Genomic DNA, 72,089 nt, shown 5'->3' on the forward strand with positions numbered 1-72,089 from the left:
ACGATAACGGTAGATCACACAAACAAACTTTAAGTGTTCATTTGATTTGTAGCATAGTTGTGTGTGGTGATTGTGTAAAAAATGATTCATCTAAATTAGATATTTTTTGAACGATATAGGGCATAAGCCAAAAAGCATTGCTTTGTGCCCCGCTCTCCCCTACTTAGTAAACATTATGGCAGAATTTGTTGCATACTTGACAAGCATGTCACTTTCAATCAGAGCTGTCAAGTCAAATAAGAATGACTTTGTGCTTTCTTTTTGTTAAGTATGGGTCGTGGGTTGCAGGTTTTTTGACCTTGTCTGTAAAATCCAGTCTCATAATCTAATAAGCATAAAGGATCATCAAAGTTTGAATGATCAATGATTAAATAATCGTCTCATCGTAATTGTTTGACCTCATTGTGATGATTTCAGATTACCGCGATGATTGCACATCTCTCTTAAAACACAAGGGGTTTGTATAAACGAGACAGTATCAGATTACTTTTAAAAATGTGTTATGTGTATAAATATTTACTGCCAGTTAAACCTTGCAAAAAATTGAAATTATCACAACAATCTGTGAAAGTTCTTTCACAAACAAAATAATGTATGAGAATTAAATGTCAAAGCAATAAACAGGCAATTAATCATCATAATCGACACAATTTATTAATCAATTAACCGTCAGCCAAATTTCATAATCGTGACAGCCCTAGTTCCATATATTTCCTACTGTTAATATATAAGAAATTTATTTATTAGTTATATGTTTTAATTAAGGACTTTTTCTCAATATTTAGATTATTTTGCACCCTCAGATTCCAGATTTTCAAATAGCTGTATCTTGACCAAACATCCTATACTAACAAACCATACATCAGTGGAAATCTTATTTATTCAGCTTCCAGATGATCTATAAATGTCAATTTCCAAAATGGACCCTTATGACTGGTTTTGTGGTCCAGGGTTACAGTCTGTTCCCCAAAAATGTCATATCGGACATCACCGTTAGGCAATTGTTGAACCCTCGGCTACCTCAGCTCCGCTCCAATTACTTTCCTCCTCCAAAAAGGGCAAAATGAGCTGGCCAGAAAATGTTCAAAGCGAGCACATTTTACTCTGAGTACCGCGCTGCTGAAAACAGATCAGGTAATTACTGTACTTTCCAAGACTATAAGGCCATACATTAAAATCTCCAACAACTTCTCAAGTGACAACTCATCTAATCACGAGGACAATCACAGAGAGCTTGTGCTGTTTACTGATTGCACTAATCAAAAATACCTTCTTCAAACACCACTAATTGGTAAGTTTATCCACCGAATCACATGGCAGACATGCAGGGGACACGGTCCTGATTTGCCGAACCCAAATATCCCATTTGCATTAAGTGGCGGCAGAATGCTCTTGACTCCCACAAGTTATCAGCAAAGCAGACAATTATTCATCAGCTGCAAATTGGCACATCAAAGTCAAATCAGAGAATTACGGAGAGGAACACCCAACGCCCGGGCTGAGAGACGTAAGGTGGCCTTTGATTGACCGCATTGCCCTTCCGGAGTCTTCATCGACATTACAACGCTTGAACCCCTACCGAGGCACATTTGACTGCTGGACAAGTGTTTTATTCAGATAATGGCCATTTACACGGCAAATGGAATCTGGTCCTCTTTCACCTTACAACAATTAGGACATATCTGTCCATCATGGGGTTTGTTTCACGAAATTCATAACTAGCAGACTGACCTATATTAGCTTGTGCAACTCATTTCCATTTCAATTTGGCACTGATGTTTTGGTTTCAACTTTGGACCACAAAAATTCAGAAGAGCATTTCTGGTATTCACATAGCAAACAATGTCTAAATAAATTTTTTTCGTGGGTATTAAAGGGGTCAAATGACGTTGCTAAAAAGAACATTATTTTATGTATTTAGTCTAATGCAAAAAACATTTTCCACATACAGTACATTATTGTTGCTCCTCTATGCACCACTTTTCTGAAATGAACCTTTCTGAATTTTAACAAACCTCATCGTTCTGAAAAGTGCATTGTGTTTGGCCGAATACCTCAAGCGGATGATTCTCGCGAAATTAGACTTATAAGGGGTGCAAAGTAGGCAAAGTAAGAGTATCAAAATAAGAAGCATACAGTTACAAACATCTCTTTATGAACTATTTTGCACATTATTTCAAATGACATCATACAAACCAATTTTGTTGTTTTTTCCACATTTAAGGGGAAATTTTTCATTACCACAATGTGACTGGATTTGGGTTCTTTGACATGTAAATATAATTAAAAAATCTAAAAAAATAAAAAGCTTCAGTGGATGTTATACTATAAACATTTACAGTAAAGAAACATGTGGTATTTGGTGATCATTGGTAAATGTAGAGACAATAATAAGGAACATAAATGTGTCCGGGAAAATTTTCTCATCTTCCGCAAAAATTTTCAATCATTGTTTAAGCCAGGGGTTCTCAAAGTTTACATTCAAAGTTCCAAATCTGAATTCCCATAATTTTCATAGGTCCGGAAAAACTTTATGTAAATCATTTGTTTATATAACGAATCAACACAAATAGTTTGGGAAAAACATAAGTGTATTTTGCATTTAAAGTAAAAAAAAAAAAAAAGAAACACAAGAAATATGCCAAAAGTAACCAGGTGCAAAATACAGAGGAACCTAATTAGAGAAATGGCACAGTTTGTTCTCCATCATATGCATAAGCCATGGCAAAAAATAGTGTGGTTGGTAGACAGAGACACTGACCAAAATTAGGGGTGCACCTATAAATTGGCTGATGATGCTTGCTATGCTTATCAATGAATTACGGTGAAATGCCGCTACATCCAAAAGCCAGGGGGCGCTCTTGTGCAGAAACTTAATATGTGCTGCAGACGAAGAACCAGACAGCTTAAGGATATTTTTATATTTCTGTTCTTCAAACCTTTTCAGGTATTTTCATGATAATAAAGAATATGTATTATAATTATGTTTGACGAGTCTTGCTTTTTTAAATGCATGTTTTAAACGACTCAAACCAACAGTGATTGGTAAGGACTGATCAAAAGCCGTAGTACATGAAGTAGCTGTGCATAATATCTTCGTGTGATGACTACAGCGTCACACAGGAAATGTTTAAATAACTCGTTTTATTTTCGGACCAGGAATACTCTTAAATCTATAAAGAAAAAAAACTAAACGAATGGTTTACAAGTTTAATATGCATTTGTAAAATAGCAAATGCACACATTTAATCAATCACATAGAAATTAATGCACTTGTAATATGAAGTGGACGCGGGTCCGGATCAAGTTGCCGTCGGGTCCGGATCCGGACCGGAGTCCGGACTTTGAGAACCCCTGGTTTAAGCCCTCAAGGAACTAACATTTTCAAAAAAATTGTTGTAAGGGACATAATTGACTGTGACACTCAAGATGGCTACCAGGTAAGCACTTCTTATTTTTTCTCTCCAGATAAAAGTTAAAATTTTGTTTGTCATAGTACCTAGACAACTTTTTAGTTCTCATTACCGAAACATTGAGTTTGTAAATGCATATATTTAATGTAATATCATGTTGCGGTAATGATCATTTTTGATAATGATCATCTAAAAAATGTAATTCAATAGGAAATATTTTTTTAAATCCTCTAAAAATAATGATTATAGTAAGTTCAGAATCAAATCTGGATTTCGTGAGATCACCCAAGTGTGTGATAGACATCCTCTCCCAAAAAACAGCATCTCCACGACATGGCAGCTACAACCACAATACTAAAGCGAGAATAAAAGTTACGTCTTTCTTTGCATATACATTTGGTCTGTGTTATGCAAATCTTCCCAAACAGTGACGTAGATATGTGGGGGAGTGTTTAAATGAGGCGTTTCAGGAAGGGGTGGATGAGCTTTCACTTTAAAAAAAAAATTATTCTTTGGGTCTGAGACATTTATGGCACATCTTTATGCATAAACAGCTTTTAACACTCCGAAAACAAAGGAAAACATGAAATCGCTTCATATGACCCCTTTAATACTACACTATTACCCATTTTTGTTGTTACTTGATCTTTGATTACTTCATCTATGCATCAGAAAGAAAAAAAAACCTTTTAATGAAAACAATGCTGTCTACTTTGGCTCTACACATATTCCTTTCAGAATGAGAAGTTTAAAGAGGAGCATGGGTAAAGGACAATCTGCCAAACTGAAAACAAATGATTTTTAAAGATAAAGGTTCACATTAAATTCTGTGTCATGGAAAATAAATGAATTTCCATAAAGAAGCTGTATTGAAAGGCTTTAATCCTACATTATGTGAGACCTAAACAGCAGACAGTGAGAGCTGCAACCACATGAATACGATTTGGCCTTCTTTTCGCTTCGACATCGCTTGACGCTCTTTCATCATCCGCTGAATAGCGTGTTTTCACCGCTCTCGTACGTGTCTGACATTAATAAAAGACAGACGTGTGTGTATGAGCAGAAAAACATTCATTCGAGAGCTAGCCATTCCCAATTTTATTGGTGGCAAGTGAGATCCACCATACAAGCTGTTGTAAAAGAAACACCTGAAAATACTTTAGGGGGTACACAGCTTATATCAATCAAATGATGTGAAGTGAAAATGTGTGGCTATGCTTCTGCTTGAGGTGCAATTTAATTAAAGGTAAAAGACATTTGTTTGATGAATTGGACCGTCTTACTTTTAGTACTTCTGGGTGCCTCTAATGGCCCACTATCGGCCATATGTCTGACTATCATCGATCGGCACAACCCTAAAGGACAAGTATTTAATATGAACGTTTGCCATACGTACACAGGTAGGTAAGCAAGATCAGCTATCTTCATAAGTTTCTAATGCAAAGAGTTTCTATGAAAATATTCATTATTTATTGAGGTTGTGGTGGCGATTCCAAGTTTGGGAAATAATGGGAAACGACTCGCCACTGACTGGATGATAAGCACTAGTTTTTCCTTTCCTAGTTTTTACATCGATCAAGTGTTAAAGGAGCTTTATGTAGGTTTTTGACTGTACTAAATCAATAAAAATACCAATATATATTTGTAGATATTTAGGAAACATCCTACGTTTACGTATCTGTTTCTCTGAAACACAATGCTGTTGCCAGTTATTCTCTTTTTGAAAAGCGCCTTCCATGTGGGAATGTCTGTTTTTGTTTTGGTCTGTGATCCTACCCACGACCAATTTACCCAATAGGGTATCACGACAGCTTGGTTGCCAGTTATCACGTTTGGTTAAATGAGACGGCAATGGGCCATAAATGCAACATCAGGTGGACGCAACTTCGCAGATTGAGGTAAAAAAAAATCCACAAGAGTGGGTTTGTATTTTGACCATTAAAAATGAACAAAAACAAAAACTTATGCTTTCCATCGCCAGTTGTGCTCCTGTATGTGTCTGGCAACCTGAGTGGAGGACAAATTTAAATGTGATGAAATGCTTTTTGTTTAATTCCTTTAAACCTTACAAACCAAAATCATAGCCACTGGTACCTGCTCAAGTGTCCAAAGTTTTACATGCCTTTTTGTTACACAGTATAACATTTAGTTCACAATATATTGCTAGCAAGCTGCAGACTGTAAATCCAACTGATTCCTATGTACTGTACACAGCAGAGTTAACTTCATTTCGGTGCATCGCCATTGCGTAGGACTGCCGCTGAGGAGCAGGTGTCTGAAGCTTTAAATTAGCATTTCCTATTCATGCTAATGGCTGAACCTTGTTCCCCCCGTGAGGAGAGCCGAGCGCGCTCTCTTCTCCAGAGCACAGTGCATGCTAATAAGAACACACTTCACAATCCCCGCTCTGTGTGTCTTGGCTAATCTTGTTTTATCACCTTTGTTAACATCTCCATGAACAACAGATCTAATCCAGGCAGAGATTACCGTAATGTGACTTCTGCTTTCCCAGACGGAGTTTGCACCCTTCAACATATAAACATTTGTATTCCCCGCGGCAGTAAACACAAAGACGGATGAAGTGAAATGCTATAGATGAAACTGTGGGTTATGAACCGTGCCTGAATGATTCGAGTGCAGAGGTTAAAAACACGTCCGCACCCGGGAAACGCGACGGGTGACCCCTTTCGAGTCCTCTGCGTCTCCGTGCGTATGGAGCTGGTTGCCAAAGAGACACAAGAAAAACTATTTCTGCTTTATCCATGATGATTAATTCTGTTCATCTCAGGAGATTGTCTTCAATCATGGAGCATAAGGTGTCGGTGTCTTGGCCCTGCATTCAGGGAGCGGTGAATTACCTTCTGACAGATTGCAAGACAGCTGTAATAAAACTCAGCTTTGGGTTAATTATCCAATAGGAAGTCAAAGCTCACAATCTGGGTTCTTTAACAGGGTCAAGAATCTCCAGAGGCCAGGATGACCCTTGGACAAGAACAGGTAACAGGGGTCACACAACTGATCCCTGAGCAAAGAAATCATGAGGCTCACATTCACAGCGCTACCTGCAATATGGTAAAGTATCTAAATAATGCAATGAAAGCTGAACGCAGAACATTACATACCATCGTGTATAAACATGAAACTGTTAATCATCAACAAAACATATCTGAAATACCAGCATGCTCTTTTACATCCGAGTAATAGCTAGGTTTTGAGCTCCGGCTAATTGCGTAAAAACAGATACGGGTTTGCACATTAACGCCAGCGGTTATAATAGCACACAATCACAGCATACGTAAAATATTTCGCCCTAAATGGTTCATAACTGATGGAGAAGCCTTGACTATAGGTAATGGCCGGTAATCATCCTAACTCGGCGAGCCCCTTTATTTATTTATTTCCGTGCCCTGATGTGCGGGGTTAAAGTATCACGCTGTTGTCGTTCCATTTAGCAGATCACGGAAATTGATTTGCCGCCCAAGGAACGGCCCTTTTCCCCATTCGCTCGGGCAGCCGGGTGGCATTCCGCTCACATAATCAAGGATGAACGCTGTCTGTCTACCCAATCTCGCCCTCGGTCCCAGCGGGAGAGGCGACTAGTAGCGGGAAAATCTGCATGAATACTAATTCAGCCTCTCGGCTTTAACAGCTTTCGCAAACCCATCTCAAAGGAATTCACCGAACATGATGTCTTACCATATTAATTACTCCATGGGCATGAGACAGAAAAGAGAGATCACAGGAAACCTATAAGGAGGGACTTGCTGCTCCAACTTAAATGTGGTTAATTATAATTTGATTTTGTGCATTAGATGCAAGAGCCCAATGGTCTACAGAGATGCTGAGAGTTCCTCTGCTATGGATCCGCCTGCGACGCTTAATGTTCTCATCTATATGATACACAAGTCAGCTAGTGTTGACATTTTGCATTACAGCTTACTGATGCAAGAAACAGATCTGTTATATAAGATCAGTAAGACTGGTAAGGCCAACTTCATCGAGTTTATTGGTCACCAACATGCTGCAGGTCATTAGTGACTGTGGACTTTACACTTATGTACTTTAAAAATGGATGGATAAAATAAGAGTAGTTTAACATTCACACTGAACATTAGGCTTCTTTTATTTACAATTCACTTGCATAATGATAAAACATCATTCTGAAAGCTGCTTTGGATAAGAAATACGATTTTGAACGAATAAATGCATCGTGCATTTGCATAGAAATCAAGAATACATTACATGGCACCGATATATCAGCATATAAATAGTATCGGCAGATAAAAGCAATTTCTTCCACTATCGGACATTGGCAGATTGTATAAAAACAGTCGATGATCAGGGCAGATTATATCTTGACAATCAAAAAAAGTAATAAATTGCATCAATTGGGTAACAATCACAACTAGAGATGCACCGATATATCGGCAAATAATCGGTATCAATGAAAGCAATTTAATAATAGCTGATAGTTTTGGATGATAAATCCTGTCAATTAAAAGAGAAAAGGAAATTCAATGAATTTGAGCTCTGTGTTAGCGGTGTTCTCAGGTCCAAAGAAATGTACCCAACCTGAAATGACCCAAATCACTTTTTTACCCGAACCTGGCGTGCATAAATCTTTTTTTTTTTTAAAGAAAGACCCGACCCCAGACAAACCTGAAAAAATTAGACCCGAGTCCGACCCGAACCAGTGTCAATTTTTTTAACCCGACTGGACCCGAATGTAACATCACCAAATTGTGTGCAGTCTGCATCCCCAAATGCACCAGTCAGACAGAAAGAAACCCTGTTGGCCTCGTTTCCAATTTGGCCCGCAGTTTACTTTTTAATCTGATAATGACACCAAGGTAACCACTATAATATATGAAATCAAAATTGATTGATAGTTATTGATAGTAAAAATTAACCTACTGCCAGCCACAGGACTCGATGCACACACGTGAGATAGTTCGAGCTGTCTAGGGTCCATTCGGCAAAACACTAAATGCCGTGTCCGAGTACACATGAAACTTTTATACCCGAACCAACCCTGTTCTTGTCGCGGACCTCTGTTTTTTTGGAATGAAGACCACTACTCTGTGTATAGAAAATGTAAATAAACATCACTAGTTTAATGTTTAATATTAATGGTCATTATATAAATTAATAACATTCAAAAAATATAATCTTCAGAATTTAGTTATTGCAAGTTAATATAACCACTTATATATCGGCACTTATAATATATCGGTATTTTGCAGATATCAGTCTGGATAATCGGCAATCGGCTGATAATCAAATATCGGTGAATCTTTAATGACAACTGAGTTGCAGTTTGTACACTCTGCACTTCTAACATTATAAAAAGCAAAACTATCGGTATCTTTCATTAGATGTCATTTGAACATCGAATATCGTTATTGGCACAGAAATGTTGACAGGCTGAATGAAAACATCTCACTGCATTTAAAATAAAAAAAAGCACACTACATTTAATCTTTATAATTCTTTAGATTATAAAGGATACTGCGAAGCCCTTAAATTCAATTAACATATTATAAAATGTCTTTTGCTTGGACACTAATAACATTTCATATTAGGTAAACTACATGTTTGGAAGTAGCAGAAGGCTTAATTATTAATATTCGTGGGCTTGAATGATGAAAAGCTCGGCCTTTGTGTCTTGTTGAACACTGAATATCCTCAGAAACGCTGTCAGAGAAACCACAGGCGAGTAAATGAATATTTCATTAAGGTCTATTGAAAGAGAAGATCAAATGACCTTGTTTTAAAGCATTATTCCCTGATAAAAATAAAAGTGGATGGGGGAGAGTGGAAGGGACACACTCGAAACTTCAACTTGTTGAATAAACGTGAATAAATTACACAAACATGCGATATGCAAATAGCAAAATGTTGGCAGATCATTGTTAATGAGAGTGTTTAACTTCCCTACTTGCTTTCATCTGAGTCTTCCTGTCTTTTATTGTCAAAGATTGTTCTAGACAACAAAGACGGACAGTCTGGCCTTCGCAGCGTATTGTTCACCAGCGGAATAAAAGTTTTGCTTGCGTGTTCCAGACGGATGACAATTTAGCCACTTTACTGAACCATAACAAGCGAAAACAATTTACAGTAACTAAATAATTACTGTAAAACGGTAACTGTGCCACACAATAAGCAAGATCTTGAAAAATTCAGTACTGGAAAAATACATGCTTTTTTAATGAGTATGCATTGAAATTGTACTGTACTTCAACAGTAACCGTTTAACGGAAACAAATGAGCTGTGGCATATGTTCATTTGAGCATCGGTAATGTCTTTCTTTCAAGCCGTTAAGGAAATCATTGTTTGATAGGGCATGTGATAGATCCACAATAAAAAAAATTGGCAATGCAAACATACAGCACATTATGCAGATGTCTACAAACATACTTTGTTTTTCGGTAACACATTACAAAAAGGTTGTATTTGTTAACAATTAGTTCAATTTGCATTGATTAATCTTATTTCATGTTTATTTCAGCTAGTACTAATAATTTTTTTTAATGAAACTGTTAACATTAGTTAATGCAACATGAACTCATGCCGGATTTCCACCAACTGCGGAGCGGCTACAGATCGGCTCCGCTGCGTTACGGCTCCGCACTCCGCTGTCCGCCAATACCCACCAGATCCGTATTTTTTGCAGAGCGGCTGAAGTGACGAGGACCCATGAGGTCTCGCAAATTCACATGATGATCGCGCAATATCTAGTTCTGTCTCCGCCCATTATGACGTTAAATTTTAACGACCTGGACCAGCCCAGATTATTATTTTTATTATTATTATTTTTTTACTAACGAATATAAAGAGTACAAATACATTCAAGGAAAGAGAAGCATTGTTAAATTACAGACAAGTCGAGTAACAATACAAAAATATAAAAGATAAATAAACATCACAAACAGTATTGGTTTGCATGAGGTTAAGGTATACCGTCATAAATTCTATACATGGGTAAGAAAAAGTGCATCATTTAAGCCACATCTTTAAATAAATCATCATAACATTTCAAAAAATAGCATAAATTGTTTTTTATCTATGTCTTAGAGATGAGACAATCAATCTTATTACAGATGGGATTTAAGCCATTTTTGTTTATGGATGAAGAATTTAGCATATCAAATAAAAAAAGTTAACAGTAGTTTCAATAGAAGACATTTTTGGATATTACCAGCCCAGATCACAACACGAGATCTCGCGAATTCAGGTATAACCACGCGATAAAGTCATGGCTCTGCCCTGCGGAGCTGTCCGGCATCCGTCAAAAATGGAAGCTCTGCGTATTCGTGCCGGAGGGCTGCGGATGGCCGGAGCTGTGACGGATTCGGAACGCAATCAGTGGAAATACACACATAGACTAGAATGAAAACCGATTGACTCCGCCGCCGTACCGCAGCGGATCCGCAGCCTTTCCGCAGTCGGTGAAAATTGGGGGTAACAGTGAGTAACTGTATTGACATGAAAAACTATATTGTTTATGATAGTTAATGCATTTACTCATATTTACTAATACAACCTTATTGTAAAACGTTAGCTTTTTTATATAAAATCATACAACTTAAACATACTAAATATACCATTACAGCAGTAAGACCCTGCAATAGGGCTGGGCGGTATATCAAGTTTTTGTATTTGAAATCAAAAACAAACAATTACATTCAATTAGACTTGTTTAAAGTCGCAATGAAATGAAAAACTGTAATTTGTTTTGGAATATTGTACGGAAGCCGAGAGGTCGTGCACTGTATTTATTTTTGCTTGCTTGTTTTCTCGTGATCAAGACTTAGAGCCGATTCACACCGGATGCGTGAGCGTCTCAGCTGCGTGGCGTGTCAGAAACGCGTGCATGCTAGTAATAGGACCGAAGCCTATTTTTCACGCCACACGCAAGCGTCTTGTAAGCGTCAGGTCAGTTTATCAATAGGAAACACACATGCATACAGAATAGGCTAGCAGGGCAGCACCGCGTCAGAAACACTTCTGGTAAGCAAGGGCATAGAAACGCCACGCAGCTGTTATGCGAAAGAATCGCAACAGACACGCCACGCAGCCGGTGTGAATCGGCCCTTAGTTTCTCGCTATCTCGAGATAACCAAAGTTGTTTTCTCGTCATCTCGACATAACAAAAGTTGTATTCTTGTGATGTGATTAAAGCTTACGTGTACTCGATAGAACCCATTGTTTTGTTTGTTTACAGCAAAAGCATATTTTGCTAAATTAGCATGGATGAACAAACGAGATTTTATATTATATTTATTCACATAAACTGTTGAATACTATTGAAAATAGAACCGTGTACATTGTTACATTACAGATGGTCCCTAAATTAACATCAAACCGTCCAACTTTATTTATTTATTGAGTTTATCTGCAATTAGCTACATTTGTGGTAACGGCGAATACACAAAATATTATGGACAGGAAATTACATTATGACATTTGGATTATCATGTCAGGAAAACAACTTTTGTTGATCTCGTCGTGATCACGAGAAAACAAGCAAGCAAAAATACAAATATTTTTACAAATAATTTATCTGTGAGCTTTACTATTTTTAAAAACTTTCATGTGCCCTCATAATCTTTAATCAAAAACGCAAATCTCCTCCCCTCCTCGAAACGATTGCTCTTTACTTCCGGTCATATGGTATGGCAGGTGGGCGGAGTCTGAGAAAAGATCGCAGCCATTAACAAATAGCAAAATGACCCAACTTTAAATGATCCAATCAGTTCTTGATTAACGAATTCAAGTCCAGCCCTACCTTTATTCATTTCAGAAGCCGTTTCACGCGGACATGTTACCATGGGGAAAATAAGACAATCACTACTTCCATATCATGGCGACTTTAACTAAAAAAAGTTTTCTTGCTGAGACCGCCAAGAACACTTATAGCGATATAGACATGGATATTTTCAAATTTGCTTGTGGGCTATAGACCAATTTAGAGTAGACGTCACAGTTACGTCACTGCAAGCTGCGCGCGCAATGCGGTTGCAGAAAAACGGTGGAAATGAATTAGACACGAGTGAAAAGAGCAAGATAACTTACTGGAAAATGTCCGGTTGTGCTGTTAAGTGTCAGAATAAGAATGCCAAAAAAGATGGCTTTCATTTTTATAGAATACCATCGTCAAATACATCATTTGAAGATAAACGTAGGTGTTTATGATTACAATAAGCCCTTAAACGGACAGAATGGAGCGAGGAAATCATCTGGAAATCTTTTAATAATTAGAATAGAAAATAAGTAGAGAAGATGTCCGGTGTTCTGTGGAAGTCTGTTCCCTCCATGTGTTTCTTATAGCGTTTTTATCATGTTACAATTATAATTTATTAAGGAAGAAATAATAAAAACTGTAAAATTATGAAATATTTAATAAACGCTATTATATATAATACATGATAGTATTGCTTTTACATGTACTTTAGCGATTCAGACTGTAAAAATATTTGATTTAGCAAAAAAGAACAATACATATACATTACATACATGCATATCAGTAGCCAAGCCATTTAAACTTTTGATCTATCTAAAAAATTAACGTAATGTGATTAAAATGCTATAAGAAACATTGCACTAAAGGGAAACATAAAGGAATCAGACTTCGACAGAACACCGGATCCATAAAAATCACGGTTTAATGCTAAAACACTTCACAACCCTACTGCGGAGCAGTCACTTTCTGCAACCAGTTTGGCTCCGCCCACAAAAAACGTCATCTCTGTTTGCAAACACGAAATTGGTCTATTGGTAATGTTATTCAGTATTTGTACAAAATTTTAAGTCTTCCTCTTCATTTTATATTTCTGTCTTTGAATAAGAGCACAAACCCATACAATCCAGACAGTGGACGGTCTTAGACAGTGTTTATCGTGTTGCTTTTCTGTCACACAAGTATCTGTTGACATGATCCTTAACACAGATATTATATAAGGGGAGCTTTTTAGCATTTGTCAAATTATGCAGGCACGTTTTGGCGCTTACGGGTCAAGGCTGGCCCAGCCATTACGACTAATGAGTGTAAAAGTCTACTTTAGCTGGATCGACTCCATAAAGTTATCTAAAAGCTAACTAATGGACTCCTACCGATGTCTGGGATGCTGCAGATTTTGTATCATTACAGGATATAGTGCCTTTGTGCATGATAAATATACCAGTACAACGATAAAAAAACGAATGAACTTGGAGTCACAGGCAAAATGAGAAACCCCTGCTGCATACAAGTCACAGGTGATGTAGATCATTGATGGGAAAACAGTTCTGGATATCAATGTACAGCAATTTGAGTTTGTAATGTTATTTTCAGGTCCATTAGAAAAACGGCTGCGGTTGTTATTACGGCTATTTCAGCAAAATAACCGTTATTACTGTAATGATATTGATGTGGTTGATCAGTGCTCTTTTCGTAATTATACATAATTTTAACTAAGGGATTTCAAATATAACAGTAATAATAACAAAGCGGCATATTAAAAAAGTTAAAAGGCATTTTTTTATTTTTATACAATAGCCCAAATGTTTATCTGAACTCGAAAACGGCCAAGAAGCAGTCAAACGCATCAAGGTCATGAAACCTGACAATGACAAATTGTGCATCGCATTAGATGATTTGTGAAGTCAATATGTAGTTCGCCACATAACGTTGTTTTGCGTTCACCTGGCGAAAACGTTTTTTTTTCATGCCACCGCAAGTACGCAGAGCATTTGTTTCTACATTGAGATGAGCACAACGCATTTTGTCCTCCTAAATGGACCACAGGTACTTGAGCGAGTTCAAAGGTGTTTCAGCAGCATGCGGAGTGGCCATTGTGCACTGGCTTTTCATAGAAGTTGACTCAGAGCATTCCACTCCAGCTCACCGCCAAATACCTGCAGCATCTGAAATGCGTAATATTCAACACAGTGCAAAGGAATCACTTTAAAAACCAAGTTTAATCTATTTCAACCAGGTCCAAGTGTTGTTCAGCTAAAGAGATTCAAGCAGGGTTAACACCGACATGTTTTGAAAACCCTTCACAGTCTTTGGCCACAATAAAGAGGCTCGCTCTTATTTGTTTTCACCAAATGTCGCACTCGTTCCTTGCTGAAGATTTTTGTTTGTTTTTCAATCGTATGAAGGCATCGCTTTCAAACGTATTAACTGCTCAATGAAGAAAAACGCTCAGCTGAATGGCATCAATCATAAAAATCATCAAAGTCATTGGTGCTGCTTTTACGAGATTGAGGACGTAAAGCCATTTCAATCTCAGAATTGCTGTCGTCTGATTCTCCCCAAAATGCTGAAATCAAAAACATACATGTACATTATTATTACTCTGTCGCAGCAGATGGCAGTTATGAATTTGTGCATTAGTAAAAAGCTAGTAATTGAAATACTGGGCCATAACTACATTTTTGTTATTCATCAAATAAAAAAATACATTAAAGCAAAAAATACAAATTATAAATATATCTATAAATAATTTTAAAAAATCCATCCATCCATCCTGCGGTGCACACATGTATATAAACACATATATCCTTCTATCCATACATCCATCTATACATGTCTGTCTATCTGTCTATCTATCTATCTATCTATCTATCTATCTATCTATCTATCTATCTATCTATCTATCCATCCATTCCTGCAGTGCACTATATAAACACATATATCCATCTATCATCCATCCATCTATACATGTCTTTCTGTCTGTCTGTCTGTCTGTCTATCTATCTATCTATCTATCTATCTATCTATCTATCTATCTATCTATCCATCCATCCATCCAGCAGTGCACACATGTATATAAACACATATATCCATCAATCATCCATCCATCTATACATGTATAAAAACATTTATATCTATCTATCTATCTATCTATCTATCTATCTATCTATCTATCTATCTATCTATCTATACACATATATCCATATATCATCCATCCATCTATACATGTCTTTCTGTCTGTCTGTCTGTCTGTCTTTCTGTCTGTCTGTCTATCCATCCAGCAGTGCACACATGTATATAAACACATATATCCATCTATCATCCATCCATCTATACATGTATAAAAAACATTTCTATCTATCTATCTATCTATCTATCTATCTATCTATCTATCTATCTATCTATCTATCTATCTATCTATCTATCTATCTATCTATCTATCTATCTCTCTATCTATCTATCTTACAGTGCACTATATAAACACATATATCCATATATCATCCATCCATCTATACATGTCTTTCTGTCTGTCTTTCTGTCTGTCTGTCTGTCTGTCTGTCTGTCTGTCTGTCTGTCTGTCTGTCTGTCCATCCAGCAGTGCACACATGTATATAAACACATATATCCATCTATCATCCATCCATCTATACATGTATAAAAACATTTCTATCTATCTATCTATCTATCTATCTATCTATCTATCTATCTATCTATCTATCTATCTATCTATCTATCTATCTATCTATCTATCTATCTATCTATCTATCTATCCATTCCTGCAGTGCACTATATAAACACATATATCCATCTATCATCCATCCATCTATACATGTCTTTCTGTCTGTCTGTCTGTCTGTCTGTCTGTCTGTCTATCCATCCATCCAGCAGTGCACACATGTATATAAACACATATATCCATCTATCATCCATCCATCTATACATGTATAAAAACATTTCTATCTATCTATCTATCCATCCATCCATCCATCCATCCATCCATCCATCCATCCATCCATCCATCCATCCATCCATCCATCCATCCATCCTGCAGTGCACTATATAAACACATATATCCATCTATCATCCATCCATCTATACATGTCTGTCTGTCTGTCTGTCTGTCTGTCTGTGTCTATCTATCTATCTATCTATCTATCTATCCATCCAGCAGTGCACACATGTATATAAACACATATATCCATATATCATCCATCCATCTATACATTTCTTTCTGTCTATCTATCCATCTATCTATCCATCTATCCATCCTGCAGTGCACTATATAAACACATATATCCATATATCATCCATCCATCCATCCATCCATACATGTCTGTCTGTCTGTCTGTCTGTCTATCCAGCAGTGCACACATGTATATAAACACATACATCCATCTATCATCCACCCACCCATCCATCAATCCATCCATCCATCCTGCAGTGTACACATGTATATAAACACATATATCCTTCTATCCTTTCATCCATACATCCTGCAGTGCACACAAGTATATAAACACATATCCATCCATCATCCATCTATCTATACATGTCTGTCTGTCTATCCGTCCATCCATCCATCCATTCAGCAGTACACACATGTATATAAACACACATATCCATCTTTCCATCCATCCATACATGTAGTCTGTCTGTTTATCTATCAGATTATTCGCAACGTCATGGTGTCCTGGAAAACTGTGAGTGACGTCTGCAAGTGGTCGAATCCATGTACATATCCATGTATACGTATCTATAGGCATGGTGGCCTAAGACTTTTAAACAGTGCTATGTACTGTAGCTAGCTAGATAGGCAGTCATATTGTTATATAAACAATGCTTAAGTAAGTTGTATGTAAAGTACACCTACCCTTTGACTGGACAGCAGAGAAAACATGGACTTTACTCTTTGTATTCTTCCTGTGAAAGAGAAAAAAAGACACAAAAATCATTTCACAAAATAATAAACAACTGATATTTCCTCAAAAGCATTTTTTTGATGCTGTAAAGTATTTGAAAACCACTTTTCCTTACTCTATGACAAAGCTAAAGCAGAAGAATCTCTCATCTCTTACCAAAATAAAGCTGATGCTCTTCTTTCTCTTTTCTTCTTATAGTAGCCTACCTAAACAAACCCCGAGGATCACCGCAAAGCTGAGTTGTCAGATAGGGCGAATGACCAAATAAACTTCCTTGACCTTCTTTCTAATCGTGCTGAAGGACCTCGTCAGGGCTCTCGGTTTATAAGTGGACGAGCACTGGGTTGCTGGGTTCCCATAGCATCACTGATATCTCTATGTAAATGCATGACCCCTGGCAAGCCTTTGATCTGCATTGATGCATATGCAAAACTAGCGCTACTTGTCATACAGGCTTCATTCTTCATTTACATCAACTCATGGACTATTCAGGTCTCAACAATGACGTCTTCATGCTCATTTCATCATATATCCAATCATGATTTGGTCTTATGTGATGAACTTTAAAACATTTCATGATGGTTTGGGATATTTTGTTTCATTTAGATAAATAAAGTGATGAATCTGTGTGTATTCACGCATGCCCAGACGACCTGACAAAAAATTCAGCCACGCGTGCCCAACCTTGACACTGACCAAAAGAGCTATAAAGATGCTTCTGAACTCAATTACACTGCCTCTCGTGTAATTCAGCCTAGCTCTTTGGTTTCCAAAACATCCCTGTTAAAGGTACAGTATGTTATAAATTCTTTTGAAGCGAGTATGCAGATGCTTTGATCAGGGTCAGAACTAAAAAGTAAATAAATCACCTTTCCACCAATAAGAATCCTCTCTAAACCCATGAAACACAGAGCATTAAAGTGCAGCAGACAAATACGGTAAGTACCACAGAGTTGTATTTACAAATCTGTCATCCCAGGGTCAAAGAACATGACGTCCACGAAGCCCATGGAAAACCTTTTTGAAACAGATACTGGCTTCTGAATTCCTTCTCAACAAAGTTTATGTGTAGTATATTTTTAAGTGAAGGTTACTCAGAGGACTTAAAGGGATAAAAAAGAAAATTCTGTTATTTTTGCGTACCTCCATGTTGTTTTAAACCTGTATAAATTTCTTAGTTTTGCCAAACACAAGTTAAGATTTTTTGAAAAATGTTACAAAACAGATCTGGGGTACCATTGACTTCCATAATATTTTTTTCCTACTATTTTTCCAAAATATCTTCATTTGTGTTCTCATCGAGTAAATGACAAAATTACCCTGTAAGGATTCGCAAATGTATCAGAGTCCGCCAATGTTCTTAATGTTTTACTTGTTATACTGACTTTATTTTAGTACATGCATTTCGCATTTTTTCATAAATGTAGTGACATTTTGACAATGGATTAAGTAATCTGACATATGTGTTAAGTATACAAATATTTAAAAAGGAAAAATTAACACATGTAGAAATGAAACACTACTAATGTAATATACAGCTGATGAAAACAGATCTGGGGCACCATTGACTTCCATAGTATTATTTTTCCCTAAATATCTTTATTTGTGTTCAAATGAACAAAGCAATTTATACAAGTTTGGAACAACTTGAGGGTGGGTAATGATGACAGAATAAAAATTTTTGGGTGAACTATCCCTTTAAGGTTTCACAAATGTGTCAGAGTCAGCCAATGTTCTTAATGTTCTACTTTTTATAGCAAATTTATTTTAGAACATGCATTTCAAATTTCTCACAAACGTACGAATAACATTTTGACAAAGGATTAGATGATCTGACATATAAACAAATATTTAAAAAGGAAAAATTAAGATATGCAGAAATGAAACATTGTAATATACTGGTGATGCAAACAGGTCTGGGGCACCATTGACTTTCATAGTATTATTTTTTTCATACAAATTTTCAAAATATCTTCATTTGTGTTCAGCAGAAATTTTTACAGGTTTGGAACAAATTGAAGGTGAGTAAATGATGACAAAATTAAATTTTTTGGGTGAACTATCCCTTTAAGGATTCGCAAATGTGTCAGAGTCAGCCAATGTTCTTAATGTTTTACTTGTTATACTGACTTTATTTTAGTACATGCATTTCACATTTTTTCATAAATGTAGTGACATTTTGACAATGGATTAAGTAATCTGAAATATAGGTCAAGTATACAAATATTTAAATATAAAGCTTATAAAAACAGATCTGGGGCACCATTGACTTCCATAGTAATATTTTTCCTAAACATTTTCAAAATATCTTCATTTGTGTTCAGCAGAAATTTTTGAGGGTGAGAAATGATGACAGATTTTTTATTTTTGGGTGAACTATCCCTTTAAGGATTCACAAAACCCAAATGTTAAAAGTCAGCCATCGATCTTAGTGTTTTCATTTTTATAGCAAATTTATTTTAGTACATGCATTTCAAATAAACGTACCATTTAGTAACATTTTGACAAAGGATTAGATGATCTGACATGTATGTTATGTATACAAATATTTAAAAAGGAAAAATTAAGATATGCAGAAACCTTGTAATATACTGCTGATGCAAACAGGTCTGGGGCACCATTGACTTTCATAGTAATATTTTTCCTACACATTTTCAAAATATCTTTATTTGTGTCCAGCAGAAATTTTTTAGGGTGAGTAAATGATGACAGAATTTTTATTTTTTGGTGAACTATCCCTTTAAGGATTCACAAAACCCAAATCTTAAGAGTCAGCCATCGTTCTTAGTGTTTTCATTTTTATAGCAAATTTATTTTTGTACACGCATTTCAATTTTCTCATAAACGTACAAGTAACATTTTGACAAAGGATTAGATGATCTGACATGTATGTTATGTATACAAATATTTAAAAAGGAAAAATTAAGATATGCAGAAACATTGTAATATACTGCTGATGCAAACAGGTCTGGGGCACCATTGACTTTCATAGTATAATTTTTTTATACAAATGTAAAATTTTAAGTAAACAAATATTTAAAAAGAAAGAAACGCATACAGCTCATGCAAACTGATCAATTTTTTTATAATATCTGATTTCTAAATAATTTCCTTATACTCATGCAAAAGCTAAAAATACGAGACCCCCCTTTCGTGATGAGCTCAATAATAAATCCATGTTTTGGGTGTGTAAATAGGCCTATTCTTTTATATAACTTGCTTGCCATGGGAATGCTCTATCAGCTGAGCCACTTCAGACAGTGATGAGTCTGATTTCAAGACACTATTATCATAGAGAGCTGCGATGCCACTGACCCTCCAATCTAATATTCCATTTCCATAAACATTTATGCCAGTTCATCTTGCACTGAGGTTCACTTAATTGAGGCAACGAATCTGAATATGTAAGACAGCGCTGGCCACTATTTGGCTGCGTCTCATACACAGAGGTGAATGTAATGTGTAAAATGATGCAAATTACCGCTTTGACGGCAACCTCTCTCTTTTTCGCTCCGACGTTTACTTCCCTCTCTCCCTCTGTTCCACATTGTTTTGTATATTCGGATGTATTTGTGGTATTTGATGAAAAGTGCCCTGTGCGTTTTTAGGCAATCGTTTGATACGTTAATATATGTAATGTGTGGGTTGTTGTTATGTTATCTGAGCTATGAATAAAAGGCATCTGCATCCTATGCCGCTTCATGTAAATAGACTAAGGTTAGTCTGCGGTTGTTGTCTGGGCAAAGTTATTTTCATAATACCTGTGATCACGTATGATAATAGCTGTACAATTATATCTGATGGAACTGAATCATCTCGATATTGTTCCTTTTAAAATGGTTTATTTCTGACGTCAAAAGTGTCATGTCAAATTTGACCATTTAAGGTTTCTTCACAAAAAAAAAAAACGACAAAGGCATTACTAGCTAACAGTTACACATCATCATTATCACTCATAGGATGTCCAGATCCTTTCATGTTGTTACATTATATAAATACACACATATATGAAAATATACCATATGTATACACCTACACGGATATGCTAATAGAAGGTGCTCTTTATATCAGTGTTTGTGTAAGGTAGCAGTAGCACCTCCTACACCCATCCTGCCTCTGACCCACAGCATCACTGATTTACCATTGATTGGACATCTCATCTGTAAGAGCCATGGAGCTCTGGAGTGGGGTAATAATGACTCAGAACAGCGGGGACAGCGCCCTCTACGTGTCCCTGTCTGTCACTGTTCTGCCCCCACACAGCTGTCCTAAATATGAGTGCCCTCTGCTGGACATTAACATGAACTGCATGACAACAGCGGGGGATTTTCTGTGTAAAACTGCTTGGACAGACATTACCTTAATTCAGATAGGTGTGCTAAATATTTGCAAAATATTTTGTAGTATTGTTTACTATCATGGTGTGTTAAAGTGTTAATGTAGTCATTAATATAATATAATAATTTTATAATTTTACAAATAATAATTTTGGCTCTATAAACATTACCAGGTGTAAATAGTTGACTTGTGTTTTATTTAATATGATATTTACATTCCTTAACGCTACTAAAAATACCTGTTGTTAGTGTAAGATTTAATATAAAACATAATTTTGTTGATTTATTTACTAGTAAACTAATGAGAAATAGTGGTTAACTCATTTGTGATGTCTTTTTAAACTAATTCTCCCTAGTAATACAGAAATTTTACAGGTTTGGAACAACTTGACGATGAGTAAATGATGACAGAATTTTCATTTTTGGGTGAACTATCCCTTTAAGGAGTCAGTCATTGTTCTTAATGCGTTCCTTGCTACTGAATTTGTTTTAGTACATGCATTTCCCTTTTTATAAATGTACGAGTGACATTTTGACAATGGATTAGGTAATCTGACATATAGGTCAAGTATACAAATATTTAAAAAGGAAAAAATAACATATGTTGAAACGAAACACTACTAATGTAATAATCAGCTGATAAAAACAGATCTGGGGCACCATTGACTTCCATAGTATAATTTTTTCCTAAAATATCTTCATTTTCAACTAATTCTCCCTAGTATACACAAACCTGTAAAAACACAAGCAATTGCAAATGTGTGTAAAAATGAACATTTGTGCTGTCACACAACAATAACTGTGACATATGTGATATATTTCTGTGACATAAAAAATTATTTTAACCTGTTTTTTCATAAGCGGATTAAACAGAAAAGATCCAGTGAGCAAGTGAGATCTGCGCTACATGCCTGCGGTATATGAGGACACAATAGCGGCTGAAGAGGAGGAAGCGGTGGCACGCAGTCGAAAACAAAGCACACGAACAAGAGGTCTTTACATGGAGTGTAGCAGTTTCTTCCTAAATCTTATCAGCAACGCCGAGCGATCCGACCACAGCAGCTCAGAATTATAAGTACAATACAATAAATGGCAGTGTTCAATACAAGCATTCTGCTTTAGGAGGAAAAACTGCACACGGACGAGGAAAAAGAAGGGAGGGGACTTAAGAAAAAAAGGGTGGATACGAAAGATCCCGATTCTCTTCAGTGCTATAATAGTGAAATGAACACACATAAATGTGTTAAGAGTATCTCTTTGCATCTTGTATGGACTGCATGTATTTAATCTGGAAAGCTTATTATGGGCGAGTCATTGCTATGCAAAGCAGCGCCTGATGCTTTCTCTGGTCTTTTCAACCCGGCGCGGTGTTTGGCCAATAGGCCTGGCCCCCCGCCTCTCATTGGCCATTCATAACATGCAACATTTGCACAATGTATCTCTCAAAGACTACTGAATAGGGGGCCTTAATACTCATGTAAACAACTGCAAACCAATTACTTAATGAATCAGTCCCACACATAATGAGGCGCCACACAAAGACCCATAAATGCATTTTTTGCACCGAAGCGCCCGCTTTATACTTCGATTCTTTAGCTTCGGTGCCGGCTTAACCGCAAAATCATAATTATGCTTAAGAAAGAGAGGCACTTGATTTATTTTATTTGTATTTTTACTGAGTTTTGGTCTGAACCAGGAAGCCTTTAAATGTGCCCATCGGCTCAGTGACAGAATGACGGCAGTATGTGATGGAGAGAGCGAACGGATGGGGAAACAGCACATGTAGTGTTTTACTGGTGCTCGAGTGCAGGGCACTTGTGGAGGCAATAAAGCGCAAGAACAGACTGGCGAGAAAAATTCTTAAACATGGGGAAATGAAAGAAAAAGGGCCATTTTTTTTTTTACTTTTTTAAGTCTATCTTCATGTGTGAATATGAAGCTTTGCAATGATCCAAGAGCATCTCGCGCTTATGTTTATTAATGAGGGCATTCATTGGTCAGACAACCATCAGAGAGCCTCATCATTACACCCTCTCCTCTGCAAACACTGTAAACTAACTGAGACAGAAAGAAAGAGAGGAGGTGGGCACAGTGTGGGCAAAAGACTAAAAAAGATAGTAAAAAAGAAGACAAAAAAGGAAAAAGACAGAGAGGGAAACTTTCGACCCCTGTGTCAGCGCAATGCTCGGAAAAGCATGTGAAATCAGAGACGATTACTCTTCACGAGGTTTACCCATCCATTACCTGCCCTAATGGATTCACGGAGGAGAGTCTCTGTTCGTGTCTTCGCTGATTGTGTGAACTTGTGTTGATGTGAAAATCTAAACACTGTACTCTCAAGATCCTTTCTCATCATTCAAAGTCCTGATTTACCGAAGCAATCAAATAACGGCGATGATGAGAGAGGAAGCTCTGAATGAAAATACAGCTTGACTGATGCCTCCCACGTGAACCCGTGTTAATGATGCTAAGAGTGTTTCAAGGACAAACATGCATTGCTTTTTTATTAAAAGAAGAGAAAAGAGGGGAAAAAGGATTTGAGGACATGTACTTACCGGCTATTTTGTGTTATAGAATCCCCGAGCGCCTCGGCCCTTTCCAATTTGTTGATGTCTTTGGATAACAAATCGTTGCAATGAAATGAAAAGAGAAGGGGTGGGTTTGTTATGCGTGTTTTCTTGAAATGAACAATGCATTAACTCCACTTCATGCAAGTGTGCATAGTTTTCTCTAGATCAAGATTAGGTGCGATAAAGCAAATGGCACGTAGTAAAACAAATGCTACATGAAAATAATATATACTCTTTGTTTATTTAGAGACGGTGCATCTGCGTCCCCATGACTATTTCCCTACATTCATATTGATCTTAGTCACATTATTTAATAGATTGGTAACACTTTACAATAATGTTGTATTTATTAACATTAGTAAATGCATTAGCTAACAAGTTTTCATCATTTATTAATAGGCATGGGCCGGTATAAGATTCTGACGGTATGATAACCTTTGGCAAAAATATCACGGTTTCACGGTGTTGCCGTACTGCCAACACTAAAATGTGTTTTTTCAAATGCAAGCCTTTAAATTATTATATGCTTTCAAAATATATAATATTTTCATAATGCATATTAAATTTAAACATCAAATCAATCACATGACTTAATGATTTAATGAATTTTGTATAAATACAGCTCATATCTTGGAGACAGAAAATTTTAGTGGTTTTGAAACTGTTTAAAACCTCGGTATACCTTAGAACCGGTAACCAGCACATGCCTATTTACTAATATTTGTTAATTTTAGTTCATGGTGCATTAACTAATGTTAACAGATACATTTTATTTGATTTTAAATGTATTAGTAAATTATGAAATTAACATTTAACTACTAAGATTAATAACTAAATGCTGTAAAAGAATTGTGCATCGTTAGTTCAAGTCAGCTACTGCATTAACTAATTGTTAATACAACCTTATTGTAAAGTGTTACCAATACATTTAACTTGGCTAAATGTGTATGCAAAATTCATTTTAAAATGAAAACAACTGTATTTTAGGTTGTTTTTCTTTATAGTATGAGTTAAAACAGAGGTCCAAATCAATCAGCATTTTTTTCTGATTTTTATGGTTGTTTATTACGGTTTATGGGTTACATTATGTTTTTTATTGCCCACTTTATGTTCAGTAATTCACCTTTGAAAAAAATCCTTTTTGTCTTTTAAAGGCAATTTTTTGCCCTGTGACATTTTGAGTGCTAACTCTGTCAGCAGTTTAAATGCTGTTGCACAAAACATTGTATGAAAGACATGTATTTGTTTTGTTCAATTAAAGGGTCACATAAAGAAAAGGTCATATTTGAACTCAATTACCTATTTAAATGTCCTCTATTATTAATAATATTAAAATAGTATTAGTAATAATATTAATAAACTGACAGGGCAAATGTAATATAGCACTTTAGTAACAAAACAGAAGATTAGCTACAGATAACAACTGCATGGCTAAAATCACAAATTTAGTCTGTATGTATTATGCCAACTGTAAATTTCAGGCACAAATGGCACAGTTTCCTGTAAATTACCCATACAGCCTATACATCTGAACTCAAACACTTCAGAAAATAGTTACAATGTACCACAAATGTAACAAATTTGGACATTAGTAACGATAAGAATTTTGGCAAATAAAGGATCCCCTGAAAAATGCAAGTGATTGTTTACTGTATATTATTGTGACCGTGTGCTACCTGATGAATCTGAATCCTCTTCCTCCGGGTCACTCCAGCGTCTCTCTTGTGTCACAGATTGTTTAAGCAGCTGATACGCTTTGGTCTCTAAAGAGAAAAGAGATAGCGAAACAACATGCAAAAGCAGCTAGACAAATATTTGCTAAAGACCCAGACTTCCAACTTTGCAGAGGCCTGGTGTTTGATGAACCAACAGCAGCTCTTTAAAGCCACTGATGAGCAAAGAGACGAGGTGAAAACAGAGTCAGTGAGCGCTAAACTATTGATTTAATCCAGACGGGCCGCCGGCTATTGTGTAGCCATACCCGTCACGGCATTGCATTTAAAACACTGTCTTTCATGTTTTGTAAACTTTCAAAATCAAACTTTACTTTAAAAATGGGGACAAGCGAAAAGAAAGCGTGCACTGAAATGTTTTAGGTTAAAAGCAAACGCAGAAACGAATTGCAACACATCTCGTTATTCGGATATCCATACTACATGTTTTTGTTGCCTGTTTTGTCCGGTTATAATGACTGGAAAATAAATGCGCGAGTACAGATGCATCTAAAGATTTCCTTTTCACTTGGCATATACATAAAACACCATCGTGCACATTGTTGTACTGACATGGGGACAGTAAGAAGACCGACGTTTGGAAGATGTTTTCAGTGGTGAGAGCAACAGAACTCGACGCGCTGTTCATTAGTCGCCTGTAAACAGCTCATAAGCAGCCAGGGACGGCAGAGGCGGTTTTCTACTACCATTACGCCTTTGATTAGTTGCGGTAAGAAGCCGGACTTCTCTCGCCGTGGCCATCTCGGGCTAGCCCTACGCATGAAAGGCACAGTTTGAAATCAGATAGCCAAGTGGAATAATGGATAGTTTTACATTTCTGAGCTGGTGCTAGGACTCGCTGCCCAGGGCTTTTCAAAGGATGCCTTGACATCCAGTCTTTTCAAGTCTGCCTCTGGCTGGCATTGTTTAGCAGATAATGAGAACCAATGACAGATCTCGTGCGGCACCCCCGACCCGGCCGGCGGACAATTAAACCGCCGCATTATGCGCCCTGAGAATCTCACTTTCACTCGTACCTAGAGAAGAAGAAAAGATACGGGTTTGTTTTCTCTGGCGATAATTAGAGAAGCCGTTGCGCTCTTCAGGTGGGACTTTGACCTCTGATTCACCTTGATCATCTTTTCACAGCTATCCAGTTGGGAAAAAGGGACCCCCATTATCTACTGCGTGAGGAGAAAGACAAAACGGGCACAGAAGAACTCCAGAACGGGCGGTTCTTCGATCTGCCTTTTTACCTCTAATAGGAATACTTTCCACTGGGCTTTGGTCGGCACTGTCCTCTTCAGCACTTTGAATTTCTGAAACAAAGAAAATAGAAGGAAAGCACAGCTCAGAGGGATGCTGGGAGAGCGACATTGAGGAGAAAGAAAGAGAGAGAGAGATGTGGGAGGGGGTGGGGAGCTTTTCCAATCTGAACAGCAGGACTGATTGAGACAGGTTTAAAGAGAGAACCAAGGCTGGCTGGCTTTGTCAGAAATGAGATTTGGGCAAAAGTGTATTCTCACGAGGGCCGCCGAGCTCTGGCATCCTGCGAGTACTCGAGGTCCACTTTTCCTCTATCAGAATGAAGCTACCAAGCTGATATTACTCTGCTTTGGCACTAAACGCGAGCCATTAATGTGGTTTGGCTGGTTATGGGGTGTTGCTTACTCTCATTGATGTACTCTTCACAGCTGAATCTTTTTAAAATGCTCTATAATAGGTGGATTACATGCAATTCATCTGTACCCAAAGCAACAGTTTTTTTTTTTCTGCAGGGAAAGGTATTTGCTATACACCAACCTTGCATTTCACTGGTTTGAGAAAATCTTTCCAAAGGCCTGGCGGGTTTGATTTCCACGCTGTCGTCCAGAAGTGAGGGCAAGCTGTAAGAAGACATCTCTTCGCTCTGTGACGGCTGATGGGTATCAGATTCGTAGGTCAGCAGCCTCTTTAGCAGCTCTCTTGCCTGTTTGACACACAAGATGACCTGACTTCATTCAGATTCATAGTGATGCTTTTACCATTCCCAAAGTCAACACTAATTCATTCAACATGTGGGGTTCAGAATAGACTTGAAAAATTAGAAAAGCATTTTAAAAAAACATGTTGAACCAAACATGTTTGGTTTCAGTTCTTCATGTACTAAACTAGATCATGACACTATGACAGTGTTGCCCACTGTATATCACTACTGAATGCACCAGTATAAAATCTACCATAGCTTTTCAAACTCATGGATAATGGCCAAAAATCAACGCCAGACATGCTATAGACCAGGGGTCTTTATCTACTCTTCTTCAAGTGCCAAATACGATGCGAGCCAAACTTTTACCCCTATTTTTACCTTCACATTTACCTATACTGTATATAACATAATTGTTATTATATATGTTTTAACTTATGTTGTTTTTGTTACTTTTGTAATAGGATATAAACAAAGTATTTTCAAAACAATGGGTTAGTTAACTTCAAATTCAAGGACCTTTCAAGGACTTTCCAGGTCCAATAGCCTCAAATTCAAGGACTAAATGTGGGGACACATTTCAAGTGAGAGCAAGGTTACGTTAGCTTTTAAGATAAATTGTTACAGTTCCCTTTCGAAGGGCTTAACGACAAAGACAGGTTGATGCCAGGAAGTATAAAATATTGCCAAAGACGGCGTTACAGGGACGCAGAAAGTATGGCAAGGGAGACGCAGCGTCTCGTTCCCTTCTCAGAGAACAACAGTTACATACGTAACCCGAGACGTTTTCATGTGTCAAACACAACTATGCAAAAAAGCATTTTGGTATGAATCAACATTCGCATACAGAAGATATAAGCATTTAAAGCGAACAGTTTAGCACGTGTGCTTAAAAGTCTAGAATTTTTATGATATTATCCTACACTACACAGGGAGTAATATGGATTTTCTTGCATAAAATAGATTCAAGCACTTTCAATGACCTGTATATTTTCAAAAACTTCCCTGGGCCTTGAAATTTTACCCCCAGATTCACAAACTTTCAAGGATTTCAAGGACCCTTGGGAACCCTGAAAAAAGATGCACCCTTCTTGTATCCAGTATTTTGCCTTTTAATTACTGAAATCTTTTATATTTTAAAAACAACTGCAGTTTGACATTAAGCCAAATAATCAACACATGTATTTTTGTATAGCATTATGCAGAGCTCTTAAACTTCTTTTGTTTATAACAACTGTTTAACTTATAAAAAAAAAATCGTTACATTTCAATTATTCACAATATATAGTCAGTCTTCTCCTAATGACTAAAATTGCACTTCATGTTTTCTTTTTTTTATTTTAAAGATATAAAGGCTAAACTGCCTTTCTATTGTACACTACATTCGGATGCGACTGTCAGTGTTCGCCCCCTAGTGGCCGTCGTAATGAAATTTCAGTTCAATAAATCCTTGTCAATATGGGAGAGAATCTGGTTCCAGCACAAGAGCCTTTAATCTACGTGTATATTTATAGTTAATAATTAGTGCTGGTAGATTAATTAGTGCATAGATTAGTCTAGATTAATCGCATACAAAATAAAAGTGCATTTTTGCATAATATATGTGTGTGTACTGTGTGTAATTATTATGTATTTAAACACACACATATATATGCATTTCAGAACATTTTTATTTATATATTCATTTTTTGCTTTGTTTATATATAATATATAATATACAAAAATATTATATATGTATACACACACACACACACACACACACACACACACACACACACACACACGTAAAATGTTTAAATGCATACATGAATGTATTACACACAGCACACACTCAAATATTATGCAAAAAAATAAAAATATTTTGTATGCAATAAATCTAACTTAATATATGCCCAGCACTATTAATAATTTACTTATCACTAATCAATAATTTTTTAAGGATTCAAGTGTTTCTGATAAAGTTAAACAAAAAAGGATTAATAATTTTCACTTTGCACACAGTATTTTACAGTATTACTTCTGGTCGGCGTGTAACATGCAGTGTAGTCCCAAAAGTTTTTTTTAAGCATCCAAAGCTCAAATTGGATCTGAAAATTATGCACCTGCAGATTTTCCAACTCTCCTTCCAGTTTATCAGCCGCCATTTGTCATGTACAGTGGAAAGGCAGCTTTAAAGTAACCACGCTGATTATAAATCAGAACAAAGATGACCGGCAGGCCGGATAAAAATGATTGGAGGTCCGCATTTGGCCCGCGGGCCGCCAGTTGACTAGCCCTGCTATAGACAATTGTCAATGATTGTTTTATTTCTTTGTGTTTCTCTGAGGTTGCATGTTCTGACAATGCAGTTTTATTATAGCAATTATTTTTCAATTATTATTCTCCTGCTATTTCAAATGTCTTTATTATTTGTTAAATAGCACTTATAAGTAATGAGCTTGTTTTATAATACTTTATTATACTTCTTAAAATAAGTGGAAGAAATAGAAAAAGTAAAAAAGCCCTTACTGATGCCACTCTCTCTATGATTTCAAGTAATCTGATTTCATTTAGATAATCTCATCCTCTTATCTCATTACAAAAAGTAACACAAGATGAGAGGGATGATACCACAAACAATGAGCAATGGGAAAAAATCGAATGTATTTAAATCAGTCTCTTTATTTAACTCCAGCTGCTGTTCCTCAATATTAATATTACTGAATCAATTAAGATAATAAAACCCAGACACTTCAAATCAACATTTCAGATCAGATTGTATCATCAAATCAGAATTCAGCTTATTAGCATGTATGTTATGTAGTTTTCATGTGTATTTCTGATACTTTGTCCGCATCATATCTATTGTGCCACATGCAAAGTAAAGCAACTATTGGTTTGTAACATTGTGGAGTACAGTTTTGAAGGTGTCTTAGAGAAACTCTAATGACAAGGACAATCTTTATTCTGACAATCTGACACGAGGCAAAATACAGTCTTTTTTCAAAACATTTATGACCTCATTTGAACAGAAAAGTTGCGTGCTTTATAAAGCTGGAATTTATGGCAGGGCTGCAAATAGAAAAGAGTCTCTTTTCAAGGTCCATGCACTTTTACAAGAGGAGGTCATTTTACTGGGCCAGGTGCTACATACTGTGCAAATATTTTTCCTCATAATTATTCCATATTCCTAAATAATAATGCCTTCAAATACGCTATTACCTGCACACAAGAGCATTTTTATGAACACTTGCATGAACCATAAAATCTTTATTGGCAGTTTCAGGGTTTGTGACGTAGATTTCCAGTTCATACCCTTGAACTGGAAATTTGAGCCATTATTTTTAAAAAAATGGTGCAATATCCCACTTTAAACCATGGACCTATTGAATAATTAATTCTAATTGGTTGAGAAATGTTTCACGGGTGTTGATTATTTTTCTGCAAAATGCACACCTGACCTGTCAAATGTCTTAAAATAACCATCAGAGCAATGTTTGTGGAATTTAGTATGGTGCATTCATGAAAAGCTTTGAGTTTTAAATGATTTTGATCAACAACTAATATCTATTTCTGATAACGCAGTTAAAGGGATAAAAATGAAAATCTTGTGATTGTATTGTTCAAATCATTAGGTTAAAAGTATGCACAAGCTATACAAACTAATTCCATGTGACCTGTGCTGTAAGTTTCAAGTGTCAATACGAATGTGTTTAGGAAAAAACAAACTTAAATATAATCCATTTTTGTATGAAAGTCTTTAGGGTTCTTTTGAGCTTGAGAAGAGGTGGTCAGTTAAAAAAAAAATCTCTGTTTTGGTTCCAAAGAACAATTTTTTTTAACCCTTTGAAGAATGGCAGCTATATTGTTTTTATTTAGTCAATACTTGAAAATCAAAAGATTATATGTGACCCTGGACCACAAAACCAATTGTTAGGGTACATTTTATAAAAATTACGATTTATACATCATCTGAAAGTTGAATAAGCTTTTCATTTGTTAGGATAGGACAGTATTTGGCCGAGATACAAATATTTGAAAATCTGGAATCTGGGGTGGAAAAAATTAAAAGAATCGCATTCAAAGTTGTCAAATGAAGTCCTTAGCAACTGCATCCACTCGTTTTTATATTTTTACGGTATGAAATTTACAAAATATCATTATGGAACATGATCTTTACTTAATATTCTAATGATTTTTGCCATTAAATAAAAATCAATCATTTTGACCCATACAATCTATTGCTATAAATATACCTGTACGACTTAAGAAAGTTAAAGTTTTGTGGTTCAGGGTCGCAAATGTCAAATTCTCCTTAGAGGACCTTTACTGACCATGCACTAAAACTTTCTGTACTGGAAGGACTTGGTGAGCAGGTTGCAGGAGACAGTGATACCTTGTCAGTGTAGGTGGCGTTGTTGAGCACCAGCAGTGGAGTAAAGATCTGAACTGTGAAATCTGTGCTCAGAACTTCCTTCTGCTGGAGATGAAGCATGTGTTTGAAACAGCGATCCCACAGCGAAGCAACTTCACCTGAGAGATACGATCTACACATAAAAGCACTTGTCTTTAAAAGCCATATCATAACCAGAAAAACAAAAGCATTGCCAAGTAGACCGAAATTATTGTAAACCATCAAATAATCTGCATGCAAATAATTACAATCAAACAAGCAAGTCATTCAAAGATTTTCTTATGCTATATATAAAAAAAAATGTGTGAAATTAGAAAACAAATATTTTACTATTAACTGTTTTACTGTGACCCTGAACAAGCCTGAATTAATAAGATTTTCATTGATGTATGGTATGTTAGGATTAGACAATATTTGGTCGAGATACAACTATTTGAAAATCAGGAATCTGCGGGCCAAAAAAGAGAAAGTTGTTCACATGAAGTCCTTAGCAACACATATTGCTAATAATAAATACATTTTTGAGCACGCCATAAGGGGCGTGCTGTAGTGAGGATGCGCCTGTCATCGCAACATGAAGTTATGGTTCAGCTCTTTAAAACGAGGGGTTTACATGCAGATTAACATTTACGATGAGAAATGTCTGCAAACTGTACTGAAACAGAAATCAGGAAGCTCGTCAAATATCCAGTCTGAAGCTGAAATCATTCACCAGCATGACAGAACGGCGCGTCACGCACTCCTTTATAATCCTATCATAAACAAAAATGAATGCTAGTGGTTTCTGGAGAAAGAAATAACGGATAATAAGCAAACTTCAGACGCTGCAGAGAAAAAACCTATCAAGTGCAGGATCTTTATGATTCCACCAAATCATTGGCAGTGTGAATGAACCAAAAGTCAAACGATCCCGGACAAATCCCGGATGCATTTTCTGTAATGTCTGTGTGAAAAGGGTTAAACTGACATTGTGATAAAGAGGCAAAAGTTACTGACTGCAGCCCTAAGAAAATGAGAGTCATACTTCACACAGCAGGTAAAAAAGCTTATGCCTCTAGAGTTCAGACTATACCTGATCTGGTCTGGCTTAGAAGCTGATGACCAGTGAGTGTTGATTAGATCACTAGATAGTAAGCATCCCTGAGGCAGATTACTGCACAGCAGGGGTAACTGCTGCAGAATCACAGCTCCACACGCCTGCAGGTCCACATCATCCAGATGGCCACATTCACTGCATTTACTGAAAAACGCAATACACATACAAGAAATACTTACCACATAAACGTTACATAAGCATTACATTAAATGTATAATATTGAACACAAAAATATTTTCACCTGAACATAAAAATTGCTGTTTTTCTTAAGAAGAACAATGACAATACACTAGCTGAGTTTCCTTCACCCTGATTTTATTTGTATTTTGAAGTAATTCGCTGGAACAATTTGATGGAAACGCACCTAATTCGCATTTGTTTGTTTTTTGTTTGCAAATTTTGAAAAGATTTGATTCACGTTTAGATGGAAAGCCCACCACTGACGCCTTGTCTGTGCAATAAAAACTGCATCAATGCATAGGAAAAGGTCAATATCGAAACAAGCTTTGTCGTCTAATGATATATACAGGCTGCAATTCACGTGTGATTTTGCAGCTGTGAAGAAAATGAAAGTTTAAACTGTCATGCAAATCATACATTTTCGGCATGAAGATGCAATGTCCGCGATAGTGTTGTATACACTGTTTGATGGGGATGTGAAGACGCATGGGGCTGTTAGGATCCTCATAAAATCCAAATTTGCAGGTCGCACATCATAGATATATACACTAGATGTCACCCTGGGGCTCTGAGCATGCGTCAAAACCGCCGCCATCTTAGAACAGGGGTCTTGTCATAGGAAGTATCTAGGTAAAGCTGCTATCTCCGCCTGTACTTCGAATCCATGAACGATGCCGGACTTTTGTGCTGCGCATGGATGTAAGGGCTACTAGCACTATGCATTACAGTTAGAAAAAGTACATTTTCATAAAATCAAAACTTTAATTTTTTCCTGTACTAAATGCTAAATACATGTCTGACTGTTGAAACGAACCAAAAGAAAACCAAGAAAATCGCGTTCATGACGATTTATGGTGATTTTATTTCCGTTACACCATTGCCTACAATGACGCTGATGCGGGATTCCCCTGTTTCAAGATGGCGGCTCTGTTTGACACATTCGGTCCAATGAACTGCCGTAGCCAAGGCGACATCTAGTGTACATATCTATGGTCGCACATAAGCAATGGGTTGTAAAAAGCTCGCACTGCATACAAATGGTCTCCAATTGCAACTGCATTCAGGAGCCCTATGATGACAAAAGGAAAAATCAAAGATCGGTTCATGAGATCTGCAAATTTAGCAAGTACCGATCGAGTCATTTAATGTTGTGATCGTCCAATACAATTTGCGGCATCCCTAGTCGCTACACACTTCAGTTGGTGGCAATAATGCCTCAGAAACTGGTTTGACAATCACCAACAAACAACATAAGAAGACCCCACCGCTCCAAACTTTCCTGATGAGGCTATGGATTAAATAATGTTGGGAGTATTATTAAAGTTTCTTGCACAGGCCAATCGATTCACTCAATATTGTTAGAAGCCACAGCTGTGAATTATTCATTTATGATAATTAATAATGCTTTTTTACATTTCTGCTTTTTTGACAGCACCTTGAATTACATGATTCACAAAGAACCACAGTTATCAGTAAATACTTACTTTTGGGTAAAGTGTCCATTTATTCTACACACATTTTAAACAGAGCACATACATTGGCACATAAATCAATTTGAAATGTTTTCTTTTAAACAGCATTTTGATAACTGAACAACAACAATTAGTTAGTATAACAATGATCTGTAATTCAGAACCCCTTAGAAACCAAGATGATTTATTGCTATGTGTTGTTGGTGCCAAACTAATGGTACTTAATTTATAATGAGAGCACTTAAAGGCAGGATTATGCAATTTCCTTTGAATCTGTGAACACTACGGCATCATGAGAGGATGCCGATTTGAACAAGAGAAGAAAACATTGTATCTGTCTGACCTGATAACATCTCTGAGTTTCTGTTCACTGACTGTGCAGCTCTGGTAGATGCTCATATCTTTAGCAGCGAGACGTCGCTCAATGCTGTCTAGAAGATTACACAATCCTTCCAAGGAGAGCCTGGGGAAATTCACAAAATAAAATATTGTTCAAACCAAATATTTTAATTGGGTAAAGTGTATTTAGCACGGTATCATCATAAGTAGGCTTTCCTCTTACATGTTTTTAAGTGCAATTATTATTTCGTTGTTAAATTAGTCACGTGCATGCATTTTCTCTGATCAGGTAGTTATCAGAGATATCGGGTTTAGGAGATGATAAAGACACATTTCAAGAGCAGACAATTAGAAAAAAAATTGCTTTGCTGGGACACATTTCTGTGACCAAGTGTAAGAAATCAGATCTGATCAATAAAACACATGTACACAAGTATAAACAGGGCCAACATGCAAAAAAACCTACATTTACAAACAATTGTACTTCATGTGCAATAATGTGCACCAATGATTCAGATTAGGTATGTTTATTAAGAAAGTACCTTATAATTTTGTGTTGACTTTAACTCTTTCCCTACCATTGACAAGTTAACTCGTTAATTAAGAGAAAACGCTTCCCTGCCAATGACGAGTTTTTGCAGCAATCCTTATTTTTGCTATTAGAGCCAGGTGGCGCTCTTACACAACTTATAAAACCCAGAAGCAACCCCTCAGGGCAAACAGGAAGAACTCTGTGTATTTTTTGATCATCGCTCTAAATCTGATCTCTAACAAAAGTCATTTACAAAAATGCAATTATCTCAAAATTTTGTATTTTTGAAGAAACCTACCCATATTTGAGAGGTGATAAAAAGAGGATAAATGAAGGTAGGATGAAACCTTTTTTTTTTAAAGCAGAGGATCTGTTCTTTCATTTGATATATTGTATGTTTATATATTTAAAGGAGAAACATTTCTGTAAGGCATTAAACTTTTGTAAAAATCATAAAAAATGCTGGTGCTGGCCGGCAACTTTTTTTTAAACGCTGGCAGGGAAAGAGTTAAAGGGATAGTTCACTCCCCCCAAAAAAACTTCTGTCATTATTTACTCACTCTCATATTGTTACAAACCTGTATACATTTCTTGTTCTGATAAACATGAAGGAAGATATTTTAATATAAGTGATCAGAGGCCCCATTGACTTCCACATAGGAAAAAAGAATACTATGGAAGTCAATAGGGCCTCTGATCGGTTTGGTTAGAAACATAACTGAAGATATCTTCCTTCATGTTAATCAAAAGAAAAGAAAATTATACAGGTTTGTAACAACATAAGAGTGAATAAATGATGACAGAATTTTTATTTTTGGGTAAACTATCCCTTTTAGGATGGTAAACACCTATTGTGTTCATAAATAAAATGTAAAAATACTCAAAGCATTTGTGACCTTGCTGCCCTTTTCTGGTGTAAAATGAGACCTTTCTTAGCACAGAGGGGCTGTAGAAATGCGAAATATTGTTTGTCTCATTTTTAGTGATTTATATCTTTCTCATACTGATGTATTAGGCACTTGGTGACCCTTATAGAAAAACTTGTACAAAACCAGACTCGGTCTGCAAATCCCAAAACCCCCACAACATAAAATGGAAAAAAGAATTTATGACAATCTATAATGGGCTCCGGGGTCAGGGGCCACCAAACAATCGCTGCCTCTCTTTGGCAGGTTGTTTCCTGGAAACACCCTGATTAAGCTGCCGGTGTGAATTATATCCATGACATTCTGTCGAGCACAATCCATCTGGGCAAAGTCCTCTTTACAGCGACTAAAACAGCCAACCCCCTCCCCATGGCTCCGTCATCATCTTCCCCTCCAGTTTATTCACCGGGGCTCTTCAAAACACCAAACACACCCAAACAGCACCTGATTATGGAGTATTATTGGCAACATCTACAGGTGTTTGCTCTCGAGACTATTTATGAGGTGCATCTTCTCTATATTTCACCGATTTGTTTTCTCCATATGAGCAATTATGCTTCCTCTAGCCTAGCGTATAATCTGGTCTACCTTAGAAATAAACACATCACATCTTTCTTTTAAATTCTGTTTCTGAATAGCTCAGACTCATATTGAGCTACAAATGTGTTAGAGAAAGAATAAATAGGTAAGGACGCAGATTCATTACAAATTCGGCATCATACTTGAAAGGTCTTCACACTGGATCCATTACATGCTATTTAACTGATGATCTTTTCTTTTACAAAAGACACAACCACAATGGGTTAGTGGAAAGATCAACTGAAGCACATCAAGATCTTTGAAAACACAACCTCGTGCCATCATACGAGAGCCTGAGAGGACAGCTTCTTGAAGGGAATGCTTAAAAGAATACAACGATACGCACTCCTTTATACACCTGTGCACATGACGGCCTTGACTCCACATTTCGCATCATGCACATAACAGTATTTACTAACTGCTAAGATTGAGACAAACAGTTTCTCCTTTTCTCGCTTTCACGCACAATAATGTTATAAGAGCTTTGTTATCACCCTGACCCCTTTGCAAGGCAACAAACTCATTCTCAAATACATGTTTAACAGCAAACATCAGTGAAGAGGAAAAATATCAGAAAGGTCACTACAAACCCATTCATTTACACAACCACGTTATGTTTTCTATGCCAAAGTGTCTGGTTTTATTCCAAAGTTATTAAAGGGGCCATGTCACAAGACTTTTTTAAGATGTCAAATAAATCTTTGGTGTCCCCAGAGCACATATGTGAAGTTTTAACTCAAAATACCATATAGATAATTTATTATAGCATGTTAAAATTGACACTTTGTAGGTGTGTGCAAAAATGCGCCGTTGTGGGTGTGTCCTTTAAAATGCAAATGAGCGGATGAAGTGCAAACATTGATCACAATGATGGTGGTTTGCAATTGAAACTCAATTGTGCTGTGAATTATTTTTATCTCTCTCTCTCTTTCTCTCTGCATTAAATTGCAGTGCTGTGGTTGGATAGTGCAGATTAAGGGATGGTATTATTATAATAAGAGCTCCTTATGACATCATAAGGAGAGCCAAATTTCAACAACCTATTTTTTCATGTGCTTGTAGAGAATGGTTTACCAAAACTAAGTTACTGGGTTGATCTTTTTCACATTTTCTAGGTTGATAGAAGCACTGGGGACCCAATAATAGCACTAAAACATGGAAAAAGTCAGATTTTCATGCCATGGCCCCTTTAAAATGTAAAGGTCTTACAATACAAAAAAAAGAAGTACAATTCCCGCAGCATCCTAGTGATGCCCACACTTTTACTCCTCAGAACACGCTATGGAGCCGAGTCTACTGGGATTGGTCAAATCTCCCGTGTAGAAAATTGCTCTGTTATAGCATTATCTGGGATTAGGACAATAATATTGGATTCGGGGTCTGAGCCTTCAGTACAAGACGTCCCAAAGCCACATCTGAGCCCCACTGAGTAAGCAGGATGCTAGTTCATTATATCTGAACAGCCATGTACACGCTTCCCCTCCCAACAAAACCATAGACAGATAAAAACCTTGCAGTTATATTTCCTTTAGTAGAAATCCTGCTGTTGTATCACGAATAAACATCATTAGCTTTCTTTATTGATTACAGAACTGATTTGACTAAACCTGTAGAAAATAAAATCAATTCATCAAGTCAAATTCTATGATGATGGCATCTAGGGGACAGTTTCTACCCTAATTCCTTAGGAAATATTAACTTTGAAATAGTTGTAATAATGATCTGGGCTGCTTTCTGCAAATAATAGAATAATCCTGTAGGCTATTGTGAATTGGAGCTATGCAAGGACCGCCTCTATCATTTTCATGTTGCACACAGAAAAGAAGAAAATATATACAGATGTTTTTTTTAAATAAATAAACTGTAAGAAAATTTAAATAAGTTATACAGGCATGAAATACATGAAAATACTGGGATAAATGCACATATAAACAATTTAAAACAAAAAAGTAAGGATCAAATAAAGTTAAAATATATATATGTAAGAAATTCAAAAATATATTTATGACAAAATCTAGTTAGACATTTATAATATGTATTTTGTATTGTATCATGTTGTAGCATTTCTATTTTTTGTATTTATAGTTTTTTTTAGCATTTATAGTATTTATTTTTACTAATTTATTACAGTAAACTTAATGAGTATAGATTTGTTAACACTTTAAAATAAGGTTGTATTTGTTATCATTAGTTAATGAATAACCCAAAAAGAACAATACCTTTACAGTATTTATTAATCTCAGTTGATGTTATTTTTAGCTCTTGCTATTGCTAATGCATTTTTTAAATCAAAAGTCCTACATTAGTTAATGCACAATGAACTAACATTAACAAAGATTAAATGCATAAAGTTTTGCTTACTGCTAGTCGATTTTAACTAATGCATTTACTATGTCAACAAAGCCTACCTTATTGTAAGGCGTGACCATATATTGTAAAATATAAAGTATGCAGGCACAAACAATATTCTCATAGCATTTAACTCCATTAAAATGGTTTAACGTAATAAACCTAAAAATTAATAGCAGCTGAATGCATTGTAGATTTATCACATTAATCTCTCTCATAAACCAGGGACACATTTAATGACTGTCAGACCGATTAGGAATGTCATTTGGTCTTAACGACCATACCCAGTTGGACCAAATCTGTTCCAGTTGTGCTCAGATTGTTGCTGTTAACATATAAATTTGTGTAGTGTATATCTGTACTTGGGTTTAGTCTAGGATGTTTCAGCTAGTCATTAAGTTTGTATCTGGATTTAGTGTATTAGTCTGTGTAAAGTGTGATATTAAATGTGGTCGGGCTTAGCCCACATAAATGTTTCCGATGCCCATCCTTTACACTGACTTTAAACAGTATTGTTAGGCTGTTTATGTGATTCCTGATTACTTTTGGACAGAAAAAAAACTAAAAACTGAAGCAATACAGTACCTTTCGGAAGGTTCGAGAGGATCAGGTCTTCCAAACTGCTCCTGTGTGCCATTGTTGCTTTGAATAAGTAATGCACTATCCCTGTTAACTGTATCATCTCTTAAGGTGTGATCCCTCTGGTACCTTTCAGATGATAAAACTGAAATATCACTCTCTTTATGCACTGAGGGATCTGGTCTACTTTCAACAGCTGGACTGGGAATGCTGGGATGTCTGCTTTTAGCGAGATCTGAAATGTGCACCGTGCAATGTAAGTGCAATACCTAAAATGTGTTAATTTTTCAAAGAAATTCTACAATTTAGCTGAGAAATGACAATGCATGTTGAAAAATTTTGAAATCTTGAATTGCATGTAAGAGGAAATTCGCACCTGAAAGATTTTGATGTCCTATCGCCCATTCACTTTCATCCTCCGCAGACAGTGGCTCATCCTCACCTCTAGAACTTCCGTATTGAGAGGAATCTCTCGGATCAGTAGTATCCGGTGAAGGACTGTGGGTCGGACACGGCTCTAATGACACAACGGCTGCAGGCCTCTTCAAGGTCACAGATCGAGAGGACACTTCAGCTTCCTTTAAGGCTGCACGAGCCGAATTGAGATCCTCCCGTCTGCAGGACTTTCCTTCCCTCTGAGAGATGTCAGAATCAGACTCCATCTGCTGCACGTCACCCATACGTCCCCCCTCAAGGCAATCACCTGAGTTTATAATGTCACCGGATAAGTCAGCAGCGTCTTTGGCTTTTGAAACATGGGGTTGCATTAAAACGGCACTTTGAAGAAGACTTTGAGGAGGAGAGAGTGAAGCGTGATTAGGTTTGAGCTCTGTCCAAGATGGTGACCTTGTGGTTATGACGCCATCTTCTCTTGATTTTTTGGGAGTCAAGTGACCCATGAAGATGTCCGTTGTCTGTGACGGTACACATGTTGTGGGGAGAAGGAACTTGCTTGAATCCTGTAAAGGTGTAACATTTATAAGATTATTGGTAGTGAAAGACAGCAGTTGATACATATGTCCATAAGTTGCTCACTGTTGTGTCGTTCCAAACCTGTAGGATTTTTTTCTTCCATGGAATAGTAAAGGATATGTTTGAGAAGTTATATATGGTTCTTGTTTCCATTTTAATTCTCTTAAATCTAATAAAAGTGAACAGAGACTAACATTGTTTTTTAATAATAAAAGTATTTTACATGACTCGTGTAGAAGAAAAGACATTTAAAGGGCACCTATTATGGTCTTTTTACAAGATTAAATATAAGTCTTAGATGTGCTCAGAATGTGTCTGTAAAGTTTCAGCTCAAAATACCCGACAGATCATTTATTATATCATGTCCAAAATGCCTCTATTTGGGTGAGAGCAAAAACTGACTATTTTAATGTCTGTACCTTTAAATGCAAATGAGCTACAGCTCCTCACTTCCTTACAAACAGACAGTGAGCATTTTTATTTAAAATAAATCTGATTAATACAGTCTGAGACAATAGTATCTAGTGGACAGAGTACAACTCACTGAGGGTGGAAACTATGGTAATGCAGGACTGTAAGTGGGCGGGGTTTTATCAATGTGACATCACATTAATAAGAGAATCAAAACGGCATGTCTAATGATACTGCTTTGGTTTAATAGGGATTAAAAAACAAGGAGCGGGTGATTTTTTTCAACATATGACGGTTGCCAACACTGCCAACACACATTATGTCCAAACACCTTGTAAAAGTTGGAGATGATAACTCATAATTTCATAATTTACTTTGGGATTCGTACTTTTGCATATTGTTAAAATGTACTAATACACACTTACACACCAAATGATATTTAAATCGTGATTCAGACAATATGCTCTTTAAAGCATTAGTCTATTTTCTTAAAAAAAAAAATCCAGATAATTTACTCACCACCATGTCATCCAAAATGTTGATGTCTTTCTTTGTTCAGTCGAGAAGACTTTATGTTTTTTGAGGAAACATTTCAGGATTTTTCTCATTTTAATGGACTTTTAATGGACACTTAACAGTTTTAATGCAGTTTATAATTCTAAACGATCCCAAACAAGGCATAAGGGTCTTATCTAGTAAAGCGATTGTCATTTTTGGCAAGAAAAGTAAAAAATATGCACTTTTAAACCACAACTTCTCGTCTTCCTCCGTGACGCGCCAGCGCAACCTCACGTAACACGTCATCACGTCAAGAGGCAGGGATTAAAGTGAAAAAAATTCTTCTGACTGAAATTTTTTTCAGGCCAAGTCATATTCCTTTAACTTACACTTTATGTAGGCGAGACCAATAACATTTTAAGGGGAGATTTTTTTGCCATTAATTCCATATTAAAGTCTCCTGTAGTATATAGGTAGCTGTAGTTTACAAGGATTTTCAGATTAAGGCGAAACAGCTAAATAACTCACTATATAAAAAGAAAACATGAATATCACCACCTTTAATGAATCTTTTATTAATTATTAATTAATTAATTGTAAATGTATTAATTTGAGCATTTACTAATATTTTTTTTAAATCAAAGTTGAAACATTAGTGAATGCACCATGAACTACCATCAATTACTGTAATGACATAAACAAGAATGCTTATATACTCTATATTTTCATTGTTTGTTCATGTTATATAATGCATTTACTAATGTGAACAAATACAACTTTTTCATATCATATTATTCAGTACACATAAACGAATAATCCAGGGTCTGCTCCGTTCACAAAACAGCTTACAGTCACAGCTCTTATACAGTAACGTTATGTATGAATATAAATCCTAAACGAGTAACTCGGGTCAAACTCGTGTACAATAAGCACAGTCTGTAACCATAGTGAAAGATGTAAAATGAATGACTGTACCTTTATCAACAAATTATTATGTTACAATAGAGGCAGCGCTGATGTGCTATTTTGTGCGCAATGTTTCTGCTGTTTACTTTATCCTAAGACCTAAATGGCCGTGTTTATATGAGGATATTTGCAAAGACTGGATTTTTGACGCATGTGTTTATTTAAGGCCAATAAAGCGGCAAAAATACTCACACAATGAGAAGCGAATGCGCGACTTTGCGTGCCCATCTGACACAGAAACAGCGGCCGCATTTTGCACTGTTGTTTGACTTTGAATGGCTTAAATCACTTGTTTTTAAACTGTGGTGCTTAAATATGTGTACAAATGTTAAGTTTTTGTGACCACACGCAAATGCAACTGCAAGAACCGACATGTGGTTGACATCAAAGTCCCGCGAGAGCATTTCGGAAGCAGTCTCCTCTTATGATTCCTCGAATCGCTCTCACGGGATTTGGATGTCATCTGCCTCCTGGTTCTTGTGGCGCCACATGAAGTTTACCCACGAGTTTAACAAACCCGTTGTATCAGCCACTGGTTAGATCAGCAGTCAAAAACGGGACGCGGGTGATCACGTACGGGGGAAATCATTTAACCCCAAAATACAGCACCCCTAGTCATACTGTGCAAAGACACGCAAGTTACCTGGCTTTTTGGTTTTCTTAGCCCACGAACTGAAAGCCTTGCCAATCTTCATCATTTCGCTAAGTCAATCTCCAGGTCTTTTACACCTTTATCGATCTCCAAAACATCGGAGCCTCCTGCATTAAAAGTTTGTCCATGCTAGCTGAAATAAAGTTTTACCTCAGCTTAACGTGATACAGCCAGAAAACCCGGAGTGGATCCGGTGCGTGGTGGTTACAGAACGCTTACAGTGGGAGAGGAACGTGATTTGGCTCCACTCCAGGCTTTGATCACATCCCACTTAAAAAGGTGAATACACGACTCGTCTTTATGAAAAGTGAATTTAATAATTTTTCAATTGACGGAAATCCGTCTAGCGACGGAAAACTTTAATCCATGCAAGAGGTCACGGATGACGTATCAAAACTACGCCCCAGTGTTTACAAGTGTGGAGAAAGAGGAGCGTTCAGACGTTGTTGTATGTCGAATGATACTAATTAATGTCTTTGTGTCAGTTTATTGTTTAATGGTCCGCAAATGTGCGTTTCATATATGCAACACGTGACCTTTCCACATCATTACGCAATTTCGTGAGGTCGCCCTGGCGCGTCACACAGCCGGAGGAAGAAGAGAAAAACATAATTTCTGCTCGACTGAACAAAGAAAAACATCAACATTTTAGACCAGTGTTTCTCAACCCTGGTCCTCAAGGACCCCCTTCCAGAAAGTTTTAGATGTCTCCTTATTTAAAACACCTGAACCAACTCATCAGCCTCCTTCCAGAATGTCTCCCTATCAAGCTAATCATTTAAATCAGGTGTGTTATTTAAGGAGACATCTAAAACATTCTGGAAGGGGGTCCTTGAGGACCAGGGTTGAGAAACACTGTTTTAGACGACGTGGTGAGTAAATTTTTTACGAAAATGGAGTAATCCTTAAATAATTTGGTTCTCACTGTCATGATGACAAGATGTTACAGAGCATATCAATATAAAATGTTCTGTGAAAAGTGTTTTATAAAAATCATGATTTTCTGTTCTCCGTATTACTGTGTTACCAAGGTAGACTAACAGTGGTGACAGTATGTAAAAGAACTGACAGTTATACACAATTTCTCCTACACACTTACATGACAGTCGACACTGTCCCTCTTCCTTGGTAGCAGAGATTGACGTAAGAAAGATTAGAAAGAATTTGAGACATTCATGTGGGTTATATACTTTTCAGTTTTATAGATATATTTATTCTATAAAGCAAAATCTTATATAGCATATCAAAATATTTAAAAAGTTCTTGTATTTTTTTTTTTCAATATTGTGCAGATCCATTTGAGTAAAGTTCTTTTGAATACAAATGACAGTTTGGAAAATTTTTAATTAAAATAAAAAGTTGAAAGATCTTTTAAAAATATTTGCAGCAATGCGCTATGCCGCTTTTCTGTAATCGAAAAAATGAAAGAAAGACTACGGAAAACAAAAAGCATGTCAAGTACACTGACTCAAGAGGATTAATAAGTGCTAAAATTAATTGGCTGGTCAAGGATGCCTCATTGCCAGTAAGTGGAAGCTAAATTTCTGCTATATCATTCTCTCATTGCTTTACTTCCACTAGTCCTTGGCCTCAGAACTCAACCCTGACAATTCAGGTTATAGTGGCTCCTTTTCAAATTAACTTTCATCCAAAACATTTCAAGGGATCACATATTGTGGCTTTATACAGACTGACTAGGATTTTTCTTAGTCAAGGTTATATTTTTTTGCCGACCGTCTGTTCTGCCAAGTGCACCGAGATCACCGTCTTAACTTTCAATCTTATTAACAATCCTTCACTCCCAAACTCTGTTTCATGACAGAAATCCTGCTCTATAGGCGAATGAGAGTGGCGGATGGGTTCGGAGAAAAATCCAGCATGCACGATGAAAAAACATGGCTTCTGTTTCTTTTCTGATAAGGGTCTTAAATACCAAGCCGTTAGCTGCTTAATAACATCCACTGTAAACCACGCGCTCCGGCTGGCAGATCCAGTGTAGAAGTAAAAAAAAGAAAAGAAAGAAAGAAGAAATGGAGTGAGAGGAAAAGTTAATTTCTTGGCTGAGTGATTCCATCGCTAGCTGCAGGGCAAAGTAGAAAGTGTTTCGCTAAAGTAGCAATTGATTCTTCTATCAATCTGCGGCACGCGCCTGCTCTTCCAAGGAATATATTAAATATGAAAATCATATCCCGTTATCATGGCTTCCCAGCTTTCAGGCTGGTAAGCTCCCCTTAATGAATGCTGCAGCCTCGGGGACATGCACGCAGCCAGTGGTGGCGCGTATGCATAATGGAGCGATTCCTCCCATCCCTGCTCATTACAATATCGACGGGCTGGATGGGGGGTGCAGCAAAGTCACAAGTGACTGCTCTAGACGGTATGCTCCAAGTCATTATGAGCTGTCTTCCACATTTCATCCGAGAGAACTCGAGTCGCTTGAAGAGAGGGAAAGCTGCAGCCACGGGCTTGAACTACACGGGTGACGCGGGCGAAGCGGCTAGGATTAGACACCTGCGGTAGCACAGATACCACCAGCGAAACGAACAGCCTCACGGCCACTGCCGAACAATCTACATAACGCTGACTTTCAAGCATATTGTTTTAGCTGTCGTACAAATGAGGGGCTGCAGATTGCGTCAAAGGAAAACTTAATATACGGGTTGTATTAGTTCGTACAGACCTGTACACTTTTCCAATTATTTTTATTCTTTGTAAAAGTCATTTGTTTTAAGACTGTGATACTCTTTTGTTAAACCAAAGCAGTCATTTGAAGTCATTTGAGCGAAACAGTAATTACTTCAAGCACTTTCCAATTTGCTTTTGATTATAAATTAATTGTGGCCTTTGAACACTGATACCCCACATACACTGTGAAAAGTGTCTCCTGACGAGAGCGGCTGAGCTGAATAACGGCTGGGGTATTCTTCTCTACAACTCTTAACTCTCTTTTGAAAAAACGACACACTTCCATTGGATCCCATCACAGCTCTGCACTTTTATCAAAGGCACACAGATAGCTTTGTAAATCTCCCACTGAACTGTAATTTCTATAGATGACACGATAATTTTCTCTTACCTCATTCGCTTCTGATTCCCCCCTGCTCTCCATTCTCTTCCTGCCTTTCTTCAGCCTGGTAATGTGATTCTTGTAGTCAATCTGAAATAAATGTAGTCAAATTACTAAACACAGAACAATTTCTGAACAGCGTACACAAAAATATATATAATTTACCCTTTATGGAGAAAACACTGCTTACAAATACAAATATGTGGTACTGCACAAGAAAATGCTTTTAATCAGTTGCTTCAATAACATTGATCATTTTGATTAACTTTATCCAAATTTTTATTCAATAAAACGTGGAGCAATGGAGAAATAAAATGTTATGTTATGCACCTAAGGCCACATTTACACTGCCTGTTTAAAGTGATTTTTCCCCTGAAGTGGCACAGATCGATATGACCCACGGACGTGTAAGCAAGAAAAAAGCACATAAAATCCGATATTCACTGATCAGTTTCGGGCCTCATTAGGGCTGTCACAATGATTAAATAATCGTCTCATCGCGATGATTTCAGATCACCACAATGACTGCACATTTCTTTAAAAAACACAAGGGGGAGCTGCAGCGCATGTATAAATGAGACCGTATCAAATATCACTCCTTAACTGACAGTGTAACGTGAAACATTGCAAAGCCATTCAATACAGTGGGAAAAACAGCTTCCAGGTTAACTTCCAGGTACAACTGTCCTGGTATAATCAGTTTACTTTGTTTTCTTTTTGAAACTTTATTGTGTTTATTATATGAAGAATTTTCAGATTTTGAAAGATATATTCAATAAATAGTTACTTTTAAATATGTGTTATGTTTATTAATATTTACTGCCAGATAAACCTGGCAAAATATTTAATTTAAATAAACACAACAATGTGTGAAAATTATTTAATGAACAAACAAAAAAATATGAGAATTAAATGTCAAAGCAATAACACAGACAACTCATCGTCACAATTGTCAAAGCCCTAACAGGCAATTAATCGTCACAATTTATTAGGCAATTAACCGTCAGCTAAATTTCATAACCATGACAGCCCTAGGCCTCATTCATGTGGAAATAAATCGGATATGAAACGGATACATGCTCAAGACGTGTCATGCACCATTAAAATGCGACATGCGACGCTGGCAAATGATGTTAACTCCTGCAATCACATGACTCTTCTTAGCAGCACAATGGAGGACGACGGCTCCGCTTAGTGGACATAAGTTTTATGTCTTGTTACAGAAATAAAGCTGTATAATCTTGTATAATCAATTTGGCTGTTTCCATTGCATATCGCAACATTTTACTTTCTCTGTGGTTTAAGCTGTTCTGGGTCAGTATGTCTACCTTGAATTGTTTTGCCAAGTGTATAGTGTAAATGCAGATATCGGATACGAGTCGATTTTAAGCAGATCGTAAAGAAAACAGATACAGGCAACAAATCGGAATTGGTTATCAAGATTTGCACTGTAAACCCAGCCAAAAGGTAGTGCCCATCAGCATGTGAATCCCCTTAACAGTGCCTGCCAAGACTTTTCATGAGTTTGGTGAGTTAACCTGGCAGAGATGAAGATACTGGGAGTAACTCCAACTTTCCACTTTATTCTTGTAAAGCAATATAAATTCTTCCAAACAAGACCTGAACTTCAAACCATTTACACAAAAATATGATAATAGCACTCAAAGTGGTCCATACAGTTAAAAGCAAACAAATTAGCATTATTAGGGAGTGATGAAGAGGAATAGGGAGCAGAAAGGTCTGACTATATAAGGTGATGTACAAATTTAAGTAATTATAATTAAATCCAATAAGTAATATTGTTTGACTGGCAGGAAGATTAACAAGTATCCCTTATACAGTAACTGCAATTTAAAGATAACATGCAGCAACAAAACAAATAAATACAACAAACCCACATGTGTAAAAAGAGGACAAAATGACTTCCTTCCGCAAAAAAGCGAAAATGAAAGGCACTTCAGTATCTGAATACAGGGCGATTAATTTGTGGTAGCGTAATTAAACAATTTGTCTAATTTGATATTAAGCTATGGAGCGCTGTTCAGTTTTAAGTGACAATCTGACGGAGCCGTTGTGTTCTTTTTCTCATTTGCGTGCAGTGATAAATGAGTGTTGGAGTGTTTGTGATTGTTAGCAAACAACAATAAGTGTGAATGCTTAAACACTGGAAGACAATTAGACAGCCAATTACAGGATTATGTCAATGGTCTAAAATGGAACAACAAAAAACAATGCCTCAAAGGAATTTCCTACTTTTGGGAAATGCAAATAAAACACCGATTGGGCTATACTAACATTTTAGCGCTGAGGAGCTATCATTTAGATAATTGCATCCTATGGGAACTATAACCCACAAGATATCAGGGAAGAATTATTGAGGATTAAAATTTTAGGACTTCAGGGAAAACAAGCACTGCAACATCATTAAAATAAATAAATAAACAAATCAGGAACAAAAATGTATTCACGGTTTTATCCGCAATGTTTTTAGCAGCATTCTGCAAAAGAAAATGTGTGTATATATATATATATATATATATATATATATATATATATATATATATATATATATATATATATACAAAAAGGTTTTTTTGCATTATTAATAGGGGTTATTGACATTGATAATAAAGTGAAAACAATGTAAATATCAATAGTCAAAATAAAAACTGTAAATACAAAATTAGGGGAAAAAAGTGACAATTGTGATTTTTTTTGTCTTAATTGTGCAGCCCTTTCAAAATATATATATTTATATGCATGACGCATAATACAAGGCAGTTACTGTGGGTTTACACCAGACGCGAGTTCAATGATTTGCGCGAGTAGATTACATACAAAGTCAATGCAATGACGCAATCAGAGGCGTCCACGCTTGGAGCGATGCGAATGACGCAATATGGGCGGTGCGTTTACTGCGAAAACACGCGCTATTTGCCTCAATCGCCTCTTCCCCCATGTTGAAAATATTGAACTCGAGCGAAAAATTCTCATGACACAAAGTTAAATCCCGCGAGTAATCTAGAGCGAGTAACGCGATGCCCCGCGTGTGTGTACGTACTGCTTTAGATAAGGATCATGGATGTATGAATGTGTGGATATCTATCTATTATAGGCAGATATATAAACAATATCCACCTTTTGTAGACAGAAATTTATTGAATTATTTGTGTTTAAACAAAATTTTCTATCAGGTGTTACAACAAACCCTCTGTTTGTTACAATTAACCCTACCTATGGAGTAAGTTGTAACGTTTGCACTCCTGTCACTTTCGGTGTAATTGTTCAAGAACGATAGGCCCCCAAACAAATTTTGAGTGTTCATTTGCGGCAGAGATGTGTTTATTGATTGTGTAAAAAAGGATTAATCTAACTCAAATACTTTGTGAATGTTAGAGCCAAAATATAACTAAATTAACAGCACAATAAAAGATTTGACTGACAAAGCGACCATTTGATTTTATCTTCTATATTCTGGGCTATATAAAAACTGGAAAAAACCTACAACAATTAGTGCTAACCAGGCACAGTCAATACTATTTTGGGGGGCACATATGATGAATATTGGGACAGATACAGCTGCCCAAGGTTGTTACCCTCTTTTGAAGCAGCCTGCTACAATCAATGGAGAATTCTTTAAATTTTCCTGCCAGGCTCTCGACATTCCCAAGAAGCTCAAGGTTGCGTGTCTTTGCTTGCTGCTCTCTGTCATGCAGCTCCTTGTAATAGCAGCGCATCTTGGCACACTTTATCTTAGTCCTGTAAGCAGAAGACACACGGTAAAGCGGACAGCTTTTGTACTCTCATTTTAGATAAGACTTTGTATTCATGGAAACAAAAATAGAAACTTGTAACAAAAAGGTCAAACATAACTATAAATAGGTTAATGTTAGGCTATTAGCATTAGTAACCGCTCCTCACTGTGTGCACATATTACAGGACAAACTAAAAACATTTTGTATCTGTCAAGGGCCACTTTACAGTAGTACTAATGGATTCTCCATGGCTAAGATGGTGTTTTGTGACTAGCTAAGGGCCAAAATAGATAATGATGACTGAAATTTCAAAATGAATCATAAATGCTGATCTACTGCCCTCTCACACACCCTTGACCATCACGACCTCATCTCACAATTTTTTATTTTTACAAATGCATTTAAAAGGGCCATCATAAAAACAAACCGGTCTCAAGCACTTAAACAGAAACTGATGACACAGTAAGTATCATAAAATCATCAATGAGTAAGTTTAATGGTCTACACATTTGTCCTTCAATTTTTTATATAAAACCATTCAACCAAAGTATGAGAGATGCAATAAAAGGGCAAGAAAAGTCTAAAAATGAATGTGTTGCAAAAAAAACCTGACAAACCTGAGGGCCAGTGTACTTAAAGATATGTTGACATTTGAGAATTTATATTCATTAGGACATATGTTTAAAAATACATAAAAAGTCCCCATTATTAGTATTATTTTGTTTATATGTTGTATATGTATAGATTATATATTTGTTTTTAATGTTTTTTCTGATGATACTCACAGTCTTTCCTCTGATCTCAAGTAAGCAAACAGTTTTTCTTCAAGCTCGTGTCTCCTCTTTTCCCTAAACAGAGAAAACCTCTTAGCATTCACATCGTTTTTGTTCAACTACAGATTAAATGAATTCACAGACCTTTAACCTCCTAACTTTTATATAAACTAACTTGTGTGCTTTATTAACAAATATTTACCAACTTACATGGCAAACTTTACAATATGATTTTCAACTGTAACTTCTTCACAAACACTTATAAGAATAGATACAAAATACAAAATGAATACAAAATTACAAATACAAATACAACAAAGGTAAATGTATTCATTCTACATGAGGAGATTGAATGAAAGGCTAAACACAGCATAACCAATAAATTGCTTAGAAAGGACAAAGAAAATACATAAATACATTTTTTTTAAGGGCAATATCACATATGATATCAACAGATCAAGCAGCTTCATTGCACTCTAACCTCTCATTTTATCAAAAAGATTTTAAATCATTTTCTGAACATAAGTAGTGGGAGGGATTTAAAGAATCTACATTTATGAATGAAATATTTTGCCAGAACAATGTTATTATTAATCAAATAAAAATAAACAAAGTAATCTCTGGATAACGTTATTCCAAACGAAATATGTTTTAAAGTACAAGCAAAACCATTAACAACCACCACTTTTCTATACACTAAAAGTAAAAGCACACATAAATCTCTTCTAAATACGCAAGAATCTGGGTGCAATGCAACCAGGCTACCTATGAAAAGTGTCAATATTTTAGTCAATATTTTGTACATAAGACAGCAACGCTCAGACACACTGTCGCTAAGATCTAATAACTGACTAATATATATTTTTTTACATTTTATGTAATAACATATGATGCTATGGTGACTGATTAAGTCGCGGCGCTCGTCGGTTTCTATCATCTCCGAGTTCAACAGCTGTAGCACGGCGAGATATCAAATCGACCTCGCTGCCTCGCTTAAGGCCCGCTTACACTCGCCTTTTTAATGCTAAATCTAATCAATTACCCGCTATTGTGCCTAAAATGAAAATAATACGAGTACATTCTTACCTTTCGTGTATGTCCTTTTGCATTTTTTCAATCTGCTCGAAATACCCAGTGTTGCAGAAAGCCATCGCTGTTTGGTTGCGCCTTTACCTCAGTCCTGCAGAGGACGTTGTTTACGCCGGTTACCATGTGCACTGTTACCAAGGATACCGCCAGAGTGAGGCGTAAAGGGCGCGAATTTTACTTCAGCCAAGACGCCTGGAGGCACACATCTTAAGAAGCACCAAGAACAGCTACAAATTTACGAAATGAAAGGTAACATACACGTCTGTATATATATGTGTAATAGCAGGTAATACTTTTTAAGAGAAAATCTTTAAACTAACCATTTTTATTTATAAAATATTGTAAGACTTCAATATATTGGATCCACATGTCACCACTATCAAGACAATCTCAAATGTGGTGATCAGTTTGTTTTATATAACAATACATTTTTAATTTGTTTTTGTTTTTTTGCAACAGGCTTCATAAACATTGGAAATCATAACCTGTGATGTTCTACTCATCAGGCTCAGAATTATTCATATGACAAGACTAGTTGTGTCAGATCATGTTATTGACAAACTGCAAAATACATGATTACAGCATTTAAATATATTTGTCTAAATTGACAGAAGGCCAGCTATTAAACAGAAATTTCAAAAATGTCTTTGTTCTGATTAGCAGCACAAAGGAAGATATTTTGAGTAATTTTGTAACAAAAACGATCAGAAGCCCCATTGACTTCCATAGTATTCTTTTTTCTACTATGGTTGTCAATGGAGCTTCTGGTCGGTTGGGTTAAAAAAAGATTCCTCAAAAAGGTTAAAATGCGTTCCATTCTGTAGCGAACACCAAAAACAAAATGTTTGCTACAGAATGGTCATTGTGATTTTTTTTTGATTGATAACCAAAGCTTGTTAACGATCATTAACCATTAAAGGCGGGGTGCATGATCTCTGAAAGCCAATGTTGACATTTGAAATGATCTAAACATACACGCCCCTACCCCAATAGAATTTGGACCTTCTGTTGATAGACCCTTCCCAGACATACGCAACCGGTCATATGGTATGGCAGGTGGGCAGGGTACGGGAAAGATCGCAGCAGTTAGCAATTGGCAACATGACCCATCTTGCAATAAAATTGCAATCACGGAGTGATATTTGGTCAGATATTTTAGCCCTGCGATTGCCAGTATTCGTGCTTCTGCCTGAGTTCTGGTACCCTAATATCAATACTAGTGTTATGATTTTCTCTTTGAGCTTCTATACCTCATCTTCAGGAAGCCATGCCCAATAGGTAAGCTCAAATGTCATGGCACTGCTTTAAAAAATAACAATCCCTTGACACTCATAAAAATGGTCTATTACATTTTGTTTTCTGTCTTCAGCTGTATGGTATCCACAACCCGAATGTGAGTTTTTCATTCAACACAAAGGCAGATATCAGTTAGATGTTCAGAACATGAAGGTAAGTGTCTCTCAAGTCGATAGAGGCGAGTAATCAAGCATTTTCAGGCACACAGTGGGCAACACCACTGGCTGTCAATTTTGATTCGGTTTAGGTGGTAATCTTTCGGATTTTTACCTTTTCTCAAATATAAGACTGATAGAAGTTTAACGTACTTACTGTAAATTGCTCTCCTATTCTGACACCAATTACACATCGGCAGTTTTCTCCATTTCCCTTCTACAGAAGAGGAAGCTCCTATCAGGAAGGAAAAAAATCTGAAATTACTATGAACTAGGCCTGCAGTTGGCATTTATTGGTGTTAGGTATTATGCTGACAGAAGGGAAAATGCAAGATATTTAAGAAATGTCTGGACAGGTATAAAGAAACACAGAGGGCAGTAGTCACTGCATAAGAGAAGATGCAGATGGGCAACAAGTCCATCCTGTGTAAGTTACAACATTTAAGAGTCTAAAATGGGCAAATTTATTTTATCAAATTAAAAAAATTTTGACATATGATGACTTGTACTCAGTAATAAATGTATGCATTTGGCAGACGCTTTATCCAAAGTGACTTTTAGGGGCTGTTTCCCAGTCTAGGCTAAGTCCCAGACTAAAAATGCATGTTTGAGCGGCTTTAATTTAAAAACACCTTGTCCTGTTTAATTTTAACATATATCAGTGACATTGTTTTGTCTTAAGATGCACAGCTGTAGTGTTTTTTGTAAGGTATGTTTGTAGAAATGCCTTATATTTAAATGACCTAATATAAATAAGGCTTAGTCCTGGATTAACCTAAACCGTGTCCGGGAAACCGCCCTAAACTGTATTACTGGGTTTGAACTTAATTCTGTACCACTAAAGGCAGCGGTTTACTTTTTTCCGCGTCTGGCTCGAGCGCGCGTACGCGCCAGCGCAGCTTTCAAAGTATACCCACCGTTAGTGTTGTTTTTGGCAGCCTGTTTTCATTTTAGTTTTAGTCTAGTCTTTGTGTCAAGCTGTCATTTTAGTTTTTATTAGTTTTAGTCACGTCATACTCTTTTTAGTCTAGTCAAGTTTTAGTCGACTAAAATTCTTGCCATTTTAGTCTTATTTTAGTCAGACTTATCCATTACTATTTTAGTCTAGTTTTAGTCGACGAAAACTGATGACATTTTAGTCTAGTTTTAGTCAGTGAAATTGTATTTAGTCTCTTTTTAGTAATGCATTCTATTTAACCCATATAGTATAATGACCTAATAGTATTATAGACAAAACAATATTTTCTTTTAGCCAAACCCATTTCAAACAAAAGTTATATTATTGTTACCTTATAGACCCAAGAATACATCCATTCCAGACATGGAAGATGCTCTGATTTGAATAGATATTTATTTTACTATCCTCTGAGTGAGTGACTTGACTGTTCGTAAGAGTCTACATAAAAGTCTACATAATCAAAACAAAAGTAGTCTAAGCAAACACACACACACACACACACACACACACACACACACACACACACACACACACACACACACACACACACACACACACACACACACACACAAGGTCAAATGGGTCACACACAACTATAGTATGTGTGAGAATAGAAATATGCTATTGTTAACATTTATAATTGTATTTTGACAGCAGCACAAACTACAATCATACATATGTAATTATATTTTATAGTTTATATTTCTGCATCTGTACGTTACCACCAGTGTACCTAATGGACTTTGGCTTAATCTAATGTGACAAAGCTGATCTTAAATGTCAGTATAAATCCAAGCGATTTTGGAGAATTACTAAATGTTTTTCTTGTAAGTAAATTAAAAGTCAGCTTTAAGAAAACATCAGATGTCTATTAAGAAAAGCAAAGTTGGTATGTATGGTTATGTTCTCAACAGTACAGGTGTTTGATTGATTTAATACTCAAGTATTCAGCGAAGTATGTTTTGTTTATTTAAATAATAAATAAGTGTAGTTATTAAACATATACAAAACAACGAATGTCTTTAGCATAGATATATTTACAATGTTTCAAAACGCAACGCAGCACAATGTCATTTAAACAACTGTTACATGATATAAATTTGTACATTGTTATACTGGTGGTGTCAGCAATCAAAGCTATAGATTTTAACAGGCTTGTTGAACTGACCTGAAAGTGATGCACGGGATTTATTTTGGACTTTTCTTTTACATTTGGAGCCAGAATGCTGCATCTTCCGGGTCGGAATCGCCGCGCGGCTACAGCGTTTCTCGTGTAGTGGAAGCGTTTTGTGCAGCATTTAGTGGAAATGTGTTTATCTTCAACAGCGACTGCCATGAAGAGTCGTGTCCGTAAAAGGGAGAGGATCTTAGGTGCACGAGCAAGGCTTGTGGACCAACTCCGCTTCACCTCTATAGCCGCCCCCTTTTCTCCGCTTTCCGCATGTCGTGAGGTTGCCGCGTACACTGTTTGAAATGCCCATTAACGTGCAAATGGTGGCGTATGATATCAAAGCATCGCGAGAGCAGACTGCTCCGCATGCTTTCTACTCACTCTCGCGGTACTTTCATGTTTTGATTGATCTACGCAGCGCCAACAACACACGTGATCACCTGCAGTCAGGTGGTGGGGGCGCGGAGATGCTGAGATGGGTAAAAGACGAAATAACGTTATAACATTTCGTCTCGTCTCGTTTTGGTCAACGAAAATGAAGAGACATTTTAGCCTAGTTTTTATTTTGTAAACCACTTTTAGTCTCGTTTTTATTCGTCAACAATATTGCATTATACATTTTATTATAGTCATCGTCACATGACCAGCATTTTCGTTACGTCTCGTCTCGTTTTCGTCACGTGAAAAAGGTTCGTTGACGACTATATTTCGTCATACTTTTCGTTGACGAAAGCAACACTACCCACCGTGGCTATACGCGCAGATGGCCGGGCTCGACATGTACACAATACAAATTATTTCCTATTCAAATTATTACTCTACCGAGCTGTCAGGGCAGCACTGATTTGGCGACATTTACAGTACATTAAAACATCTAGGATAGGTGAAGAAAAGTAGCTGATCCACCATTGCAAACACAGTTTAGAACAAACAACAAGAAAACAAAGAATATGAATCTGACATTATGGTGACGAACATGCTCCACAGCTTTCTGTTCATATAAGAAGTAAAAATGAAAGAAGAAAAATGGTAGTGTGTGCAAATGCTTGTAGTGGAGTGTCCTGTCTCAATATTTTCACGCGCATGTGCTGTTGTATGCGGACTGTACGTGCACTGTCTACGCCGTCTCAAATTTTGGCCCGCACACGGATTGTCCACACGTGACGACCGTGGACCCTCCTGATGACGAAAATGACGTCATGCGGACAGCGAGCATACAAGGACATCCCTAGTATAACTTCGGCTTAAAGCGTAACTAAACCCCTGGTCAGAGCCTGACTCCACCCACTGCAATATTTGAAAAATGCAAGAAAAGTGGGCAGATCCCAACGGAGATAGAGGGGACGAACTAAGTGTGTGGTGAGATCGTAACAAGGGCGTGGTGAGCTTGAACCTGCTTACGTCACGAGTAATTTCTTGGACCCAACATCCAATAGGAAAATTCAACTGCAGTAGCCACCGTTCAACCTCAAGAGGGCAGCACTCAGACGTTTTTACACCATATATTGTAGTATTGAAACACTTTATATCCAAATGTCAAAAAACTTACTAAAATCAATCAACAGCACTAATAAAGCATCATTCTTACAGATCATTAACTAAAAAAAGTTGGTTTGGGGTTTAGTTACTCTTTAAGCTATAGATGGTTTCAGAAGCAACAACATAACCAAACAGCTTTCGTGGCACAAACTTAACTTCCGGAAAGAATCAATAATTACAAAGTCCATCTACAGCAGATTGTTTCTGATAACAAGCAAAATAAATAGCAAGTAAATTAACTTAATCATAGCTAAAGCGTATCAACTACTACACTAAGCTAACGCTACTGTGTAAAATGTGATTATTTCCTATAATCAGAGTAAGGATTTAATCGCAGTACGATGTTTACATGACTTCCTGCGATTATAATTTTAATCACATTATTTTTATCAAAGTATTGTGTTTATATGAGGTAAAGTAGAATCGCAATATTGCCAAAATCCCATTATCATCGCATTACGAGGCTGCATGTAAACCTCCTCAACGTCTCTCGCTATCTTCAGGAAACCAAAACTTTTTATATCTTCCACAAGCTATTTGTTTTCAGAGCATTAAACAAACACAGACCGGAAGTTAACTTCGTACTAGGCGCGTAACTGCGACAACGTGCGTGTTTCCGTTAAAAGCATCTTTACAGGAGAATATATGTAAGCAGAAATAATGCTCGCTTCAAAGACTGATAGAAATGATTTACTATCTAATTGATTTTTTTTTTTTAGAAAGGCTCATGCATTGCATATTGTTATTATTGTTTGACTGTCAATGACAGCTGAGGCTCAAGGTCTGAACTGAGTACTGCTGTTTGTGATCTCTTCAAATTGTGGCCTCTAATCAAGCAATTTCCCCAATTCTATTTCAATTTAATTGTTCTTTAGCAGTTGAACGAGGGAGTTTTGCTTTGCTTTTCAAATGCTAATCTCCTCCATTCACGGTCACTCTGTTAGGTTATTTGTTGGCTAATAAATCCCCTTGTTTGCCTCTTGCATGTATAATTGATATTGTCATGGGCTCTTTGAGCAGGGAAGAGCAAAAAATACTGTTTTGGATAGGATGATAATGAAATTTTCAATGCTCTTCTTCCACTGAGATCCAACAAAGCTCAATGAAAGCAATCAATCCTTTGACAAATGTGTCATTCAGCAAGCACTCATAATGTAGGAGTGGTTTTTGATGTTGTACTAAAGGATGCGGCATAGAAAAGCACTTTAAATGAATAAGACAAGATGCTGTTGTGAAGAGAGAGGTTATGGTGAAAAAGAGTTTTGACCCGTTTATACTTATTGTGACTTATTGAAATAGATTTTGGAATTGGTTAAGCTTCTGACCTGACTACTTAGCTTGAACTACAAAGCTTGACTTATCATTTTAACATTCTGTTGCACTATTTTTAGAAATAAAATGTGGAAGGGTTAAAAGCTGATTTTCATATTATACTCACTTGTAGACGAGGCTGTTTATATTTTGTATTAAGATGCATTTTGGTCGATCAGATCACAAGTGAACGAAAGAGACACATTCACATTTACACCTGGTATTTTATTCGGTATCTTTTGTCCCCTTTCAACCGCTTCTGTCCTGACTTTCTGAGGGGTGGTCTGTGGGTGAGTCCCTCGCTTTCATTTAAAAGCTTTCATTTAAAAGCGAGTGGGAAACAAAGGACGCGCACTAATTTTAGGTTAGTGTCCCCTGCTTGTGTTAGTAATGCTGCAACTAACGATTAATTTTTTTTCCGATTAATCGACTAATCGAATAAAAACATAAACATTAACTCAATTAGACTATTGAGTATATCATATTTTAATAACTTTCACTTATTATAGATGTGTACTTTTTTAAAAGTGCAAAAGCCACACACTGCTACAGAATTTTACAAATACAATCTTTTTTATTTTGATATTTTAAGCCTTAAATAAAAAAAGTTTGTGCAGCTTTTAAATAGTAAAACATACAAAGTAACAAATCTTTGACAACGAATTTCATAATCGATTATTGACAATTTTATCAATTACTTTTTGCAGCCCAAGGTGTTAGTAAACATGCTGCACAAAGTTTTGTACATGTAATATATATCTCAGAGCTTTCTCATATTTCGGAGCAATTGATGAAATAAGCTCGTGCAACGTTTACATGCTTGCAAAATTAAACAAATTAAAGTGTCTGAGAGCAGCCGCTTCAGTTTTATAAATGGAAGAGATTGCACTAAAGACCGTGGGTTCGCGCTAGAAGTCAGGACCAATGGAAAAACATTGTGCTCGTACATTACATTAGGTCGATAGGCTGAGAGCACATTCGACCGCATGCAAGTCTACAGCACAAAAGCAATGCGGTCAAATACATTTTTGACTATCTCTGAATGTGTTAGAAACTGGATGAGCTCAAAACTTTTTTCATCCCGTTTACACCTGTATTTAGCGTTGTCCACTTGTGATCCGATCAACTAAAACACATCTTAATAGCAGGTGTAAACAGGAATAGGAACAAGTGTCTTAAATATTTGCAAAACTGTGGTGTAAGGTTACACTTTATCTAATAGCTTGCAATTAATGCTTTTCTTTCTTACAAATTATAAATGCATTGAATTTTGTATTAGGCATGTATGGAAATAGTTTATTGTCTGCTGTTTTGTATAACTGCAATTTATTTGTGTTGTTTTTCTCTCTTGTCATCCCTCAGATACAGTATGTAGGGTAATTGATATGCTTTAAGGGAGGTCAAAATTTGCATGTGAATTAACGGCAGTAAATTAAATTAATATTCCGGGCACATCACAAATGATTCCTTCAGACCTTTGTTTTTGTGCCTGGCAGATCCAGGGTGAAACCGTGAAGCAGTCACAAACATCTGTCTGCTCAATGATTGGATAAATAACTCATAGTCAATTTATTCTCACTGAAGGCTGTGTTTTGTCTTTAGTTTGAAAGCTGGAATAGAGAGGGCAGATGAATGCTGCATGTTTTTTATTAATGTACAAAATGTCTTTTTCTTGTGGTTGCAGTATATTTCCGTTTTACTGTGCCATGGTCTCGTTTCGTTTCTGATTTTAAAGTGATTAACTTAAGGACCAGCAATACAAATTAATTTGTGGTAAATAAAAACATTTACACTTTACAAAAAGGTTGCATTAGTTAATGCATTAGATAACACAAACTAATGCCCGGTACACACCAAAAGACTTTTTAAATCTTATTAGATTTTCAAAATGTGATAGACATGAGGATAAATAATCCTAGATTTAACCGTTTTACTCCTACACTGTAAAAAAATCTGTAGAAATTACAGTATTACTGGCAACTAGCTCCCAGTAACTTACTGTAGATTTTACATTTATGTTATATAGACGGTTTCAGCAGTAACAACATAAACAAGTGACTTTCGTGGTCATCACGTAACTTCCGGTAAATTCTGCGAAGAATAAATAACAACAAAGTCCTTTTTAAGTAGTTTATTTATATAACAAGCAAAATAAACAATACATAGGAACCCAAAACATTTGTTATTTTTGACGAGGTATCTGTTTAAGAGTTCAGTTTTAGCAACTAGTCAGACCATTAAACAAACATAAACCGGAAGTAAAGTTGGGACCAGACGCTTATCGCGTCACTGCATGTGCACCCGATGAAACGGTCTATACTGGCAACAGTTTGTTCAAAGTTAAATGAACATGAAACATTTTCAGTCTTTATCTTCTACAGTAAGTTACTGGCAACCAGCTGCATAGTTACTGGAATTTTCTTTACAGTGTGTGGTGTGCCATGATGTGTCTAGCTTTTTCTAGAAGAAACTTTGTAGATTTTACACGTTAACTTAAGGTCAGGGTACAGGAATGTATGATTTGTAACATCAGTAAACTATAATAACTCCAAATATTGAAAAGTGTTTTGCTGTTCACAATAGAGATCTTTAATTTTAAAAGAATAAATTATCTCCATGCGGTTCGAGTGTCCCAGAGCAATTGCTAAAGAGGTGAATCAATTTTTACTCTGAATGTATTCTGCATCAGAGTATAAAAGCTTTCAAGTTCTCTGTTAATTCAATAGTCACTTGATTTTTTTTAATGGCTTCATACCATCAGCAAGGTGAATTTGAGCTTTTATCGCCTATTCAACAATGGGACATTTTTGCTAATTGATGACTTTTTTTGCTTTATTTTGCAGTAGATCAGGCCTGATCCATCATGAGAAAAAAGGAGTTATATCCAATACTGGAACTGCAAGGTAAAGGAGTGACATTACTTGGATATTTTTTCTGGAGGTTAACAATGATGTCTGTAAGTCCTACCTAGATTCTAACAAAATTTTGTGTGTGAACAACTATGTGTGTTATGAGGGTGTAGGAAAGACAAGCAATTAATGAAGTGCTATGAAGCGAATAAAAAGATTCAAAAGTCTTTTCAGAAATGTACTAGAAACATAAATAAAGTAAAATGGAGTGTGGCTTTCCACGGTCTCCCAAGCAAATGTCAAGACTTCATGTAACCCACACCACTGACAGTAATTTTTGTAATGTATGAGCAGGATTTAAAGTTGACTTGTAAAGTCGATGAGCCCATCCACCTTTCAATAGCTGTAGTATAAAGGTAATTCAGAAACAAAGGCCTGTGATGGATGAGATCTCATCGTGACTAATTACAATGGATAATTTGAAATGCCTTTGGAAAATGCAGCCATATGAAATGTAAAGCAGTTTAATTAGGCCAAATTGATCAGAATCAAGAGGACTGCTAAAAGCATACGCTGTCACAATGAGGTAACCTGCACAGAATACGCAAAGCTGACACCTAGGCGTGAAAGGGCTCCATTATTACACAAATGAAGTAAATCACATTTTAAGGGATAGCTTTTTTTGGATATAGTTTGTTTGATCTGACTCACAATATCAATCGGCGTTTAGTAAATTTTTAGCCATTCTAACTGCTTATTTTGTGTATTAGTGCTGCAACAACTAATCAATAAAATCGATTAAAGCTAGGGATGCACTGATACCGATACTGGTATCGGGAATCGGCCTCGATACCACATTTTCTAAAGTACTCGTTAAAAGTCCCCCGATACCTGGAATCGATACCACGGTCTGAGAAATGTCTATGTTTGAGTGCCGTGTAAGGGGTTAATGCCTCTTGTGTTGTCCAAAGAGGCAGAGTTTACAACAAACTGGAAAACTAGTCCTTTGTTTTTTTGTTAAATTATATGACTAAAGCTGTTACCTGTAAATTTAAATCATGTTTTTTTATTAAGTACTCGGTATTGGTATCGGCAAGTACTGAAATGCAAGTACTTGTACTCGTACTCGTATTCCAAAAAAGTGGTATCGGTGCATCCCTAATTAAAGCTGCTTAAACTTTTTTTATTTAAGGCTTAAAATATCAAAATCAAAAAGATTATATTAGTAAAACTCTGGCTTTGCACTTATTATTGTACAATTCTACACATGAATGCCCTAATTAGTGCCTTATTACTCAATTAGTGAAAATCTAATTGAGTAATATTTATGTTTTTATTTGATTAGTCGATTAATCAATAAAATAATTGGCCGATTAATCGATTATGAAAATAATCGTTAGTTGTAGTTGTGTTTGTTTTCATATGTGTTTTTGTGCTAATATCATTCTCACATAGTGATGCTTTTATCCAAAGTGACTTACAGTGCATTCAGTTGTTTCGTATGGAATCAAACCCATGAGTTTAGTGTTGCTAACTTGCTAGCTCCATGCTTTACCAGCTGAGCTACATGAACATCTATACTCATACTAATAATGCCGACATTTATAAAAATGAGTCAAACCCCTAGTCATTCCTCTTAGTATAAACTGTAATTAAAGGTTAACATTTTCCAGCCCATGTCAGAGATGCTGTCATTTTATCTTGCCTTTGTGATTAGGTGGATCTGTTGAGTGAATATCTAACAATTAACATAATGGTTTGAAAGCATTGCCAACCTCCATTTAATTTGATCTATGCTAGCTACAGTATGAAGGTTGTTTTTACAGATAAATATATTTTTCTTTAATTCATAAGTAAGGTTTTAGTCTAGTGCATGATACTTAAGGCATTATGATTACTTGTATTTATTCGTTTTATGGAGCAGCCCTATCATAAGGTATTTTAATATTTTTCAATTTAACTTAAACTACTGAAAGGGGACAAATGTGTTTGTGTTTTCCCATATATAGAGATTACCTGTTGGGTTGAAAAAGTTTGGAAACCCCTGATACGCAAGCAAGATTTATCAAGTATGCAGGGGAAGCAGATGGAAAAAAAATTCTTATCTTATTTTTTTAGTACTTAGATCATGTATATTGCCAAATAACTTAAGGTATGCATACCTTGTGTCAAAAAATAACAAATATATTATGGACTTTCAAAATTTTGTTGTAATTGAGAAAACATCATATTCTTATGAAACTTACTTTTTTCCAATAAACTGATGTTTTGCATCAAATAGATTTTTGTTACTCTTGCAATAGACGATGAATAATGACTATTCATAGACAATTCATTGTAACATCTATAACAGATTAAAAAAAATAAACATTTGTAGATTATTTTCCTTTTTTTAGAGGCCGTTTGTATCAAGTCAAATAAATTTAGATTTTTTCAGCCCTTGTGCCTAAAAAAACAGAACGGCCCACCGGGAATTCCCCCTGGTCCTTCCGATGGCCAATCTGGGCCTATGCACAATACAATGTGTTTATTTCTTCAAGGTTGTCATTTGCCATGTGATAAAGGAAACTAATTCTTGTTTGCTCACACTGTACAGAAGGCTGTTTACAGAAACAAACATGTAAGGGATTATGTACATCCTACCGTTGTTATGACAAAATAGACCCAGACAGGGTGATCTCATATCTCATATAAATTACCTAGCTTATTACATGGCTATTTGTCATGTTTAAATAACTGGATATGAAATATTGGTTTGAAAAATACTCCCAACTTTACACTTGGTCAGTGCCCACTTTCAGGGATCTTCTCGATAGTTTTGCACCAACTTCCTGTTTCAGTTAAAAGGGCGTCACCACATCAAATAATGCTGCGCATTCCAAGGAACTTCACTGAGCCTTTAATATAAAATAGTTTATTTATGTTCAGCTGAAGTAATATACATCTTTGTAAGTAAATTATGAGCAAATTTTTATATTTGCAGTGCACTAAAAGTATACATTTTTATGATCTACAACTGAACTATTTAGGAAAAAATTGCTGATTTATCTACCGTCTTTTGATAGACCCGCCCCACACATCCGCAACCCAGGCAATGATGTCAGTTAGTAGACATGCCCCTTACTGCTGATTGGCTACAAGTGTGTTTTGGTACTCCGCCCGACTCTCTTTTCCAAAGCGTTTCTCAAAAATTGTCCACCCCGCCTTTAATGGCAAACCCAGCAGAAAAACTTCAGAGCATGTTTTTAGTGTCATTAATCTGAATGTGTCATTGTTGCCCAACTGCAATCTAAAGAAATGGGAATAACCCTCGCACAACCAAACTCTCTTTTTCGCCAGGGCAAGTCTGAGCTGAGTGCATTACAAGCTGTCTTGGGTAAGAAAAAGCACGCAATGCACTGCAGTGTCTCAAGTGCAGGTTATGCGGTAATGTGAAACCATGACAGGACCATATTAATAAAATGCATAATAATAATTTAAATTTTTCATTAGCAAACAAGGCTAATATTGTCATAGCATGCTCAAAGACATCAGCGATACATCTGACTATTTTCGATTATTTTCGACAACCCTAGCCATGATACAGAATATCGTAATTACACTTTACTTACTAGTCTCAACTCGGCCTTACTCAATTTTGTACCAGACATCATGACCCTCTTACAAAAACAAAAGCGTAGCTACAGCATAAAAAAGGCCAAATTTATTTGCGCGCGTGTGAGGCCGCGTGCACATTCTCACTCATCGGGGTCGCCTTCTGCTGACACTGGAAATTGTGCTTATGGGGGCTTTGTCTTGTAGGTCAAATTATCCTCCAATTCATCCAGCACCGGCTGAACTCTATCTCCACTGGATGGGATCAGGCTGGGCATGGCATCCTTCGCATTAAGCCATCTCACTTACGTAAGGCAGACTCGCATGAACCCAGTCACCAGCTCCCCTGCCTCCAATATCCCTATAATATAGCATGCATATTGATTGCAGATTGTGCATTCGAGAGACACTTTTTCCCTCCTATATCCATGAGAAGCTGGGGAATCATGTTTCTCTGCAGCTGATTAGAAAGCTCATGCATAGGAAATTACGCGTCCAGCGTCTCTCCTTCTCCTCCATCTGCCCGCAGCGCAGGTGAAAACAATTTACACGTTGGCGGCCTAATGGATACATTCATGGGGAGTGGTGGTGAGAAAAAGGAAGATAAAGACCGGCGAGAGAGAGAGAGACGGGGGGAGCGGCCGTAATGGGCCAGGCCAATGCAGGCCAGCAACCTCGGTTAGACGGACGCCGCGGATAGCGGTGTATCGGATAACATCTAATAGTCGGGTTGCGGGCTAATGAGCACGGTCATGCTCTGTCGGTGCTAGCTTTTGGCCTGCACTAAAGACACTCGTAAACAATCCGTCCGTGCATGCTTCAAATACGCCTGTAATGTGTTGATTTGGCAGGTAATGAGCCCCTTTCAGAATCAATACTCTACTCCGAGCACCCGGGCCGGCCCTGCAGTCACAGGGCACAGCTAGCGGGGTTCAGCCTCGTCCCCCCCGTCCATGACCTCTCTCATTGCGGTAAGGACGGCGCACCGCCTGAAGAGGACCATTCTCATATTGCGGAAGGCGCCCGAGTGTCAGAACTTTCATTCGCAGGCAAGCAAATGAACAGGCAGCCACCGCATGCTAATGAGGCACAGGCTATTTTCCACCTTTTTTATCTGCACATTATGCTCTTGACTCTGGAGAAGGTGGGAATTAGGTTGGACCTTAGTGTCAGGCTGCCTGATGGCTGCGCTCAGAAAAACTGGTAATTGAAGCCGATGGCTGCTACGGAGGAGGTCTGAATTTGGAAATAAACAGTTTCAAGCATCAGACGTCATTTCTGGAGAGATGGCAGGGGAATGGAAATGAGCTGTCTGGATTTAATGTGCTCGCACAGCAGGGAGAAAGGGGGGCATCTTTGTGGATGACAATTCCACTCATTAGGACTTCAATACAACCGTAATGACGGGGAGCCTGGGACGCTACATTCAAAGAGGGCAATTAGGGGCTGCCTCCAAACTGTAAATTTGGACGCTGTGAAAAAAACAATCTTTATGTTGTTGTTATTTGACTTTGTGAGATACATCTAATGGCTGTGAAATGGAGGGTGAGATCTCCCACTGAGATTCGTGTTTTTAATCGGTGCAGGAACTTTGTTTATCATTATTGCTTGTTTATTAGCATAATGGGAAGTGGACCAATTATTTCTCCTCTCGTTGTTTGTGTCTGTGCTCATTTTCTGTCAGACCTGTTTGAGCATCTTCATCTGTTTCTCCCTGAGTGAGCGTGCCAGTTTGTGAGCGTCAGACGGTTATTGTATTATGCCGGCATGATGCCATTCTTCTTGTTTACGCATATGAGTCTTATGTAACATTGCACAGATTTATGTTTTGTAATAATGACAATTGTTACTCCACCATACTCATCTTCGTGTGAATTTTCCTTTCAATTGAAGAAGAATCATTCCCAAACAGTTTTGATGCTGGACAGTGCCGGTTTCTCTGTTGTTAGTGTACGAATTACCATGCAAACTTTTCCCTTCAAGTCCCCAAGAGCGAGTTGGCCTGTTCTTTTCAAATCTGATTTCCATGAGTCGAATGAGCGTGTTGCGATTATTCCGGCAGTCTGTGCTTTCTTACGAGCTGTTTCTGTCTTTAGTCCAGGACCTGTCGATCAATTCCCAAATTGACTCGGGCCCGTTAATCTCTGTTGCTTTTTAATGCAGTGTGTCAGAGCTGCGACCTGGGCCCGATTGTAATGCAGCCACAAAACCTTGATGTGCTGGAAGAGACTGCAGGGGTTTTCTCAGCTGGTGGAGACTTCATGCTCATGAATAAAACAGAGGCTTACCAGTTCTCCTGAGTACAGAGCCCGTCCAATCTGTTTTTATGGTGCTTGGTTGGAACAATATCCCTCCCCATTCCAGCAGAGAGAGGAGGATTTTGTACGGTCTTGCTCCGGAGCTGTAATTTCATGTAATCAGTGTGTATTTGGGGTCTCTTTATTTGTAAATGGAGATAAAGCACTACTTTCCATTTGCCTTGCCTTAAAATACAGACATTATAGGAAGCAATCGGTGCATGAGACACACTTCAAGATTATGTCTTATTATTATGCATAAACTAAACATACAGTACACTGTCAGGAATTTTTTTTTCAAAAAATGGTATCAAGCTGTCATTGGGCAGTACCCTTTACAAAGGTCCTAATAGTGTATGTACCATTTAGATACAGATGTATACATTAGGTACCAATATGTTCCTCTGAAGTACTAATTTGAACTCTTTAGGTGCAAAGGTGTACTTTTACAAAGGGTACCATCCCAGTGACAACTAGGTATTATTTATTCTGGCAGTGCGTTTACATCATAGACTGTATGAAAAAAAATGGATGCATGATGTCGCTTCCTTCCATTATAATGAATTGAAGCCAAAAATATCCGACCATGGGTGCAGCCATGTTACGTAAAAACGTCAGTTTGGAGCCAGGGGATGTGCAGAAGGAATCGTCCATGGAGGCAGAGGCGGAGCCACGGTATCAAACTTTCGTCCAAACGCTCGCATGCCCAATTCAACCACAGCAATCATAACGACACGCCCCGTTTCTATAGCATCAAATTACTAGCTAAAATAAAACTTAGCACAAAAATGAACAACTGAACATATATCAGCATGATAACAACTACCGTAAAGGACCGAAACCATCTTTTGAGTCTCGTTTGTTTGCATGGAAAGGGCGGGGTTTATAACTTACTTTTATAACAGTACTGCAGCCAGCCACCAGTGGGTGATCAAAGAGCCAGCAGCTTCACTTTTCAAGATGTGTGAGGCACACCCGGTTCACATGTACAGAATAAGCTAATAATTAATGAAAATCTGCTTATTATAAAAAACTGTTTTCATGCCTTTACATGCAAATCAATAAACCGGCTATGCAGAAAACTGCGTTTAAATGGGATTTGGAGATTTCTCAGGTTTCTCGCAGGGAGTGACGTTAACAGGTTTGCACACAGGACACGTAGCTCAGCGCCTCGCCGTTCTAAAAAACTTGAACACATTGCTTTCTATGAGTATACGCACACCGGCGCCGACATTAACATTGGCTGCTAATGTATATTTAGCATTTTGAAGTAGACGCTATCTGACGAAGCTTGCGCTATGTAAAGTGCACTTCCGGTTTACAATACCTCTGAGTTGTCCTAGACGTGACTCGACGCGACGCTGAGCTGCGCGGCTGGTGTGCGACCCCCTTCACCGCCCATAGTACATGTAGTCGTTCAAAAAGCCGACGTGAAATCTGTTAAGCTATAGTGTTGTATCTCTTCTCATGTCTGCAAAACCTGTAAATGTAACATGAGCTTTTATTTTCACAATTTCTGTGCCAACAGCTTGAGTCGAGCAGAGACTTTATGCGCCACTTTGCGCTTACGTAAGCAAAAAATGATCGGCACAGGTAGTTTTTTGCTCATTACCCAGTTTTCGCTCTGCATGTAAACACCTTAACCAGCTTTCTCGCAGTTTTGTTTATGTGTGCATGTCTGAAAGATAAAACAACACATGCGGAAACAAGCGTACATGAACAAAACCGCGAGAAGGCCGGTTACGATGTGAACATGCAATGCGAAATAGGGGGAATGAAACGCATATACATTCGGCGAAGGTAGTTTTTTGCTTACGCCATCTATGGGCTTTCCCGGTTAAAGAAAACCATTTTATGCGTTTACATGACCTCTCACATTATGGGTTTCTTAAGCATGATTGGCGTAAGACTGTCTGTGCATGTAAACACACTCAGTCTGTGCAATTTGTGTATTAATGAAGCCGATATTAAACACTGATATGATTCTGCTTTATAACTAGTTTCAATTGTCATAAAACAAGTCAGAAAAGTAAAAGCTCTCAAAACTAGCATAGCGTACAGGCTTACAGACTTCCTTCTCCTCTTCAGTGAAGTGTTGGAGCACAATTAGTCATGAGTGGTGTGACGTTCCTCACGAGTCCTGTTTGCAGACTCATTACCAGACCCTGCTGGTGTCTTGGAGGCTGAGAGGAAGTCAAACAAAGCGGCACTCATATTCCGCCAGTGCTCTGTGGCCTAGCGGCAGCGCAGAAGAATGAAGAGCTGCGAAAACAAAGCCTAGCTGCCCTCTGACTCCCTACACATCTGTGGTGTGGTGACCACTGCCGCTTGGTTTTGTTCAAAACATCAATTCGTTTTTGAGACCTACCTGTGCTCTCGAATTTAGCCTTGATTGGATTTTTCAACATCGGGAGTGTCCGTTTCCATCGAGTCCAATGGCATCACTACATTGGGGGTCAATTAGAGTCTACATCAAACGAGTGCATGTTGTCCTTTTATTGATAGCATCGTTTTCAGCCAAATAAAATCTACCATCTACCACTTTGATGAAAAACCATAGCTCTCAATCCGTCTCATCTCATCTTTTTTCAAGGTTACTTATATGTTCCTCTTTATTCTTTTCATATTTCATACGCATACTATGAACGACTCATATATAATTTCCGTATCTGCATGGCAGAATTTTGTATTCAAACCAGAATAAATGAATATATGTAGTCGATGTTTGCTTTTCAAAATCCTTACTTTGTATCCACGCAGCCTTCTTTCTCATATCAATGCATTGGCCTGTATGTCACCGCTCTGCTTGACTAAGGATACGGCGGTGAAATGAAAGCACAGGCACCACCTTGCATGGGTCCCTCGCTCGCCCATATTTATCTGTGTGCGGTCTTTTTTCGAAGGGCTGCTGCGTGTGTCCACACAGGTCTGAGAAGAGCCAGTCATCCACGTGGGCGATATTTCTTAGCTCAGAAGGTTCAAGGCTGTGTCAGCAACCACGTAAAACGTGGTATTTTCAACCCTAAACAATTGTCAGCGAGAGTTCAATAGAGAGTCAGATTAATTGTACGTGCTTGGAAACGTTCAAAGAAACCGTATGGAAAAGCTAGAATGCTAAGAAAGTGGTTTCCTGTGTTTACAATGTGTTTGTGTTTTAGTTCAGATGTACCTCTTTGTAGTCGAAAATTAAATTGCATAGACATTTTTTTTATTAGACGACGTAATCTATGTGTACTGTTGGGCCTTGCGGCTTCATTCAACTGTACAAATTCACTCAAAAAGGAATTAAAAAATCTAGCATTTTCCCTGCTCATTAACCAATCATATTGATGAGCTTTGTTTTTTGTACACGATCTAAAACATTATTGGCGATTATGTAATACGCATGCGTTTGCTGCTACGATTGCCGTCCAGTGTTTGAAAAGCTACAGTTCTTAGTCAATTAGAGACTGATTAGTGCATAGCAAATCCACTTAATACTAAATATGTTAATTAACAGTCTGTGCACTCATACTGCTGGTTAAAAGCACTAGTAACCTCACGCAAGCTTCGAATGCTTTACTCTGTAAATTGCTTGCAGTAGGTTTCTTTGAAAGGCTATATTTAATTAAATGCCATATACTGTAGCCAGTCGGAGGGCTAATGGAAGTTACTTTCTATGTAACAGATACGACGGAGAATCACTTAACTATCGCTAATGGATATGATTTAACATTACCACTTTCCTTCGTGGTTCATTTAAAGTGTTAAAAATCTGTTAAAACAAAATGGCCAGCTTTAATAAGTCTTCAATTGAGTTAGCCATACTTTATGAAGCTATTAAGAGCGAGGCTGCCGATGTACCAAGGACATGGTGAAAATCTTTGATGCTGTGCATTTTGCATTTTTTCTTAACGAAACGGCAGTGACGTTTGAAGGGAAAACGCTTAAGCACCACTCCATCTCACTTTATTCCCATGTACTGGCAGCTTTTCAAATTCACAGAGGACTGCATCTGTGTCCAAGTCTCATTAGTGTATAAAATAACTTTTATTTTTGTCACAAATGACACTGGATTTCGCTAAACAATCATCGCTGCAATGTGAGGTTAGAGATATTTAATGCATCTTAGTCAAATGCACTTGAGAAAGAAATACTTGGCCAAACACAAAATGTGGGTACAATTTTGGTCCATCAGCACCTCGTGTATCACAACAGAGCCATCTAGTGTTACTATTCCTGCATGCATGTAAAGCAACCCTTCCAGCTCTTTAGTTATTTATAGATGCTACTCCTGAAATCAAAGCCAGAATTGCTTTGAACTTTTTATGTCTAAGAATAGGATTTTATTATTTCAATTACTGTATATATATATAATATATAATGTTTTACTATTAGGTTCTTCATTGTTGTACTAATTTTAGACTAAATTCACTGTACTATAGACACTATGCAATGCAATATATAATGCGCTTTATATTTTTGTTATATGTCATCATAAAAATAATTGTCTTATGTATTGTACATTTAAAAATGCGAAAATCAGAACAAAATCATAACTACAGATTGAGATTTGTAATTTATAAATGCAATGATTACAAAGCCTTTACCCCCCTGTTAAGATATTATTTGTACAGATAGCACTTACAGTGCA

General features: G+C 37.0%; 1 protein-coding gene across 3 annotated transcripts; it reads right to left on the bottom strand.

The window, feature by feature from the left end:
* Positions 1 to 14,148: 14,148 nt before the first annotated feature.
* kiz (kizuna centrosomal protein) lies at positions 14,149 to 52,429 on the bottom strand. 3 transcript variants are annotated; one of them, XM_073812340.1, is made up of 15 exons: positions 52,284 to 52,429; positions 51,210 to 51,272; positions 50,266 to 50,428; positions 46,679 to 46,759; positions 40,480 to 41,062; positions 40,110 to 40,338; positions 35,143 to 35,262; positions 33,124 to 33,291; positions 32,034 to 32,184; positions 27,496 to 27,661; positions 26,949 to 27,011; positions 25,657 to 25,743; positions 23,966 to 24,023; positions 17,025 to 17,074; positions 14,149 to 14,720 (listed from the first exon to the last, which is right to left on the bottom strand). In XM_073812340.1, the coding sequence occupies exons 1-15, from the start codon at positions 52,346 to 52,348 to the stop codon at positions 14,617 to 14,619; spliced, it is 2,151 nt and encodes a 716-aa protein (XP_073668441.1). In that variant the 5' UTR covers positions 52,349 to 52,429; the 3' UTR covers positions 14,149 to 14,616. The 3 variants fall into 3 exon arrangements, with proteins under 3 accessions (XP_073668441.1, XP_073668442.1, XP_073668443.1); XM_073812341.1 differs by lacking the exon at positions 26,949 to 27,011; XM_073812342.1 differs by lacking the exons at positions 23,966 to 24,023; positions 25,657 to 25,743; positions 26,949 to 27,011.
* Between the last annotated feature and the right edge of the window lie 19,660 nt (positions 52,430 to 72,089).

The sequence above is a fragment of the Paramisgurnus dabryanus genome, chromosome 17, assembly GCF_030506205.2.
Source record: "Paramisgurnus dabryanus chromosome 17, PD_genome_1.1, whole genome shotgun sequence".
Classification (NCBI taxonomy): domain Eukaryota; kingdom Metazoa; phylum Chordata; class Actinopteri; order Cypriniformes; family Cobitidae; genus Paramisgurnus; species Paramisgurnus dabryanus.

Coding starts and splice junctions, on each gene's coding strand:
- kiz (XM_073812340.1), bottom strand. CDS start 52,348: ATGGCTTTCTGCAACACTGGGTATTTCGAGCAGATTGAAAAAATGCAA. Junction 33,292..35,142: donor AAACTCAGAGATGTTATCAG/GTCAGACAGATA, acceptor TGCGTTTTTCAG/TAAATGCAGTGAATGTGGCC. Junction 27,012..27,495: donor TCAAACCAGTGAAATGCAAG/GTTGGTGTATAG, acceptor TCTTTGTTTCAG/AAATTCAAAGTGCTGAAGAG.